The sequence below is a fragment of the Spinacia oleracea genome, chromosome 6, assembly GCF_020520425.1.
Source record: "Spinacia oleracea cultivar Varoflay chromosome 6, BTI_SOV_V1, whole genome shotgun sequence".
Taxonomy (NCBI): Eukaryota; Viridiplantae; Streptophyta; class Magnoliopsida; order Caryophyllales; family Amaranthaceae; genus Spinacia; species Spinacia oleracea.
In genome coordinates, this window is record NC_079492.1 from 5,776,744 (window position 1) to 5,848,114 (window position 71,371).

At 39.0% G+C, this 71,371-nt stretch overlaps 7 protein-coding genes across 11 annotated transcripts; 1 reads left to right on the forward strand and 6 right to left on the reverse strand.

Annotated features, from left to right (window-relative positions):
• Window positions 1–361: 361 nt before the first annotated feature.
• LOC110778039 (mediator of RNA polymerase II transcription subunit 21) lies at window positions 362–4,581 on the reverse strand. 2 transcript variants are annotated; one of them, XM_021982600.2, is made up of 6 exons: window positions 4,432–4,581; window positions 3,448–3,612; window positions 3,010–3,314; window positions 1,746–1,823; window positions 1,614–1,665; window positions 362–710 (listed from the first exon to the last, which is right to left on the reverse strand). In XM_021982600.2, the coding sequence occupies exons 3-6, from the start codon at window positions 3,307–3,309 to the stop codon at window positions 634–636; spliced, it is 507 nt and encodes a 168-aa protein (XP_021838292.1). In that variant the 5' UTR covers window positions 3,310–3,314; window positions 3,448–3,612; window positions 4,432–4,581; the 3' UTR covers window positions 362–633. The 2 variants fall into 2 exon arrangements, with proteins under 2 accessions (XP_021838292.1, XP_056689288.1); XM_056833310.1 differs by lacking the exon at window positions 3,448–3,612 and having other exon boundaries at window positions 4,432–4,512.
• An 8,668-nt stretch (window positions 4,582–13,249) lies between these two features.
• LOC130462886 (uncharacterized) lies at window positions 13,250–15,754 on the reverse strand. Its single transcript, XM_056831857.1, has one exon. It carries the CDS (start codon window positions 15,752–15,754, stop codon window positions 13,250–13,252), a length of 2,505 nt encoding a protein of 834 aa, XP_056687835.1.
• Window positions 15,755–18,187: 2,433 nt separating this feature from the next.
• Window positions 18,188–22,962, reverse strand: LOC130464168 (uncharacterized). Of its 3 annotated transcripts, none has more exons than XM_056833617.1 (3): window positions 22,161–22,962; window positions 20,945–21,376; window positions 18,188–18,624 (listed from the first exon to the last, which is right to left on the reverse strand). In XM_056833617.1, the coding sequence occupies exons 1-2, from the start codon at window positions 22,318–22,320 to the stop codon at window positions 20,949–20,951; spliced, it is 588 nt and encodes a 195-aa protein (XP_056689595.1). In that variant the 5' UTR covers window positions 22,321–22,962; the 3' UTR covers window positions 18,188–18,624; window positions 20,945–20,948. The 3 variants fall into 3 exon arrangements, with proteins under 3 accessions (XP_056689595.1, XP_056689596.1, XP_056689594.1); XM_056833618.1 differs by having other exon boundaries at window positions 20,940–21,376; XM_056833616.1 differs by having other exon boundaries at window positions 18,188–21,376.
• Window positions 18,534–20,006, forward strand: LOC110778033 (uncharacterized). The gene has a single exon (XM_021982593.2). It carries the CDS (start codon window positions 18,534–18,536, stop codon window positions 20,004–20,006), a length of 1,473 nt encoding a protein of 490 aa, XP_021838285.2.
• A 1,659-nt stretch (window positions 22,963–24,621) lies between the features above and the next one.
• Window positions 24,622–29,541, reverse strand: LOC110778040 (uncharacterized). The gene is made up of 2 exons (XM_021982603.2): window positions 29,176–29,541; window positions 24,622–26,125 (listed from the first exon to the last, which is right to left on the reverse strand). The coding sequence occupies exon 2, from the start codon at window positions 26,122–26,124 to the stop codon at window positions 24,919–24,921; it is 1,206 nt and encodes a 401-aa protein (XP_021838295.2). The 5' UTR covers window position 26,125; window positions 29,176–29,541; the 3' UTR covers window positions 24,622–24,918.
• Window positions 29,542–30,518: 977 nt separating this feature from the next.
• On the reverse strand, window positions 30,519–33,337 carry LOC110778034 (MFP1 attachment factor 1). The gene is made up of 2 exons (XM_021982594.2): window positions 32,652–33,337; window positions 30,519–30,802 (listed from the first exon to the last, which is right to left on the reverse strand). The coding sequence occupies exon 1, from the start codon at window positions 33,228–33,230 to the stop codon at window positions 32,682–32,684; it is 549 nt and encodes a 182-aa protein (XP_021838286.2). The 5' UTR covers window positions 33,231–33,337; the 3' UTR covers window positions 30,519–30,802; window positions 32,652–32,681.
• A 13,444-nt stretch (window positions 33,338–46,781) lies between these two features.
• On the reverse strand, window positions 46,782–52,515 carry LOC110778035 (polyadenylate-binding protein RBP45). 2 transcript variants are annotated; one of them, XM_021982596.2, is made up of 7 exons: window positions 52,079–52,515; window positions 50,748–51,210; window positions 48,982–49,037; window positions 48,778–48,908; window positions 48,586–48,682; window positions 48,311–48,490; window positions 46,782–47,110 (listed from the first exon to the last, which is right to left on the reverse strand). In XM_021982596.2, exons 1-7 carry the CDS (start codon window positions 52,403–52,405, stop codon window positions 47,108–47,110), a joined length of 1,257 nt encoding a protein of 418 aa, XP_021838288.1. In that variant the 5' UTR covers window positions 52,406–52,515; the 3' UTR covers window positions 46,782–47,107. The 2 variants fall into 2 exon arrangements, with proteins under 2 accessions (XP_021838288.1, XP_021838287.1); XM_021982595.2 differs by having other exon boundaries at window positions 46,782–47,113.
• Between the last annotated feature and the right edge of the window lie 18,856 nt (window positions 52,516–71,371).

The window sequence follows — 71,371 nt, forward strand, 5'->3', positions numbered from 1 at the left end:
AGTGGAGCGATCTCAAATCCATCAAGCTCACTTACTGATCAAATCAGTAGTGGGGGAAGGATCATCTTACCAAGGTTGGCAATCCATGACCCAACCCGATAATCTGACCTAAAGTTACTGAGAGAAACTCGAACCCGACCTAAATCGAACCCGAATGACCTGAAATCGATCGACCATATTTGACCCATTTATCATATTCTGTAGTAATATTAAGTTTTACAATATTTCTGATATTTTTTACACAACACGAAATCGACCCGAAACCAAACCCGAACCTGACCCATTGACCCGAATTGCCACCCCTTTACGCCTGCCACGCCTGCCATCCTTTGGAGCCTAACATCTTTCAGCAATCAGCATGTAGAAACACTAATCACTATCATCTGAATTGATTTTACCAGTAACTACCATACAAACACATCATTAAGCAGTTTTGTTACCTGACACATTTGAGTTTTCTGAAACCAAACTCCGGTGTGTACTAAATAAAATGTTTTCGCCATACATAGCTCATTCTACAACATTCAACTATCAACTGCGCAATATTTAGGGGCAACCAATTAACTATACAGAGACGAGAGACGTATCCTGCAAAATCTCTTTGTTCGAGCAAAACTCTGAAACAGTAAATCTTCAATATGGTTTCTTCATATTTAAGCAATTATCAGACGCTTGGCTGAACAATTCCTGGACTTGCTTTAATTCTTTATCTGGGAAACAAGAAAGAAGAAAATGAGCAAAAACTGTGTATCATGTACAAAAGTACCATCAGGAATTTCAGAAAACCCCTAACGAAACCAGAGCATCCTTCGATTTTAAGTACTAGTAGTAAGTCCTAATACACTGACAGTTACCTCGGTAATTACTCACGAGATACACTAGTAATTAGTAAATACTATGAATTAACACATATGATACAGTGACACACAAATAAATAAGTCAGCCTCGTGTATCAAGGAGTAAGCAAACTGATCCAAATCCTCATTTGAAAATTTGATGAGAAGGCATATATACAGAATTGCAAATTTTTATGACGCTGCTATACCCTTCCTAGATAGCTTGAAGCGAAGTTTAAATTGTGCTTACAGAGTTACGGTTGTATTAACTGCAACAACAGCTGTGTGAAAATCTAGGGACAGGGTGGTACACATAAAGATGGTCATGGGCCGGGCCAGGATAAGCCCACGTGCAGTGGAACTAAACGAGTCGCGCCCATGCCAAGCCCATTCTGCATCGGGCCTGTCAAGTTCAAAACAGGGCTCGGGTCCATGGGGTGTTGGGCCAGGCCGTCATGCCTAAGCCTAATTTTACTAAAAATTTAGCGTGCCTTGCCGTGCTTTTTCCCAAAAAAAATGTGGCCCACAACTTCGGGCCTCGGGCCGGCCCACAGCCATCTTTAGGTACACTAGAGCATTGTCAAGAATGTCACCTGGTTCAAGTAGGAAACTAAACTACAGAAGATGAAAATCCAATTATCCTTAGGATCAGGGACAAGTACAATTTATGACAGGAGATTTGTTTCACGGAGGCAAAATTTCAAGGAAGGAGTAGACACTAGACAATGCATAAGTTGAAAATTAGTCTGAATAAAAAACTAAAGAGCAAGGAATTACCAGCAGCTTCCAGTTGCTTCTGCAATTCTTGTCCAACAGCATCATTTTCTGCCTGGTAAATACACAAGAAAGACTGCTTTAGCAGGCTCTATATTGCTTGAACATTTCGCAGAAAATCAGCTACTACGATACCTGAAGATCAGCGATTCTTTTCAATTGGGCCTCTTCACCACCCTCGACTAGTGGCAGGGCATTGACCAAGGCATCAAACTGTAAAAGAGCAAGTTAGATAAGAAATGAGTGTTGACACAAGTCAATTGAAAAAGCAGAAGAGAAAATTGTTCTGGCAGAGCAACGGGGTAGTTGATGGGGTTATAAAAATCTCAAATTTACAACTACACGAGAATAAAAAGACAAGTTTTGTCATATCTGCAACTGATCTGAAGAACTAGGAGTCACATGTTCACAACTGTCCCATTTAGTAAAAATCAAGAACTAAAATATACTGAAGTATATACTCTGTGGAAACTCCCATGAGTCCACGGCACATTGCACTTTAACAAATACCCAAGGTAAAGATTGATTGGAAACTCAAAAAGCCATCAAATCTTGAGAAAATGCCCTAAACCTCTATAGAACTATTCAGTAGAAAAGGGGGAATAATTTAGACCTGATTGGAAATCATCATTTTCATCATAAAAGAATCAGGGAACAAGAGGAAACGAAAAGAGGAAGAACTCCACATTGGTATGGCCTGTTTATAGTGGAAACCCGGTGTTCTAAACTTTGTTATTCCTGACTTTTTATACCTATTCAAATTTGGAAGTAATGCTGGTGAAAGTTTCTTCTTTGTAGGGCTGCCTAATTTTGTACTTCATTTGCTCAAAGCTCTAAATGAAAATCACACCCATGACTTCCTCTTTCCACAAACTACAAAGGGTCGCCGTTGAGAGAGATGCCAAGCCGAACAAGACCCGTTAAATAGAATATTTTCTTCACAGTTTAACCTCTACGAAGGCGAATCAAAGCCATATGGTTTTACAAACACAATCACTGATACGATCAGCGTGACATAAAGAGCTTGTTTGCCATATATCTCACTCAAACCATCAAGCCAAGCAGTTGCACTCTACTTCTACCAAGTGAACCATGTCAGCAGAAGTAGCATGATGTAGTGAATTGTATGCCTATTCCCACATCTTTAAGTTGTAATCATCGATAAATCCAAACTTGAATACCATACTCAACAAAAATACATAAACATCAAAATAATGAGCTTAAAATGGGCACAAATCCATTGAATACAGTTCAAATTTCATCAACCAAAAGGCAACATTTCAGGTGAAGACAATCAATTCTAAACTTGCACATACACTTCACTAATAAACAAAGAAAATTTAATTGAGAAATACCCAAAAAAGAGTTGAACAAAAAAACAAAAACCCAGAAAAATTACCTGCTTGGCAGCCTTAACAAGAGCAGCACTAGCTGTTTTGGGTTCATCGGCAAAATTGGCAGTAGCATCCGGCTGCTGCTGCTGCTGCTGCTGCTGTTGACCTTGTTGTGTAGGATTAGGATTCGAATTATTTGAATTGGGGTCAGAATTAGGATTAGGGTTAGGGTTAGAATTAGGAGGTTCAGGGTAATTAGGAGAGAGACGAACAGGAGGAGCATCTCTTTGAAGGGTTCCGAAAGTATTGAATGCAAGTGATGCTACTAAATTAACTTGTTCTTGCAGTTGCGATATTATATCCATTTTTCCTTAATCAATTCAATGGAAATTGAAGAAAATTAGTGAAAAGCTAGTCCAAATTCAGATGAGAAATCAAATTTAATTCGCACAAAATTAACAGGAAAGGAAAATAGGGAAATGTGAGAGATTGAGATTGCTTACTCGAATACTGGGGGATTTTGTCGCAAATTTGAACAATTTCCTTGAATTTGAGAGAAGGAAATCGGAAGGGAAAGCTGAAGAGCTGAGTGAAGAAATGCAGAGCTTTCCAGCAATTTCTTTTGCCAAAATGGTCAACTTCTCTTGAGGATCTTATTTTGACTTGCACTGTGTTAGGATATATTGTACAAACATCATAATCACAAAATAAACTAAGCTAAACCAAATTATCTCGAAAAGACAACAAAAATGTATACAAAGACACAAATTTTGCAGGAATACTTCAACATAATGGAACAAAAGCATAATCAAAAGAGAATCGACCAGAAAATCTGCAGTAAAGATCACCAAACTCATAACACAATCGCGAAATTCGGGTTTAAAACAAGAAAATAATCAATAAACCAATCAACCATCCAAACAATAATCAATTGTATGTATGAGTGAACTATCCCACTGCCATATTTTCAGATAAATTTCGAAAAACCTAACCCTAATTTTGCATCTGAAGTAAATCAAACACTCAATTAAATCAATAACGATAATCCACTGACCACTGCTACGACACCCGTTAGACACTGGATTTTGGTCAAACACTCCCTTAAATCCACTACTACGACACTGGATTTTGGTCAAACACTCACTTAAATCAGAAGAGTTTAACCCTAAAGCGCAGATATATTGTACAAACATCGTAATCACCAAATAAGAAGACACACATTTTGCAGGAATACATCAACATAATGAAACAAAAACATAATCAAACATAACCAGAAGAGAATCCACCAGAAAATCTGAAGTAAAGATCACCAAACTCGTAACACAATCGCGAAATTCGGGTTTAAAACAAGAAAATAATCAATAAACTGTATGCTAAATAAAAATTACAAATTGATCAATCGATTGATGAAATAATAGCTAAAAATCGAAACAAAATGATAAAAAAAACATTCAACAAATTAATCAGAAATGAGAAATGGATCTTACCACTGTGAACTGGGGAAACGACTGAAGAGAGGAAGCTTTGCTGTTAGTTTAGCTTAGATGAATGTAAGGGCCGATAAAATGAAGTCTGGATTGGTGAAGCCGTGAAAGTCTTATTTATAGGGTTCGTTACTTCGTTTGACCCCGATAAATAAAATAATCCGTATAATGTTTGTTTGACCTACCCCACGTAGCCACGTGGAATATAATGGGTTACCCGACTCAATCGGTCCGACCGACATCCGACAAAAATTAATTGGACTTGTTCCGGCAGCGGACTCGGAACAGGAAAAGGATGACTGACTCCCGACTGAGGTTGCTGACTGGATCCTGCACAGTGAAGCCGTTAACTAGCCTCGGGGGTGATCCGAGAATTACCCCTCCGATGCTTAAGTCAGATTATGCTGATAGCTCTGTAATAAATGCTCATAAGAATGATTGGATTGGAATTGCGTACCTTTGGCATTGATGGGGGTCCGTATATATAGACGGGTTATTTGTACGGAGGACCCGGGTTATTACCCGTTGGTTCCGGATCCTCCCTTTCGGCTCTGATAGGCAGATGATGTCAGAGAACTGCCGACTGGGTTTGTAAACCCTGGATGCCGACTGCACCTTTGGTGCTTCTTGTGAGTATGTCTATGTTACAGCTGTTATGGGTTGTCCTACCGGCATACCGGTAGGGCTACCCGTACAACTAGCCCCCTCAGAGTGACTACAGCTGGTTTTTACGGTCTGTAGTTGCTCTGATAAAAAGAAAAAAGCGAAAGCTGGGGTAAGCCCCCTATACAACTAGCCCCCTCGGGGACGATCAACACCCCACGGGTGTGATTGTTCTGTAGATGGTTGTTTTACAGTGCGGTTTTTAGCTCAATACTTGTTCTGATGTCACGACTAGCCCCCATTAGGACAAGGATTGATTGCTTTAAGTGGAAGGTTTTTTGTATGCCGGCTGCCCATGTTTGTGTTTGATTCTCTTGGCTGACTGTTATCCTTGATTTCTTTGAATGACTAGTCCCCTTGAGTTTCTAGGCTGACTAGCCCCCTTGACTTTATTAGGCTGACTAGCCCCCTTGACTTTATTAGGCTGACTAGCCCCCTTGACTTTTTAGGCTGACTAGCCCCCTTGACTGACACGTGGTGACGGTTCATTTTTCTTTATGCGCGTGGCGGGAGATTTTGAAAAGTGTTTTGGACACGTGTCGGCCATCCGGCAAGTGTGGGGAGTTGTGATATTTTCAACCGCCCAGATCTGCTTCTTGTCGTTTCAACTTCCTTTCGTTCTTTTAAATAACCGTTTCTTCTTTTTTTTTTCTTCATTTCTGCTCTTTCTTATTTTCCTTTGCCAATTTTCGCGCTGCCGATTTGCTCTCTTTCTCTCTCTTGTTTTTCCTCTTAATTTTTGTCCGTTTCTTCCTGCCGTACTTTTCCGTTGGGGTTTGGTTGTCTCTCTTGGTAAGTTTTGAACTTAGTCTGGTTTTTTTTAGGTTGTCTGCTGTTTTGTTAAGGTTTGGCTGTCTGATTTTCTCGTGTTGCTCTTTCAGTTGGGTTGTTTGAGGGACTTTGCAGCTGTTTGAGAGTGAATTTCCAGAATTAGGTACGGTTTCTGGTCTTACTTTCTCTTTTTGTCGGGTGTTTATGTTCTTTGCTTGCATGCGTTTTGAGTGGGGGTAGCCAAAACATGACTGGTAGGGTTGGGGTTAGTAACGTGATAGATCTGTCAGACACAAGTAGCGATTCTGGTATAGAACTAAATATGGACGGGAATACGGCCGGTAGTAATGCTAAGAATGCTGGGTGGGGGGTAAAATCGAACACGCCACCTCCTTTTGCGGAGTTTATGGGTGGGAATCCTGTTACCGGCCCTTTTATACCCATGACTGCGGCTCAGTTTACTCGCTCACAACAGCTACATGGCCTGCGGGCACGAATGGAGAGAGAGCTTAGGCCGAATGAGCATAACGTGCCGGCTGGGGAGCCGATATTAGACGTAGATCCGATTTCGGTTAGGTACCATTTGCGGGATTATCGGGAATTTACTCAGCCTGGCGGCTCTGGGCTTGGGGAGTACGGTACTAACATCGGCAATATATATGTTTCTAGGGTCATGCCGTCAGACGCCGAACCGTCTACAAGTAATCGACGGGCCGGGAAGGATCCTGCCGTCCATGATGCGGGTGAGGTTGATGCCGCCGTTAGTGGTGATGTGCCTTCCACCCCTGGCGACTCCATACTGGAGTCTTCCGAGTCTGGGTCTCCCGGGCTAAGGGCGCCGCCCATTGCCGACTCTGATGAAGATGAGGAGGATGCTGCGATTTTGCAGCAAGTGTTTGAAGAAGAGGCCTTGGACGCCGATGTGAATTTCGAAGGTGAGGCTGCCGCGTTCTTGGTTCCGGCCCCTCCCCATAATGATTCTGCTGCCCTCACCACTGAGATAGATAGTGACTTTGTAAAAGAGGCCGTTGCCAACCGGCATTCTGAGGTTGGTGGTCGCTTTTTGGGTTTACCTGAGGGCTACAAGTTGACTGTGCCGAAAGAAGAGCAAACGGTGGCCGACTGTCCCGTAGGTCATGTTGTTGTATACACGAAGATGTTCGACTATGGGTTGCGCTTTCCCTTGCACCCGTTCATTGAGAAGGTTCTGCGGGCCTGGAATGTCGGCCTCGTTCAATTATCGCCCATAGTTATTCGCAATCTGGTTGCGTACACTTGGTTATTTTCATTCAAACAGTGGCCCTTGACCCTCAACCTTTTCAAAAAAACTGCACTGGCTGAAGCGTGATGGGAAAGATACCGGCTGGTGGACGATCTTTACCAAGAGTCAGCGTCACACTGTGAGCCCCCGGCTCTCCAGCTGCAAGGACTGGAAGGACCACTTCTATTTCATGGCTGTTCCCGAAGATTACCCCCTTCGGCGTACATTCTACCAGCCTAAACCTAGGATGGAACAATTTGACCAAGCCGACCTTGGGCCCCGAGAGCAACGTGCGTACGACAGGCTGCTGGTTGACTATGTTGACGTTGGGCTGTCTAAGCCTAAAACCTTGCCGGCTTTTTGGCTTCCTCCTGCCGGTTATATTCTTAGTCCTGCCGCTTTGGGCGCAGTCGGTCTTGCACCTACACATCCCCTTGGTAAATGCAGTTGTTTGCCTGCACTCATTATCTGCTGTATTTGTTTATATTTCTTGGATCTCTGTTGTGTCGTGTTGCGTTTGTTAAAAAAAATTTCTGACTTCCTCGTTCATTTATTTATTTATTTATATTATTTTTCTTAGGGCACCATCTTTTAAACAAGGCTTCACTCGGCCTTGACAAGAATTGGAGGGTTGCTGAACAGTGTCCGGCGGGTCCTGCTGAGAAATATTACACTGTTTCTACTTTCTGCGCGAAAGCTTGTCGTGGTCGGTCAGCCAGCTTTGTGACTCCTTCTGCCGTTGTGGACCGAGGTGTTGTTCCTCGCGTTGTTCGAACAAAGGTTCCGGCAGCTGACCAGGCTACATCCTCAGCCCAAGACGAAATGACTACTGGCAGGTTTGCTTCTCTTCCTACCGGTCGGGGGGGACATGCTACTCGGAAGAGGTCTTCCAGCCAGGCGAAGGCCAGTTCTCCCAAACGGTCAAAAAATGACGCTGCGAAGACAGCGCAGGAGAAGGTGAAAGACGTCTACGCCAGCGTCGAGAAGCCCTTGCAGACATCTGGCGCTGGAAAGAAGATTGCTGAACAACCTGCTCAGTCGGTTGAGATTTTGGATGCTGACCTTTTGTCCAAATTGAACCGGAAGCAGGTGTTGAGCGATTTGATTAGCGATCCGATCCATCCTGTGCCTGTGTCGAGGCATAGCCCTTCCATGAACCGGTCTGCCAGCTCGGCCTCTAAGTATGGGGTTATAGTTCGTTCTGGGGGGTTCATCGAGGACAAAACTGTTGCTATCTCCGGATATTCTTGCCGGTCTAGCCGCTGCTCCCGGTCATGCTGAAGAGCACTGGCAGCCGCAGAATGATGTTCTGAGGGGTGAGTCTATCCTTTTTTACCGTCCTAAAGACGGAGGTACACTGGGCTACCGGTCTCTGCGCCAAGTTGTTACACCCGCCGACGGTACGCCCCAGGAGATTGAGACGCCGGCTGCACAGTTGATGCATGACCTGTACTCGGTATTTTACTTCCCTCTTTGACTTGCTTGTTTTTTATACTTGCTTTTATTTTCGGCTCTGAGCGATTTTACTTTCCTCAGGTGACGCAATCTGCTACCGAGCTTGTGGAGTGCTATCGGAGCTATCAGCGTCGTTTAAAACGATCGCAAGCTGAGAAAGAGAAGCTTCAGACGGACCTTGCTGAATCGGTCAGGACTGAAGGTGACTGCCGGAAGGAGATTGCGAGACTTGAGCTGGATGTTATTGCCGCAGGCAATAGGAAGGCTGAACTAGAGCTTCTTCCAGCCAAGTTGACGGCCGAAGAGCAGAAGACGGCTGAGCTGCAGATCAAGCTGGATGCGGCGCTGCAGGCGGCCCAAGATGCTGAGAAAGCTGCTAAGGATGATCGCAAGGCTGTGGCGCTGAAGGCTGTGCAGAAATTTATGAAGTCTGACTTCTACTGCGAGGAGATGAAGGGGCGCTACAATGGTGGGTGGACTGCAGCTCATCGTTGTGCCGTCAAAGCCTTGACGCTGACTGAGGATGCCTGGGGTAAGGTGGAGGGATCCTATGAAGAGGGTGGCCATATTGATCCGACTGGCATGGAGACCCAGACCTTCCCAGACATCGTCATTCAGAATGCTGACCCTCGCCTTCTGCCCGACAGGGAGATTCCCGAGTCTGCTTACTGGAGTGATGCAGACTACTCAGCTTGACGGTCTTGGCAGTCATCACCAGGCTCTTCCTGTGGTTCTTCCAACAGTTTTTTCCGGCCTCATACTTGTTAATGTCTGTTGGTAGCTTTTGAATATCATTTAGCGGATGTAACTTATAAACAATTTCCTTTTTTGGTACCTTTTAGCTGTTTGTGGCACTTTGTCTTTTGCCGTGTGTTAACTGTTTCAAGAACGTTATTGTCGTCTTGGCTGCGCCGTCTGAGGCGTATGTTTGTGCCTTTTAGCAGCTACTCACTCCGCATTTAGTTATTTTTGGGTGGTGGCTGTCGTCCCTGTATTTGTTTAAAACCTATGTGATGCACTTGATGGATTATCCGTTTGTTTTTATTCAATTTGTCACGTAATGGCGTCGTTTTGCCTTTGATTTTATTATATATTGCATCTTTCCTCTTGTCGACTGGGCCAATGTGTTCAACCCTTGCATATGCTTATGTCGTATTTTGCCTCGTTGCTGACTGAGCCAATGTGCTCACCCTTAGATTTTAATTTTTACCGTATCTTGCATCATTGCTGCCTGAGCCAATGTGCTCAAATTTAGATTTTAACTTTTACCGTATGGTAATCTTTGCTGACTGAGCCAATGTGCTCAACCTTTGATTTCGTTTTGTTGTATCTTGCAACATTGCTGACTGAGCCAATGTGCTCAACCTTTTATGTCGTTTTGTCGTATCTTGCAACATTGCTGACTGAGCCAATGTGCTCAACCTTTTATTTCGTTTTGTCGTATCTTGCAACATTGCTGACTGAGCCAATGTGCTCAACCTTTTATTTCGTTTTGTCGTATCTTGCAACATTGCTGACTGAGCCAATGTGCTCAACCTTTTATTTCGCTTTGTCGTATCTTGCAACATTGCTGACTGAGCCAATGTGCTCAACCTTTTATTTCGTTTTGTCGTATCTTGCAACATTGCTGACTGAGCCAATGTGCTCAACCTTTTATTTCGTTTTGTTTATGCCGTATAGTTTACCTGGAATATAGTTGTAGCTCATATATTAGATTTCAAAATATGGCACTGTCGGCCCTACTACATCATGTTTTCATACAACTTCACACATGGAATTTTCTTAAAGTATCTGCGTTCCATGAGTTCTTCAGCGGTGTTCCATTCATCTCCATTAGTCTGTATGATCCAGCTACCACTTCTTCCCATATCTGGTAGGGCCCTTCCCAATTTGCAGTCAGTTTTCCTTGTTTTTGAGCTTTGCCGGTTGCTGCCGTCCGGCGGAGTACAAGGTCGCCTACCTCCAGCTTCCGATGTTTTACTCGCTTGTTGTAGGCCCTGCTCATTCTGTTTTTGTATGCGGCCGACCTAATTTCCGCCTGCAGTCTGACCTCTGGTAGGAAATCAAGCTAGTGTCTGAGTAAGCTGTCGTTTCCCTGTTCTTCATAATGCTGGATGCGAAAGGTGGGTAGTGCTACTTCAGCCGGTATGACTGCTTCTGATCCGAAACACAGTTTGAAAGGACTCTCTCCTGTTGCTTCTTTAACCGTCGTTCTGTTACCCCATAGAACCTCTGGGACTATGTCTGCCCACTTGCCCTTGAACTCATCCAACTTTTTCTTAAGGGCTACGAGTATTTGTTTGTTTGCAGCCTCGGCTTGTCCGTTGCTCTGCGGGTGGCAGACTGAGGCATATGCGAATTTGATCCGGTAGTCTGTCAAGAATGCTCGTATAGGTTCGCAGTCGAACTGGCATCCGTGGTCGAATACTATTGCTGTCGGTATTCCAAATCTTGTTATGATGTTTTTCCAGATGAACTTCCGTACCTGGTTGGCTGTTATTTTTGCTACCGGCTCGGCCTCAATCCATTTTGTGAAGTAATCGACGGCAACAATCAAGAACTTCCTGCCTCCTGAGGCTGTTGTGAAGGGTCCCACGATATCCATTCCCCACTGGGCGAATGGGATTGGATTCAAAATGGGCATCAAGTCGTTTGCTGGCATACGTATTACTGGGGCAAATAGCTGGCATTTTTCGCATTTCTTGACGTAGCTCTGTGCGTCCTCCAGCATGGTTGGCCAGTAGTAACCTTGTCTTTGGCAGATCAAAGCAAGTGTTTTTCCTCCTACATGGTTTCCGCATATTCCTTCATGCATTTCTTCGATTAACCTTGCGGATTCGTATGCCGTCAAACACCGCAGCAGGGGGAGGCTGAAGGCTCTTTTATAGATTTGCCCCTGATACATCGTACCAGCAGATGTCTTTTTTGATTTTCTTTGCCTCCCTGATATCGGCCGGGAGAACTCCAGTCGTCTTGTACGCCCAGATATCATCGTACCACTCTTTGTTTGCCGTGATGACCATTATTTCCTTTCCTTTTTCCTCCGTACTCCTTCTGTGCATGATTTCTATCATTACTGATCGACTGAGCTCGATTGTTTTCGAACTGGCCAGTTTTGCTAGGCTGTCTGCGGCAGTGTTCAACGCTTTGGGGACCAATTCGATGTCAAAAGCTTCTAATTTCGCTGTCAGCGTCTTCAGTTTTTCTTGATACCGCCGCATTGACGGCTCTTTTGTTTCATACTCTCCCGAAAACTGATTTGCCACCAACTGAGAATCCGTTGTCATTACTATCCTCTTGGCATCTGCCAACAAGCATAGCTGTACCCCTGCAATGGCTGCTTCATATTCTGCTTCGTTGTTCGAAGCTGCGAAAGTGAATCTGATTGCGTATTCGAACTTATCTCCTGTCGGAGAGATCATGACAACGCCGGCTCCCGCTCCCGACTGAGCGGCTGAACCGTCTACTGATACTTTCCAGGATTCTGCTTTGGTTTCCTCTTCTTGATAGGATGCTTCAACTACGAAGTCAGCCAAAGCTTGTGCTTTTATTGCATTGCGCGGGTGAAACTCAAGATCGTACTCCGACAGCTCTATTGCCCATCGCAACAGTCTGCCGGCTGTATCCATTTTTTGCAAAGCCTTCTCTAGTGGAAAGTTCGTCAGAATTTGTATGGTATGTGCGTCAAAATATGGTATGAGCTTTCTGGCGGCTATCAGGACTGCATAGGCCACTTTCTCTATCAGCGAGTATCTTGCTTCTGCCGGATTCAAAATGTGGCTGACAAAGTATATCGGCTGCTGGACTTTGTCTTTTTCACTGATTAGTACGGCAGCAACGGTTTGGGCTGAAGCGGACACATATAATTGTAGCTTGTCGCCCTCTTCCGGCCTGGCTATCGTCGGTAAAGCACGAAGATGTTCTTTTACCTTCTCGAAGGCCCTTTCCTCGGTTTCCCCCCACCGGAATTTTCCGTTCTGCTTAAGAGTGTTAAAAAATGGAATCGACCTGTCGGCTGATTTGCTAACAAATCTTGTCAGAGCCGCCATTCTTCCTGTCAGCCTTTGTACATCTTTGATGCTTTTTGGTTGAGGCAGACTGAGTATCGCTTCTACCTTATCTGGGTTTGCGTCTATGCCTCTCTCGCTGACAAGGAAACCCAAGAATTTCCCCGATTTCACTCCGAACACACATTTCTTGGGGTTTAGTTTCATTTGGTAACGGCGCAGAGTTTCAAACGTTTCCCTGAGGTCATCTAAATGATCGGTCTCCAATTTGCTTTTCACTATGGAGTCGTCGACGTATACTTCAATGTTGCGGCCTTTTTGGTTTGCGAACACTCTGTCGACCAGTTTTTGGTACGTTGCCCCAGCGTTCTTTAACCCAAACGGCATAGCCTTGTAACAGAATACTCCCCCCTCAGTGATGAATGCTGCTTTTTTCCTGTCGGCCTTTGCGAGGCTGACTTGGTGGTACCCGGAGAATGCGTCAAGGAAACTGAGCAGCGCGTGGCCAGATGTGGAGTCGACTAGCCTGTCGATTCTTGGCAGTGGGTAGCAGTCTTTTGGGCATGCTCTATTAAGGTTTGTGAAATCTACGCACATTCTCCACGAGCCGTTTGACTTCTTAACCATTACGACGTTGGCCAACCACTCTGGGTAGTCGCATGGTTCAATAAATCCTGCTGCCAACAACTTTTCTACCTCTTCCTGTATTGCTTGATTTTTTTTCTGTTGAGAAGTTTCTTTTCTTTTGCTTTACCGGCCTGACTGCTCTGTCGACATTCAGTCGGTGCTCGATTACCTCCGAGCTTATACCGGGCATTTCGTCTGCGGAAAATGCGAACACATCCGCATGTTCTCTCAACAGACCGATCATGTTTACCCGCAACTGGGGGTCAATGTCGGTTCCTAATTTTACTGTTCTGCCAGTTTCTCCTTCTACCAGCTCGACTTCTTCTGACCTTCCTCCGGCCTCTACCCTAGGTAGAGAAGTCCCCTTTTCGATGCTTTCGATTGTGGGTGACTCCATTTTCTGCCTTTTCTCCTTCTTGGGCAAAAGAGATGACTCGCCCCCCAATCTTGGGGCTTGACCCTTTGCCGGTCTTTTCGTTGCTGCCTCTCTCGCTATATTCCTGGATGGGGTCAGTCGGCCTGGTGTTTTTAATGCCGTCAAGTAGCATGATCTTGCTGAATCTTGACTGCCTCGGATTCTTTCAGCCTTCTCAAAGTTAGACATGTATATCATAGTTAGATGGTATGTTGATACCACTGCTTGTGCATCGTGGATGAATGGCCGGCCCACTATTACGTTGTATGCAGCAGGCACTTTGATTACTAAGAAGTCTACCATTAGGTCCCTTGCGGCTCTACCTTCTCCAATCTGCACTGGTAGCCTGATGCTACCTTCCGGGAAGACTGTGGCTCCGGAGAATCCTATCACAGGATAGTTGACTCGTGTGAGTTCTGTCTCGTCTATTTTCAGCTGAACGAAGGCTTCCCAAAAGATAATGTTCGCTGAACTCCCTCCATCCACCAATATTCGTTTCACTGGGAAGTTTGCTATTTCGAGGCCCAAAACCAGTGGATCGTCGTGAGGGTATATAATTCCGCGACAGTCGTCTGGGGTGAATGAAATATTTGGCATGACTTGGGTTGCCGACCATTTTATGGTGTTGTGGTAGTTTACCAGGTGGCGGTGTTCGCCCAGACTTCTGCCGGCTCCACTGATTGTTCCTCCATGGCACGGTCCTCCAGATATGACCCATACTGTCGGCCCCTTCTGGCCACTGTTTCTAGCCTCCCCATTCCGACTGGTTTCTGGTGCTTTCTGCTCTATTCGGAGCGGTGTTTGGGTGGATGGTAATCTGTTGTTTGTGTTATTGCTTTGCCAATTGCTATTCTGTTGGTTGTTGTTGTTCTGTCGGGCTTTATATTGTGTCAGATAGCCTCTCCTGATCATATCCTCGATGTTATCCTTCAAATCTCTGCAGTTTTCCGTATAGTGTCCACAGTCATCATGGAATGCGCAGTACTTCGACTGTGGTCGGGGTTTGTCGCTCATTGGTGGAGGCCTCTTCCAGTTTTTGTTCTTGTTGACATTGTAAATTGCGGCTCTTGGGGCGTTCAATGGAGTGTATTCGTGGAATGTGGGGTATATGCTGGTTGATTGTTTCTGGTAATCCCTCCCTCTTGGGTCTTTCCTCTGTTCATCCTTTCTGAACCCCCTGTTCTGATTCTGCTGCGCCGGCTGAACCGGCCTTGGTGCGGCATTTCTGGTCTGTGCCGACTGATAGTGATTTGGGATTGTCATCAGCTCGTCGCTTTTGATGTATTCGTGGGCCTTTATCAGTGCGCTTCCCAAATCGGTGAAGGATTTTCTTCCCAAGTATTTTTTGAACTCGCAGTGGTTCATTCCTCTCATCAGGGCCACCACAGCTATCTCTTGCTGCAAGTTTGGTATGCTGGTGGACTCGTTGTTGAATCTGGTGAGGTAATCTCTTAAGGATTCTCCGCTTCTCTGGGTGACTGCCATCAGCTCTCCCGACGTTTTCTTTCTCTGCTGCCGGCTGATGAACCGTAGCATGAACTCTGTTTCTAACTGTCGGTAATTATATACCGACCCCTTTGGTAGTCCCTTATACCAGCCGGATGCCACTCCCAGCAGCGTTGAGGGAAATATCTTGCACCACATGGCGTCGGAATCTGTATACAACATCATATGTTGCTCAAATGTGTTGCAGTGGACCTCCGGATCTGTGGATCCGTCGTACTTGCAGAGTGGGAACTTCAATTTCTCCATTGGTTCCTCCAGAATGTCCGCGCACAGGGGGGAGTTTGCAGGTTGGATGGTGTAACGGCGCGACGCGTATCTCTGGGGTGCTTCTCTTGTCTCTTCGATGACCATGGGTTCCGGCCGACTGCGCAGAGCAATCGCCTGGTTTGTATTTGGGTGTTGTTCTTGTTGCACTAGGATCTGTTCTCCGAATAGGTTTCTTATCGGCAATCTCTTCCGTTTTTCGCCGACTGGTGTTTCTGCAGTCTGGTGTATGACTGTCCTGGGTACAGGTTCTATGTTTGCCTTTCTTGCTGGCTTCAAGGCCGACAACGCGGCCATCACCGCTCTTGCTGTAGCCAACTGTTCCTCCGAGAACTGACCGGCGAGTTCAGACGGCATTTGCGTATCGTCCTGGGCTGGGCTTTTGGGCTCTCCTTCTGAGTCGTCGTCCTCGACTGAGTATCCCAGAACATGCAAGGGTGTTGCTGCAGTCGTAGTTTTGCTGACGACCGACTGGCTCCCTAGCTGGGGGGTGGGTTGGTCATTGACGGGTGTTATTATTGGTTCTGCCGAGAATAGCGTGGGTTTCAATGGGGTTGTTGTTTTTGTCGTCTGCGTACTCTGTGGGGTTGCTTTCGAGGCCTGCTTTTTGCTTCTCTTATACGAATCTGACTGCGTACTCTCCATTTTCAAGGGTGATGATTATGATTGATTTCTTTTTTCTTTTTTTTTTTTTTTTTTTTTTTGTTTTGCCTGGCTGTGGGTTCTGCTTACAAGTGGGGGTCCCCTCCTTCTAGCGCCAATTGTTCCGGCAGCGGACTCGGAACAGGAAAAGGATGACTGACTCCCGACTGAGGTTGCTGACTGGATCCTGCGCAGTGAAGCCGTTAACTAGTCTCGGGGGTGATCCGAGAATTACCCCTCCGATGCTTAAGTCAGATTATGCTGATAGCTCTGTAATAAATGCTCATAAGAATGATTGGATTGGAATTGCGTACCTTTGGCATTGATGGGGGTCCGTATATATAGACGGGTTATTTGTACGGAGGACCCGGGTTATTACCCGTTGGTTCCGGATCCTCCCTTTCGGCTCTGATAGGCAGATGATGTCAGAGAACTGCCGACTGGGTTTGTAAACCCTGGATGCCGACTGCACCTTTGGTGCTTCTTGTGAGTATGTCTATGTTACAGCTGTTATGGGTTGTCCTACCGGCATACCGGTAGGGCTACCCGTACAGGACTCGAAAATGAAATTTTCACATTTTGTTCATTAACTTCGCCCACACAAATTCTTGTTTACAAGTGGTGTACAATAAATATTGTACATCGGAGTAAAAGTTTACTCAAAATGTTTAAAAGTTACTTTTATAGAGTTAAGCTAATGTTTGGGGACTCACCTTTTGAGTTTTTTTTACCCTTTGGGACCTGCACCTTATTTTTTCACCATTTGGGACCTTAACTTCACTTTCCGGCGAGTTAACTCGCCTTTAACTCACCTTTAACCATAGCATATTTTTTTTTTTAAAAAAAAAGTAATTTAAAGCATATAATTAAAATCTGAAATTTTACCTTGAATTAAAATGTCCATAAAATGACCGTTGTTTTTGTAGGTTTCTGGATATCAACAGGGTAAGTTTTTGAACATCATAAACCTACTTTATAACCTTAAAGACAATAGTTCGGCCAATAAACTTACCCTGTTGATCGATATCCAATGAAACTAGTAAAAGAAGAAAAAAAAGATAAAACCATGAATAAAACTTTAGATACCTCATTAAACAAGAAAAGGTAACTAAAGCTTATCTTAGTTCTGAATCCTCCTAATACAGTTTCGTTTCTTGTTTACTACGGACTACGGAGTATTACATGAATAATAACAAAGACAATCTTAAACAACAAAGGCACATCCAATCTGATTTTTACCAGATTCCAAAAAGAGTAAACAAATCAAATGGCACAACCAAGAATTACAGTAGCACATCCAACATAAACCAAATGGCACAACCAAGCGAGTCCCTCCTTTTAGTTCAGTCATTTTATTTTTTTCACCCATTTGTTGTGACACGTGTAAGGATTTAATTGGCTTCTTGTTTATTGCACCGTAAATGATACGTTGACACGTGTAAAGGACTAATCTTTTAACTATGGGGACTAACCTTTTAACCATGGGGACTAAACTTTCAGAATTATTATTTGATTTTGGCCGGAATATGCTTTACAGGTCCTAAACGGTGGAAAAAAAAGCTTTAGGTCCTTAACGGTGAAAAATCGCAAAGGTGAGACCCCATTCTTTATCTTAACTCTACTTTTATATATGTAAAAGTTATCTACTCCGTATTTTTTAGTGATAAATTTATTCATTTAAATAAAAATTATTTCTTCAAAATCACTGCTAATGTATAAAATTAATCATTTAACCTTTTAAAATCTTTATCTATCAATATTTTTTTAATAATATAAAAGTTACAAAAACTAGGTTAAAGTTATAAAAAACTGCATAAAAGTTATCTTGGTGTACAATAAATTTATTGTACACCTTATACGCGCACTTTTTGCTTCGCCCAAAACATTATCCGATATGTCGTCTGAAAAAAAAAATATACTTCCTCCGTCTTTAATTAGTCGCAACGTTGAGAAATGGCACGGAATTTAATGAGAAAGTTGAGGTGGGGTTTCTTCCCATAATGCCCATGTGATTACTTAAAATAAGAGAGAGAGAGAGAGAGATAATATTTGATTACATTAAAATAAAAGATGTGGACCATTATTTTCTGAAATTTATAAGTGGGGACCATAATCCCATGTGATCACGTGAAAATAAGAGAGAATAAATTTCTGAAATTGTTGGTAAAGTTCCCTCCAAAAGTTCCCTCCAAAATGTTAACAACAACTACAACCCTTTTCTGAATTTCACCAAATTTGGAGGCTGAAAACAGTTCAAATTTCCCTCCAATATTTTAACAGCAAGTACAAAAAAAATTCAACTATAAAAACAAGCAAAAGCCTCATTTTTCAGATAACAGTACACATCTAAAAAACACAATTCTTCAAACCAACACTTAAATGTAATCTTCCACTTGCACACACATCACTTTCGGGCAAAATTCTGGTCACGAGGAAGCACAGCGCAGAACACCAAAAGGCAGGCACGAACCGGCAACAACATCAACAGCAACAAATGGACGATTATTCGGTTGAGGAACTTCTTGAACTTGAGGAACTACTCGAGTTTGATCCGGACATGGAGGTATGGTATTCTGATGATGAATCTGAAAATGATGAAAAGGTAGAAAATTCAGCAGTTTTAAATAATGATAATCAAATACCTATTCGTAACTTAGGGGGTAGAACAACACAATCACGTGAATTAACCGATTTCCAAAGAAAACACATGATTGACAAACTTCTTTTGCTTGCAAATGATGAATTAAAAATACCTCCACGTGCACAAATTGAAATTGCTCTAGAGTTTAATGTTTACAGAACCACTGTTTGGAGGTATTGGTCAAAAGCAAAAATACAAATTAGAAGGGGGGAAACGATAGATGTGAAGGGGCAGAAACCTGGTAAGGTGGGAAGGAAGTGTAAGGATTGGGACTTAGATCGACTACATGCTATACCGGTAGAAAAAAGAACCACAATCAGAAAAATAGCAGATGCACTTGACATTCATCCATCAACAGTTTATAAACTAATTAAATCAGGGAAAATACGAGCATGTAGCAGCAGCCTTAAACCTTCTGTCACACCTACTCACAAGATAGCTAGAATTGCACATGTTTTGAGGCAAATTATTCCTAGAAATGTGAACACACCACCTAAATTTTCAGCAATGTACAATGTAATTCACATTGATGAGAAATGGTTTTACATGAGTCAAAAAAGTCAGAAGTTTTATCTTTTTCCATGGGAAGACGAACCTTATAGAGCATGCCAAAACAAAAACTACATACCAAAGATGATGTTCATGGGTTGCGTAGCCAGACCTATCCTAGGAACAAATGGAGAAATATTGTGGGATGGGAAGATTGGTATGTTTCCTTTCACTTACACTGTCGAAGCACAAAGAAGCTCAAAAAACAGAGACAGGGGCACACCAGAAACAAAGGCGATTGTAAGTATCACTAGGGAGGTTATCAGAGCAAAACTCATTGAAGAAGTGCTGCCAGCAATCATGGCCAAATGGCCTGCTAATGCATGCAAGGAGATATGGATTCAACAAGATAATGCTAAGCCACACATAAGTGTCGATGATGCCGAATTTAGAGCAGCAGCTACTAAAAACGGTTTTAAAATCAGATTAACATGCCAACCAGCACAAAGCCCAGATTTGAATGTGTTAGACTTGGGGTTTTTCAGAGCTATTCAATCACTACAATACAAGGCCTTTCCTAAGGATACAAAGGAACTTTTAAAATCAGTGGAAGATGCTTTTCAAGCTTATGAACCAAGACTCGTGAACTACAATTGGCTACATCTTCAATATTGCATGTTGGAGATACTGAAAGTTGAAGGGTCAAATAAATACAAAAACCCCCATAACAAAAAGCATGCAATGGACAGGTTGGGTATTCTCCCAACTCAAGTGGAGGTTCCAGAAGAGCTGATAGAAGAAAGCAGGAAGATTTTAGCAAGGGGGCCTACCAATTGAAGAAGAAAGAAACTTTTTGGACAAACCCGGAGTGAAGAAGAACAACTTTTTGTGAAGATTCAACGTTTATGCAAAAACATTTTGTGAAGATCAAAGAATATTTGTAATTAATTTGAAGACATTGACATTTTGTGAAGATGTAGAAAACTTTTAGTTTTTGTGATGAAATTAGAGGTAAACCAGTTGGTAAATGAATGTAAATCCAACTACTTTTGTAAAAAACTAGATGGCAAATGAATGGAATGGAGCACCTTATTAGGCATTGCTGATTTCATGTTATTCGTATTTATGATCGACACTTATGTTTAATAACAAAGCTCTCAGGATTCCATCATTGAGCATTACATAATGGATGTGAGCATAACAGAAGTGTTGCCTCACGTAAATTGGGAACACCAATCTAACTCATGTGACGATCACACAATTTAGAAATAGGTGCACCAATTTGGTAGCAAGCACCTTGATCCCTCAAACATCCATTGAATTTTTTAATTTTGTTTCATCATTTAACCTCCTTGTGACTCAGACAACTAACAACAGGCAACTGACAACAGGCAACTGACAACAGGCAACTAACAACAGGCAACTAACAACAGGCAACTAACAACAGGCAACTGACAACAGGCAACTAACAACAGGCAGCAGCAACATCAACCCAACAAGAAACACAACAGGAGGCAACATAATACCCAACCAGCAGGCCAACCAGCAACACCAACCAACAAGAAACAACAACAAACAACACAAGGCAACATAATACCCAACCAGCATCGAACCAACAGGCAACCAAACCAACAACACAACCCAACCAGCATCAACCAAACAGGCAACCCAACCAACAAGAAACAACACAAGGCAACATAATACCCAATAACAATGATTAATTGTAGAGTGGGTTAGAAAGTCTGACTTAGCTGGATTTGAAGCGCTCACAATACCAGATCAAGTAGACCGAGTCTCATCCGAATCATAATTATCCGGTGGAGGTGAAGGTGAGGGGCTATCAAGATTACTCACTCCAAATTTGGGGTTCCTTTCACGTGATCGATCAGCAGACCAGATTATATGATTAGGCATCTCTGGCGCAACTAAATTTTCATCATTCATTAGAGAATCTTGTGGAGGGGAAGTTGGCATTGTACCCTTAAATAAAACGACGGGAGGCGTGCAATAGAAAAACGGAAGCCTCATTGGCCTCATTGGCCAAGCAGGTGATGGTTGTTGTTGGATTGTTGTAGAGGTGGTGGATTTAGGTTCCACCTTCTTTGAAGACCTTAGTCCCTGAGCGGGGTTGTTGTAAGCACGCAACTTCCCTTTCAAATACTTGCAATAGCCGTCTGGATCGATTTCCGGGTCAGGCTGATCTTGACCTGAAAGCCATGAAACATCTTAGACAGTGTTGCATTGCTTGATCATTGTATACTAACAATCATTGTAAAAATAGACAACCTAATATTATTTGTAAATTATATTAATTCCTGAATCTTAAAATCAAGATTTAAAAATATAAACAAAGAAGAGATTGACAAACAGATCAGAATATGAGAAGAAGAGAGAGAATAAATTACCAGATCAACCATTTCAATGACAATAAGAATCAAATAAAGAGCATAATCTACGACATTCAGATCAAAACCCGGTCCTACGTCCAAAATCTGATCCACACCCACTCATAAACCCCAAAAAAAATTAAAATTTGAATGTAAGCAATGCTGGTTAATTATAATTTCTTTTGAACTTGTCCCAGAATTGGCAGAAAATCACAGCACAATTTGATTGATTCTTCGATTAAATTGTCGATCTTGATTAAAATAAATGCAACAAAGAGAGCCAAATAAAAGAGAAGCTATGATTATAAGAGCACTGGTGTTCTAAAATGCAGGAAACAAATGCAAGGGTAACAATCAAGACAGGAGTTATAAAAAATGCAGGAAAGAAATGCAAGGGTACCAATCAAGACAGGAATTATAAAACAAAGTTGCCAGATCAATATGCCCCCCAAAACCCACCTAACAATATTGATATTTTAGAATTAGGTCATCAGGTTTGTTGATGACACAAACCACAAATCTTCGAAACCAATGATCAATATGCCCCCAAAAGTAAAATCAAGGTTAAGAATAGTTAAGAACGTAATTGCATTTTTGCACTCACCTTCATCGTCTGTGTTAGGGATGAACTCGTCAGATTCTTCAGAAGATGATGTAGAATCTGGTTCAGCCTTCCAATTTCTCGATCTCTTGGCCCTTTCTGATCTCCTTACCCACCTACTTAGGATCTTACCCCGACGCGTATTTTCTTCCGATGAAGACATAATCGATCCAAGATCAAGCAAATTATGATTGAAGTCGTGTAAAAGAAAAAACCCAGAAATTTGAAGATCCAAACCCAGAAATTTGAAGATCCAAACCCAAAAATTGTAAGATCATAACCCAGAAACCCAGAAATTTGGAGATAAAAACCCTGAAATTTAAAGATCAAAACCCAGAAATCGATCAAACCCAGAAATTTGAATATCAAAAACCAGAAATTTTAAGATCAAAACCCAGAAACCCTGAAATTTTAAGATAAAAACCGAGAAATTTGTAGATCAAAACCCAGAAATTTGAAGATCAAACCCAGAAATTTGAAGATCAAAACCCAGAAATCGAGTAATTTAAAGATCACGTGTAGATTTTTGAAGTTGAATTTGATTTATTCACCAAAAAAAATTACATGCACAACGAAAATTTGATCGATTGAGAGGAGGAAAAAACTAGGGTTCTTCATCGTGATTTTTGGGGGAGTTGGAGAGAGAGAGAGAGAGATGAGTTGTGACTTGTGAGAGGTTTCTAGAAATGAGAAGGTGGGAGTGTGAGTAAACTCACGTGAAAGGGGGGAATTGAAGGAGCACTTAATTTGTTAGGTGGGTGGGTTAATTAAATGAAAGGATAAGTATTAAATTTAATGATGGAAGTTAGGAGTATTTAGTAAGGGCAGTTTTGGTATTTTGTATGAAAAAGTTTACTAAAAATAGAAACGTTGCAAGTAATAAGAAGCGTCCATATAAGGAAAACGTTGCGACTAATTAAAGACGGAGGAAGTATAAATTATCGGATATATCTAAACCAGTTAGACCCAATCAGTAATCGATCATAGACCGTTTTGACAACCCTTTCACCCACACCAATGGCCCAACCACAACAAAAAAAACTAGATTTTCAACCTCTCTTTATTAGGAATATATACAAACAAAATTATATTTTACTAATTTCACAATCCTTAATTTTAAGTATGAGCTTAGAGAAAGAAATATTTTTTTTCTAAAATTTATGAGTTTAGTGATTAGTAGCAAATGTTTGGATCGGCATACATGATATGGAACGTGCATCTTATACGGTGAGTACTTCTAAATATGCAACGCATATGTCAACATGAATGATGAACACATAGAATGATAGGGTTTTTTTTTGAAGGGTAGAATGATAGGTTTATAGAATGGTTATATATATACTCCAATTCTCCAAATTATAATTTACGACTTTTGGGTGTGATAATTAAAAGAGGGATGTGTATTTATTTGTTTTGTCGTTAAGATTTTGCCTTGGAAATAATGATTACAAACTTTTAGGAAAGACGGCCTGACGGTTTGACTATTTTTATGCACTGGAACTAATTTGTTATGCACTTTAACTAATTAGTTAACCACTGAAATCAATTAGTTAAATATGAAATTCAATTAGTTAAGCAACGAACTCAATTAGTTATGCAACCGAACCAATTAGTTAAGCACTGAACCAATTAGTTAAACAATGAACTGATTAGTTAAGCAATGAGATCAATTTGTTAAGATTTTATGAGTTTTAGTTAATAATAAGTTTGTTCAAAAATAATAACTATTCGACTCATACATTTAACTATTTGTCTTTATAACTTAACTATTTTGTTATTCAATTAGTTATGATTTTATTACTTTAGTTATGTTTTACACTAGTTTAGTTAGTGCCAAAAAAATGGTCTAACCGTTAGACGGTCTTACGCAGAAGTTTTTCAATAATGATTGACAATGATCATGGTAGTAATGATTTTCCTTTAGATTCTAGGTTTGAGTCTCTCGTCTCTGTTAGGATAGATATTGAAGTTTATCATATGACATACTAAGATAAGCTTCAATATTTAGCACATTCTTGTAAAAAAAAACTTGAATTTGATCATGAGCTCGGCGCATAACAGTTCATGTTGGACCAAAATCATAAAAGACTTTGTTGATACTTCTAACAATTGTGTATCAGTTTATGTACCCGTGTTTGACATTTGTAAATGTGCCCGAGTAACACATTAGTATGGCATCCTCGCACCTCGGTTTTATTCACACTACAAAATAATGCAACAAGTTTTTCTTAAAACCAGTCTATTAAAACCATCATTTGCTCAAGTTCTAGTCCAAAACAAGGTGCATTGGTGTCTCAAAGGCATCCAAAAAAGTAGATGTCAACTAACTTAGTTGGCAAAGTCTTTAGAGAATGGTACTACCAGTACCCAAGACCTGGGAGGCTGGGATTAATCGAATTTCGTCTATATCATTTGTCGCCTTGCCTTTCTGGTTATCTATGCACCAAAAAATAAAAATAAAGCATCCAAGAAAGATTAATGCATCAGATATAACAACCATTTACCAAATGACATACTACTAAAATAAACTTCCAAAAAAATTTAACAAAACTAAACCATGAAAACTTCAGTTACTACAAGTTCGCCTGTTGCGACAACAAAAAAATTCAAGAAAAATCTAAAAAAAAATAGGATCATCCCATGCAATACTCAGGATGAAGTCTAAGTCTATGTTGTTTGACATGTGCTAATCTGCAATGACCAAAAAATTGTTAACAAAAAAATTGCAGAGCAATTAAATCCATTTCTTCACCTCACCTAATCATTCTTCTCCCCCTATTTGATCAATTGCCATTGGACTTGCATCACTAGGCGGTTCAGACAATTCATCTTCATCGTCCATGCTAATCTGAAACTCCGAACTCCTACAAATTTCCTGCTCCATGACTGTCTGAACATCTACTGATGATGAGTCTTTTACAGAAAACGCAGCTTCAGGTTGATTAATCGGTGTTTCCTTGTGCGAAACAGTATTATTTTCTGCTTCAGTAGACTTGACAGCATCTTCAAAAGTCACAATTTCCTCCACATTTGAGTGAGTTGAGGTCATTTGATCTGTTTTCTGCAGCTTCATTGGAGGCTCTGACAAGTCTTGCTGCTCCTTATCATCAGACAACTTCTCCGGCTGCTCCTTATCATCAGACAACTTCTCCGGCTGCTCCTTATCGTCAGACAACTTCTCATGCTGCTCCTTATCGTCAGACAATTTCTCGTGCTGCTCCTTATCGTCAGACAACTTCTCTTGCTGCTCCTTATCATCAGACAACTTCTCCTGGTCCTTATCGTCTGATAACTTCTCCTGCTGTTCCTTACAATCCGATAACTTCTCTTGCTCCTTATCATCTGATAACTTCTGTTCCTTATCATCTGACGATCTCTCTTGTTGTTCCTTATGATCTGATAATCTCTGTGACTGTTCTTCCTTATCATCTGATTTCCCTTCTCGGAGTAAATTCTCATCTTCTTTCTGAATGACAGTAGTTTCTGCAGGAAGCTTTCGTTGTTGATTTCCATTGTTTTGAGTCGGAATCAAAGAATCACGACCAGTTTTGACAGGGAATTCTTTCCTCTTATACATCTTAGCATTAGGAGCAATATCATTTTCCGGGGTAACGGGAACAACACAACCTTCTTTAAACACAATGCCTCTTAAACACATGTTACTGTCCCCAACCCTAACAGTTAGGAAATACCCTGCATCAAAGGCATACTCTAGAATTCCTGTAACCACTTGCCCTATCATCTCATCATTGTTGTTGTCATCTTCATCATCATCATCATCAACATCGACATCTTCGATGCTCTCTTTGCCTTTTTTTGATGGAGTGTTTTCTGTGGGTTTGAGTACACCAGATCCCTCCCCTTGTAGGCCGGAAACTGGAGTTCTCTCGTCTTTCCGTGGGCGCCCACGCTTCCTCTTTATTGGTCCCTCTGCTGGTAAAGCTGGTGTATTCATCAACTGACTCATTCTGCAAACACAAATCCTACTTCAGAAACAACATGATTTTAAGTATTTCTAGTTATTTTACAGTTACTTTTTACCGAAAAACCCAGAAAAGTTGATTTTACCTAGAAAACACAATATATCCCCAAAGCAAGTCAAATTCACAAATCCAACTTCAGAAACAACATGATTTTAAGTATTTCTAGTTATTTTACAGTTTCTTTTACCAAAATAACCCAGAAAAGTTGATAAAGTTTTACCTAGAAACACAATATATATCCAAAGTAAGTTAAATCCACAAAATAAAAGAATGGTTAACATTAATATACTCGACTTTGAACTGTTATCGCGATAACCATTTCCTACAATGGTCAGTAACAAAAATTTGCACACAAAAATCCAACTTCAGAAACTACATGATTTAGGTATTTCTAGTGATTTTACAGTTACTTTTACCAACAAACCCAGTAAAGTTGATAAAGTTTTACCTAGAAAACACAATATATACCCAAAGTAAGTTAAATCCACAAAATAAAAGAATGGTTAACATTAATATACTCGACTTTTAACTGTTATCGCGATAACCATTTCCTACAATGGTCAGTAACAAAAATTTGCACACAAAAATCCAACTTCAGAAACTACATGATTTAGGTATTTCTAGTGATTTTACAGTTACTTTTACCAACAAACCCAGTAAAGTTGATAAAGTTTTACCTAGAAAACACAATATATCCCCCAAAGTAAGTAAATCCACAAAATAACAGAAGGGTTAACATTAATATTTACTAGAATTTTAACTGTTATCGCGATAACCATTTCCAACTTCAGAAACAACACGAGTTAAGTATTTCTAGTGATTTTACAGTTTTTTTTACCAAACCCAGAAATGTTGATTAAGTTTGACCTAGAAAACACAATATATCCCCTAAGTAAGTTAAATCAACAAAAAAACAGGATGGTTAACATTAATATTTACTCGACTTTTAACTGTTTTCGCGATAACCATTTCCTATGGTGGTCAGTAACAAAAATTTGTTTCCTGTTCTTGATGAACTGCTGGGTTAGGAGTTACAGATGAATACTTGGAAGTTGGAAGAGTAAAGATATGCTTCAAAAAACAAGTCAGATACTTTGGTATTTGATTTTTCTACTTATCAACCATCTTAAGTATTTCTAATGATTTTACAGTTTCTTTTACCAAACCTAGAAAAGTTGATAAATTTTTACCTAGAAAACACAACATATCCCCAAAGTAAGTTCAATCAACAAAATAACAGAATGTTTAACAAAAATATTTACGCGATAAGCATTTCCTACAGTGGTCAGTAACAAAAAAAAATCTTCCTGTTCTTGATGAATTACTGAGTTAGAAACTACAGATGAATACTTGGAAGAGTAAAGATGTGCTTCAAAAAAACAAGTCAGAAACTTAGGAATATACTTGTGATTAGCCGAATTTTCATGAAGAATCTCTCCATTCTGTCACTTGTAAGTTGTAACTTTCCTTTTTTCCTACGTAATTTGATCAGTTACAGCAAAGAATCATACAAGGAAAGTGATGCACATTGAACCGAAGAGTTCATCACCATCATAATCGCTTCATATAACATAACTACGTTATGCTATTATGCATCACTAACAAACACACACACGCACACGAGAAAGCCAACACAAGAATCCTCATTTTTCTTGTTTCTTTAAAATGAAAAGGGTTTTTTCATAAACTTAGAAACTACTCCCTCCGTCTAGAATTCAGACGTTAAAAGCTGTCACAACAACGACAAAGCCTCAATCCCAAAACCCGTCGTAATTGAGAATACGACATGATTTTACGGTTTTACCCCTATAATAGTTTGAAACAGAACAATTGTGCTATGCACATTCTTAAAAGGATGGCTGAAAATCAATGGGCACACTTTTGCCAACATATTATGCCAGTTGCCCCCACCTGACCATCACATACTCATCAAAGTTTCTTAATTACCGTCCAAATAGAAAACGTAAAGATAATTCGGGAACGGAGGTAGTATTATGCTAACTATTACAAAAGTCCAAAACAAAAAATTCTAACAAATGGAACTTCAGCTGCTGATTAAAAGATGCTTTTACATCTCCAATACAGAGAAAATGCTACTATTAATTAACAAGCTTTATAAATTATAAAGCAATTTAATCAAACCCCAACTTTCAAGAAACCAGTAAGTCACCATAACTAATCGCCAACTTTTGTGTAACACCGTCTTACCGAAAAGACCACTTTGATCGCTTACCTAATTGGTTCCTTTGTTTAACTAATTAGTTTCAGTGCTTAACTAATTAGTTTAGTACTTAACTAATTAATTTCAGTGCCTAACTAATTGATTCCAGTGCTTAAACTAATTGATTTCATTGCTTAACTTATATGATACTAATGTGGTTTTTTGTGTAAAACCGTCTTATACAAAAGTTTGTAATAACTCCTAAAGCCGGCAATCTCTAACACGACACGACGACACAACCTACACCGATTAGAAAATTACTAGTAGGAAGAATTATTATCAGGAAAATATACTATAATAATTAACAAGGTTTATAAATTAATACAAGTATTAGAAAGCATTATAATCAAACCAAACTTTCAAGAAATCAGTAATAGACTAGTAGTCACCCTGCACCAATTTGATAAAATATTCGGTTTAAGCTCCGTTTAACCATAATATCATCAAACTTCAACCTAGTTCTTCCAATAATCCACCCAAAAACATAAAAGTATTAAAAACCCCATCAAAATATTTCACCAATTTCATTGTAAACTCAACAAAATCAACCCTTTAACCCAGAATTTATCCTAGAAATGTGATCATTAATCGTTAAATCATACATTATGTAACAAAAAAAAAAAAAGAATTTAATCATATAAAGTAATCTAAACACAGAGAACATGAAGCGTATGAATCAATTGCGTAATTATCATCATAACAAAGATTAATAAAATAAATAAATAAAAGTGCCTAAGAATCATGATTAAAAATTTAAATTTCACTATAAATATTCAAGAACAAATTATTTCGAAGAGAAACTGAACAAAATTACCTGGAAAAGTTGCCTTCTTTTTTTTCCACTGATTTGCAGTAAATTTTTAGAAAATTACAGTCAAAAAATTAAGAACAGATTGCGTAATGCTGTGACGTTTTTTAATTTTTCCAACAATGATTTTCTCTTTTGTAAAAGGAATTTGATTTTTGTTTGGTAAATGGTGAAATGGGGATATTGAATACGGAGTATTGATTTTATTTTATATTTATAGGTAAATTTATAGAGTTGTTCGTATTAAATTCTCGAACTTAAATGCTTAAGTTTGTAAAATCCCCCAAATGCAATTGTCCTGCCTCACCAAATGGGTTGGGAATAAAACCGGCTAGGGTAATTTGGTGTAACATTCCGATATCGGCCCGAACTTGAAAAAATGGATTGAACTCAAATCGGACATTGTAAAAAAATCACAGTTAAGTACAATTAAGATACATAATTTTTATCCGTCAAAAAAAAAAAAAAAAGATACATAATTTTTAAAGATAGCACGCCTGATTACCTGATATTAAAGGTAAGATCGAATTTTCAAAGAAAAGGGTTATGTTCGAGATAAAGATGATCAAAAGCGTGAGCCGAACATATCTATTTCTTTTTATAGAAAAAACTAAAATTAATTCATTGATAAACAGTATCTTTGTACCATGTCGATTGGAATAAGGTTCATACCCACATATAAGATTTGTCATCATAAGATTTGTCATCATAAGTTAAGTTACTCCGTAAAAACCATAAAAATCATTAATTTGTATGGTAGATTTGTTACCGTAAGTTCATACTCACCCACCCAGTTATGAGAAAAATCAAGATATCCGAATCCGGGGGAAAAAAAATATCAAAACCGAACAACATTTCTAAATCGAAAATGAAGGCGAATCAGAATCGGAACATGTGAGATTTGCACATATATCAATCCAAACTTTATAACTCTCCCTTATTAACTAAACTTCTCATTTCTCATCAAATTCATTATTTGTTCGATTGTATTAATTGTAGCTCTCATGAGCCCGACCCGAAAAATAGTGGATTTTTGTATAAAAAATTTAGACCCGTTTTCAGGCCAACCCGCCTCAATTTTAGTGAGCTAATATTTGTATAGTGGCCCAAACCAACCTTAGCCCGTCCCACCTTTTGATCAGGTCTAGTTAAATGGTAGAAATTAAATGAGCGAGAATTAAGTATGGAGTAATTATCTTAGGATTGCAAACATTAACACTCTCTTACTGCCGTCGGAATCGGAGGTAGAATAGTTTATCGGATTTGGAGTCGGAGGTAGAACTTTAGGAGTCGCATCCACCGATCAAATGTCCGGGCCGTCCAGCGGTTATTCGGGTCAGATAACATGATTATATCATAAGAAAAACTCAAACACAAGTCATATAAATTCCATGTGTTACAACGAATCTCAAGTACCATAACATTTAGCCGTACCAAAAGCGAAGCTACATAATACAAGCAGCTTTGAGCCAAAATAACAAAGTATGAAGTATACTACTACATTCAGCCTTTTTTCTAGGACACAACACCAAAACTAATGATGCAGTCACCTCGGCAAAACTCGGCTTCCATGTGAAACGATGCGGCCCACCTCAGTGCATTCGACATATCCCGGCTTAGCATTGCTGAATCACTGCACAGGAAACAAAACTAAATGAGCTTCTTCTACACTAGGAATTTTAGTGGAAGGACTGAAAAAACTCGAAGTGTTAAAGTCTGAACCAACAGTCTGAAATCAAGTATACAGTTCGCGTGTTACTTTGACTATAGATTTCAGCAACGGAAAAACAAGAATCCAAGGCTATTACATCTTCAATAACAATAGGGATAAGCCTCCAAACTCTACTTAAATGAGCAACGGCATGAATCGCTCAGTTAGGGTCCCTAAAAACATGAATAAATTTAACACAAACAAAAGATTTCCTCATTATCACTATCATTATCACTACCTCCCACTTATCTTTGGCTTGTCGGCAGGCAGCTCGTAGTATTACTCCATTGTGAATTTGTGATCCCTCATTACTAATCCAAGCCCCACTCCATCCTAGCCAAAACTAGCCCCATCCATATTAACCTTGACCGCCTATACACCGTGAGACCAACGAGCCTCACTCCTCCTTCTTGCAGCACCTGCAACCCCTTCTAGTAGCGAATGTTGCAGCAACACGCTAGTCTTTGCCTCTTGGTAGGCTGCAAGCTCCTGCAACAGCCTCACCAGGATGGCGAGGAACCCTATCGTGCATCGTATCATCGTATTAAAGATGAGATTTTTATTTCAAAGCTGTGGAACAAATTCTGTATAAAAGGAGGGTAAAATGCTCTCAAATTGCATGATACTCATTCTCATCACAAGCTCCACACACCTCAAACACAAAGGGGAAATACTCTCAAAACTTCTATGCATACCTTTGCTTGTCGGCAACTCTTTAGCACAAAGTCACCACACTAACATTCAAACCTTTGGTGGCACATTTAAATTCCATACCATCTTCCACACTTTAGACGAGCTAGACAAACTAGGCTCATCTTCTATCGATCCTTTGTAGTAGAAGCTAAGAAAGCGATATCCAGACTTCACCGAATAATGCCCATGTTTAATCTACTGCCACACAAAGATATCACCCCTCATAGGAGAGCAAAGAGGGATATTCAGAATTTCCTCAGGTCTCAAAATGAATGAAATTGGCACGAACCAGGTCCTCTCGCCACATACAGAACTCCTCATAAAATAAATCACTCACCATCTTGCAACTACTACCCTCGTTTAGCCACGGATTACACTAGATACCAACAATTCACAAAATGAATGAAATTAGCACGGATTAGGTCCTCTTCGCCACCTACAGCACTCCTCATCAAATAAACCACTCACCAGCTAGCAACTACTACACTCTTTTAGCCACGAATCACGCCAGATATAAACAATTCACAAAATGAATGAAATTGGCACGGATTAGGTCCTCTCGCCACCTACAGAACTCCTCGACAAATAAATCACTCACCAGTTCGCAACTACTACCCTCTTTTAGCAATTGATCAAGACCAACAGTTCTATCATCACCCACCAATCCACCATGACCACCACCCACTTACTTCCTTTCTCAATCACCCATCTACAACCCCAAATAGGCCAATAGGGTTACAAGTTTCAAATATAGCAATATTCAACAACTTAATTATTTTCAACAATGATGATTCGTAAACATAATTATGTAGCCAAAACACCAGAATTCAGGTAAATTCCCAATTTCATATAAAAATTGCAACATATGGCAGTCATAAAAACATAATTAAAGATCTAGAATACTCCTAACAGAAAAAATGTAGATGATCGGGCATAACATAAACATAAAAAATTAAAAAGGTCATACGAGCAACAGATCTGGGAGTAACTTAATCACCAAATCATAACAATAGATATTAAAAATTGAAACCCTAAAACGAAGATTGATTATCAACGGAAGAAGAAAAAAAATCCTCACTTGCAACGGTTGGACGATCGAATTGAAACCCTAAGACGAAGATTCATCATTAACGGAAGAAGAAACTTCCTCACTTTTAACGGTAACATGATCTGATTCAGGTGCAGCAGAGTCCTCGGATGGAGGAGTTGCAGCCCTAGATTTGACAGCGTCAAGCATCCGCTTGCTAATCTCTTTAGAATAAACCTGAAGAATCTCGATACCTTCATCAATGGAGGAAGCCGGACCAGAAGACGCGTCGGCGGCGGTGGTGGAGGAGGAATCGGCGGCGGCGTTGTAGGCTTCTTCTTCGATGGCTCTAGCGGTGGAAGAAGCTTCGTCGGAAGGCATCGATCCGTAGCGCTTGGAGAGGACGGATGGAGTGGAAAGTGTCTCGATGAGACGGTTGATTACGGCATCTCTGGTTCGCTCAGTTGGAGGCCAAATGCTGAAGGATGAACCAGAAATGTTCATCTTCTCCATCTTTTCGGAAAGATTTTCTGCCGATTGTGGTGCTGGTGGTGGTTGTGGTTGTTCGGTGTCGCGAGTTTGATGCATTTCTCCGGTGACCGGGATTTCGTCTGCTACGGTGTCGGACATTACGGCGGAGGAATGTAGATGAAGGAGACGACGACGTTTGATTTCTTACAGTGTAAGTGATGAAAATAGGAAATGAAAGATTACAAAAGGCGAGTTTTACAAAAGGCGAGTTTTATGGTTTTAAATGTGTTTGAATTTGAAAAAATGGGTTTTTTTATTTTATTTTTATTTTATTTTTGGTGGTTGTTGATAACAATGACAATGTACCATTGTGGGCCTTTTGTAATCGTTTTGGACGGATGATATTACACACCTACTCCGTATTCAATTTTGTAATTAAGGGGTTCTCGTATAAAATACTCCATACTTCGAGTTTAACCAGTTCGATAAGTTTTGTGTTTCGCTATTCGACGTCCGCATATGCTAAAAACACCCGCGGAATCTAATATGAAAGTACGAATTTATCCTTATAAAAATTCTCTTTTCTTCACTTTTCACCTCAAGTTTTCACCTCATGTTTTTACTCTCAAATTTCCGGTATTCCTCAATAACTTTCCGGCAACACTATTTGTCTCTTTTGTCCGATCCAATAAGTTTCAATTAATCTAAGTTTCACCTACTACTATGGAACACACTTTCTATAGACCCGAAGCCTTTTCTATTTTCATCTTTTTCGATGAATTGACATTTGACTGTTTGCCGATGATCTGAGGATTTTTCTATTTTCATCTCTCTCGATGAATTGACATTTTACTCAACTAATCTTAGATGTATTTATCATTAAAGACCATGAAAATAATAATTATACACCTTACTATGAAGTATTAAAAAACTATAGATACACCATGTAGATGGTTGAGTACTTGAGTGTGTAGACGACACTTTAGTTTGGATCTGATTCTTTGTTAACGTGCCACGTTGGATATTATTTGGGTCAAAAGTTAAAATATTGACTCGATATATATTTGACGGTCAATTAAATTTAATTAATTTGGCTAAACAAAATAATATAGCCCATTTAGTTTTTTTTATCATTTATTTTAATGGTTAAAACTCAACAAAACGGGTTAAACTATTATAAATGGGCCCTGACTACCAAGTCCAAACAAAAAGGTCCAGAGAATACCCAAAACCCTAAAAGCTTCCATCATCCTATAAATATGCCTTTTTACCTCGTTTACTGGAGAGGGAGAAACAGACGGCAAAACCAAAAACTCTCAAATCTCTCCCTACCAGTCAAGTCACAACTCTCTCCCTAGAAGAAGAACATCAAGCATTCAAATCGACGCGTCGTTCCATTCTAGAAGATCAACATTGGACGAGAACAAGCCCGGAGGCCCTTATTCAAGAAGATCAAACAAGTTCGTGAGTAACACCAAATCAACATCAAATAATCCTGGTGGAAGAATAACAACTAGCATACAAAACTGACGTGTCATTCTATTTCTACATCAACATTCTTGAATGAGATCAAGCCCAAAGGCCCTCATCCAAGTACAAATTAATCCAGTCCGTGAACCAAATCGAATACAAAGTGGAGATCGAATCAGAGGAACAAATATTAGAGATTGTACCCAGAAACTTCAAAAATCAATAAAAATATATTTTGTTCACATATTTTGATTCTCTTATTTTGCAGACTTTAAAAATATATTTTGTTCACATATTTCGATTCTCTTATTTTGCAGACTTTAGATTTGTGTTTACAGACCCAATCTAAGAAAAATCATTCAATCCAAATCCGGATTAAAAACAACTCGAAATCCGACCAAAAAGCCGAATTCCAAAATGAAGGCAACTCAAATTCGGATCTGTAAACACAAATTTTCGAGTCTGCAAAAATAACATAATCAAAATAATGTGAACAAAATATATTTTATTGATTTTTGATGAATTTGGGTACAATCTCTAATATTTGCTCCTCTGATTTGATCTCCACGTTGAATTTGACTTGGCTCACAAACTGACTTGATTTGATTCTCGGACTAGTTTGATTTGTACTCGAATGAGGGCCTTCGGGCTTGATCTCGTTCAAGAATGTCGATGTAGAATAGAACGGTGTTAGGTTATGATACATATGACATTACATAGATCATGCGGAAACAACCATTAACCCAGGACAACATATTATTTACACATAATCATATAGCATAATTTAGATGCATACTCTTTGTTGCGTGCCCTCCCTAGCTGCGCCCGAACCGAACAAGAACAAGTCTTTAGGACTCCAAGTGTCGTCCCTCCGTAGATAGTCCACAGCACGTCCGGATCCGCCTTAAGATTGACCAACTAGAATCGCCCTTAAGGTACTAGAAAATTTCGGCACTTTATGAGCAAGATGTGTGTTTTAATTTTCTCTCAAAAAACTCACTTTTGAATACTTTGAAACTTGTGTATAAATTATGACCCCTAGGCCTTTATTTATAGAGTTATGGAAAAGGAATCGTAATCCTAGTAGGATACGAATTAATTGAAATTAGAATCCTACATGAATTCTATTTAATTAATTTATCCAATTAGGAATAGAAATTTAATCATACACTGACTCTTGTAGATTTAGGAATCACGCATGAGCACAAACTCACACACACACGGCAGCCTCAAGGGCTGCCCATGCGCGTGCGAGCAGCAGCCCACGCAGCGCGGCCCACGCAACGGTGGCCTTGGCGCGCGCTGGGCCTGCCTTGGCTGGGCTTGTGGCGCGCGCGTGCTTGCTGGGCGATGGCCCGGCTTCGTGCTGGGCCTTCGTCCGGCAGGCCTCGTCCGATGCTAATTCGTACGATACGCTTCCGATTAAATTTCCAGTTCCGGAATTTATTTCCGATACGAACAATATTTAATATTTCCGATTCCGGAATTAATTTCCGTTTCGAACAAATATTTAATATTTCCGTTTCCGAAATTATTTTCCGATTCCGGTAATATTTCCGATTCTGACAATATTTCCGTTTCCGGCAATATTTCCGATTCTGGTAATATTTCCATTTCCAATAATATTTTCCGATACGTACCATGTTTCCGTTTCCGGCAACATCTACGACTTGGATAATATTCATATTTCCGATACGATCCATATTTCCGTTTCCGGCAATATCATCGTTTCCGGAGTATTCATTTCTTGCCTGTGACGATCTTAGCTCCCACTGAAACCAAGATCCGTCGGTTCCGAATATTCATAGATGGAGTATTTAATGCCATTAAATACTTGATCCGTTTACGTACTATTTGTGTGACCCTACGGGTTCAGTCAAGAGTAAGCTGTGGATTAATATCATTAATTCCACTTGAACTGAAGCGGCCTCTAGCTAGGCATTCAGCTCACTTGATCTCACTGAATTATTAACTTGTTAATTAATACTGAACCGCATTTATTAGACTTAACATAGAATGCATACTTGGACCAAGGGCATTATTTCCTTCAGTCTCCCACTTGTCCTTAGGGACAAGTGTGCATTTCCTAATTCCTTTGTCGCTAGATGCTTGCTCTTGAACATAAGGTAAGAGTTGTCATCCTTATTATGTCCAGAGGTGTTCCTCGGTTTCAGAGTTCAACTGATCAAATAAACAGATAATCATAGCCTATGATTCATCCGAGCACGGCCATGCATTTCACAGTTTCTAGCTCTCCGAGTGGCCTTGTACAACTTTTAAGCATCTCATCCCGATTTATGGGAGGACAATCCCAATCTTGCGATCTTGAGATTAGACTTCGTTTGATAGGTGATTACCTGAGCGTTGCCTTTATAGCCTCCTTTTACGGTGCGACGGTTGGTCAACGTCAAAGCAACCAGTTCTCAAACAAGTAATCTCAAATCACTCAGGTATTGAGGATTTAGTGTCTAATAATTTAATGAAATTTACTTATGACAGACTTTCATCTCTTACAGTAAAGTTTCATAGGTCTTGTCCGATACTAGTCTTCCCAAAGTAAGTATCTATGCAAATGATTATGACATTGCCATGTCCACATAGTTCAAGAAACAGAACTACTAGTCATCTTGCATTCTAATCGTCTAACGTTTTCTATGCGTCCAATTTTATAGAAAACTCCGATTAGGGACCATTTTCAACCTTTGACATTCAAGTTCACTTGATAGACATTTCTTAGTCACAGGACTGGTCCTGACAGTCTATCTTGAATATATCGTCAAGTTGAAGGGACTCATCATTTAATAAACCACAAATTAAATGGAAAAATGAATTCCTTTCATTTATTGTGAATGATTAACCAATAATGTTTTACAAAGATTTAAACTCTAAAACTTTAAAACATTAAACAGAGACATCAAAGCCATTCTCCAATATGCTTGATTCCCATAGCTGCAGTGTGCGAGTTGTGCTTCGCTTGCGGCAGAGGTTTAGTTAATGGATCTGATATGTTGTCATCAGTTCCAATTTTGCTTATCTCGACTTCTTTTCTTTCAACGAACTCTCGTAGAAGGTGAAATCTACGAAGTACATGCTTGACTCTCTGGTGGTGTCTAGGCTCTTTTGCCTGTGCAATAGCTCCGTTATTATCACAATACAGGGCTATTGGTCCTTTAATGGAGGGGACTACACCAAGTTCTCCTATGAACTTCCTTAGCCATATAGCTTCCTTTGCTGCTTCATGTGCAGCAATGTACTCCGCTTCAGTTGTAGAATCCGCAATGGTGCTTTGCTTAGCACTTTTCCAGCTTACTGCTCCTCCGTTGAGGCAGAAGACAAACCCAGACTGTGATCTGAAATCATCTTTGTCGGTTTGGAAACTTGCGTCCGTATAGCCTTTAACAATTAATTCATCATCTCCACCATAGACCAGGAAGTCATCTTTGTGCCTTTTCAGGTACTTCAGAATATTCTTGGCAGCAGTCCAATGCGCCTCTCCTGGGTCTGACTGGTATCTGCTCGTAGCACTGAGTGCGTACGCAACATCCGGGCGTGTACATATCATAGCATACATTATTGAACCAATCAATGATGCATATGGAATCCCATTCATTCGTCTACGCTCATCAAGTGTTTTTGGGCACTGAGTCTTGCTTAGAGTCATTCCATGAGACATGGGTAGGTAGCCTCGCTTGGAGTCCGCCATCTTGAACCTATCAAGCACCTTATTGATATAAGTGCTTTGACTAAGTCCAATCATCTTTTTAGATCTATCTCTGTAAATCTTGATGCCCAATATGTACTGTGCTTCTCCTAGATCCTTCATCGAAAAACATTTCCCAAGCCAAATCTTGACAGAGTTCAACATAGGAATGTCATTTCCGATAAGCAATATGTCGTCGACATATAATACTAGGAAAGCAATTTTGCTCCCACTGACCTTCTTGTATACACAAGATTCGTCCGCGTTCTTGATGAAACCAAAGTCACTGACTGCTTCATCAAAACGTATATTCCAGCTCCTGGATGCCTGCTTCAATCCGTAGATTGACTTCTTTAGCTTGCATACCTTTTTAGCATTCTTTGGATCCTCAAAACCTTCAGGCTGTGTCATAAACACAGTTTCTGTTAAAACGCCGTTTAAGAAAGCAGTTTTGACATCCATCTGCCATATTTCGTAATCGTAATATGCAGCGATTGCTAACATTATTCGAATAGACTTTAGCATTGCAACTGGTGAAAAGGTTTCATCGTAATCCACACCGTGGACTTGCCTGTAACCTTTTGCAACCAATCTAGCTTTGAAAACTTCAAGTTTCCCATCCTTGTCCTTTTTCAGTTTGAAAACCCATTTGCTTCCAATGGCTTGGTAGCCATCTGGCAAATCGACCAAATCCCATACTTGGTTTTCAGACATGGAGTCTAATTCAGATTGCATGGCTTCTTGCCACTGCTTGGAGCTAGGGCTCGTCATAGCTTGCTTGTAAGTCGCAGGTTCATCACTTTCAAGTAATAGAACGTCATAGCTCTCGTTCGTCAAAATACCTAAGTACCTTTCCGGTTGAGATCTATATCTTTGCGATCTACGCGGGGTAACATTTCTAGATTGACCATGATTCTCACCAGATTCTTCTAAAGATCTCTGAGTTTCATCCTGAATGTCATCTTGAGCATTCTCTAGAGTTTGTTGTTCGACTCGAATTTCTTCGAGGTCTACTTTTCTCCCACTTGTCATTTTGGAAATGTGATCCTTCTCCAAAAAGACACCATCTCGAGCAACAAACACTTTGTTCTCAGATGTATTGTAGAAGTAATACCCCTTTGTTTCCTTTGGATAGCCCACAAGGATACATTTGTCAGATTTTGGATGAAGTTTGTCTGAAATTAATCGTTTGACGTATACTTCACATCCCCAAATCTTAAGAAAAGACACATTTGGAGGCTTTCCAAACCATAATTCGTATGGAGTCTTTTCGACAGCTTTTGACGGAGCTCTATTTATAGTGAGTGCAGCTGTATTTAGTGCATGTCCCCAAAATTCTAATGGAAGTTCGGCCTGACCCATCATTGACCTGACCATGTCTAGCAAGGTTCTGTTCCTCCGTTTTGACACACCGTTCCATTGTGGTGTTCCAGGAGGAGTCAATTCTGATAGAATTCCACATTCTTTCAGATGGTCATCAAATTCATAGCTCAGATATTCACCGCCTCTATCAGACCGCAGTGCCTTAATCTTCTTGCCTAATTGATTCTCTACTTCACTCTGAAATTCCTTGAATTTGTCAAAGGATTCAGACTTATGCTTCATTAGGTAGACATAACCATACCTACTGAAGTCATCAGTGAAAGTGATAAAGTAGCTGAAACCACCTCTAGCATTTGTACTCATTGGTCCACATACATCTGTATGGATTAAACCCAATAGTTCATTTGCTCTTTCTCCAACTTTAGAGAAAGGTTGCTTTGTCATTTTGCCAAGTAAACATGATTCGCATTTACCATAATCCTCTAAGTCAAATGGTTCTAGAATTCCTTCCCTTTGAAGTCTTTCTAAGCGTTTCAAGTTTATATGGCCTAATCGACAATGCCACAGATAGGTGAGATCTGAATCATCCTTTTTGGCCTTTTTGGTATTTATGTTATATACTTGTTTGTCGTGATCTAATAAATAAAGTCCATTGACTAATCTAGCAGATCCATAAAACATCTCTTTAAAATAAAACGAACAACTATTGTCTTTTATTATAAAGGAAAATCCCTTAGCATCTAAGCAAGAAACTGAAATGATGTTTTTAGTAAGACTTGGAACATGGAAACATTCTTCCAGTTCCAAAACTAGCCCGGAGGGCAACGACAAATAGTAAGTTCCTACGGCTAATGCAGCAATCCGTGCTCCATTTCCCACTCGTAGGTCGACTTCACCCTTGCTTAACTTTCTACTTCTTCTTAGTCCCTGTGGATTGGAACATAAGTGTGAGCCACAACCTGTATCTAATACCCAAGAAGTTGAATTAGCAAGTATACAGTCTATAACGAAAATACCTGAAGATGGAACGACTGTTCCGTTCTTCTGATCTTCCTTTAGCTTCAAGCAATCTCTCTTCCAATGCCCCTTCTTCTTGCAGTAGAAGCATTCGGATTCAGAAGTGGGTTGACTGACCTTCCTCTTTGCAGATTTGGCGCCAGTTTGCTTAGTTGGGCTGGCCTTGTTGCCACCTTTCTTAGCATTCCTCTTCTTTCCAGATTTCTTGAACTTGCCCCCACGCACCATAAGCACATTCTGCTTATCACTTTTGAGCGTCTTTTCAGCGGTCTTCAGCATACCGTGAAGCTCAGTGAGCGTTTTGTCCAGACTATTCATACTGTAGTTCAGTTTGAACTGATCATACCCGCTATGAAGAGAATGGAGGATGGTGTCTATAGCCATTTCCTGAGAAAATTGCTGATCCAGCCGACTCATATTCTCAATGAGTCCAATCATTTTGAGAACATGTGGACTTACGGGCTCGCCTTTCTTAAGCTTGGTCTCAAGAATTTGCCTATGAGTCTCGAATCTTTCGACTCGAGCCAGATCTTGGAACATGTTCTTCAACTCACTGATGATTGTGAAAGCATCTGAGTTGATGAACGTTTTCTGCAGATCCGCACTCATGGTGGCGAGCATTAGACATTTCACATCCTTGTTGGCATCAATCCAACGATTGAGGGCAGCCTGAGTGACCCCGTCGCCAGGAGCTTCGGGCATCGCCTCATCTAGGACATACTCCTTTTCTTCCTGCATAAGAACTATTTGCAAGTTCCTTTGCCAGTCAAGGAAGTTTTTCCCGTTCAACTTCTCCTTTTCGAGAATTGATCGAATGTTGAATGAATTGTTGTTTGCCATATTAAAAACTACAATTGAAAAGAATAAACAAATAAATAACCATTCACAGTTTCTCTTAATAAACTTAAATTCTAGCATACATGCATAATTCAATGTTTATTAAGCATTTTATTCAAGTTATGTGTTCCGGCAGGTGTGAATAAAATGATTCCAAGATCCTAAAATCATTGAAGAACTAAGCACAGTTTGTCGACTTAATCCTAGAACATCTTAGGTAAGCAAAAGCCTTTTGCTAATAGTCTAGAAACTATTCTTGGTTGATAGGTACGTCTAAGAACTTATTAGGTAAACCTATCGAATTTGCCACGACATAAAAGGACTCCTTACTTATATCGTTGAGTTTCACCAAAACTAACATGTACTCACAATTATTTGTGTACCTTGCCCCTATAGGACCAATAAGTAACACCTCGCTGAGCGAAAACTATTACTAGATTGATGTAAAGGATATCCAAGCAAGTGTATATTTTGGCATGGCACCTTTTAACTCAATTTTTAAGTTTGGAACTTAAGGCTCTTACTATGTTGGTTAGATTTTAAGTGAACTAAAATCCTTAATCATGCAACATAATCAAGCTTTTGATCTCATGCATTTTAAGACATATTTAAAGCAATAAATAACTTAAAACATGCATAAGATATTTGTGATCTAGTATGGCCCGACTTCATCTTGAAGCTTTGACTTCAAAGTCCGTCTTGAAAATCTCCGTGGGAGGCACCATTTTCTTCAAATAGGATAAGCTATAACTAATTACAACTATTTGATGGTTCGCAGACCATATTTGAATTGAAAAATAACTTTGGTACTTTAGACCAATTACATTCAAATTAATGGTACGCAGACCATATTTTCTATCCTATTTGGGCCATACTAGTCACTTCATAACCTGCAAAACAGTACATATACAATATATACCATTCACCCATTCATTATCATGAATGGCCCACATAGCTGGTTAGTAAAACACATTATGCATCACGTAAACATTTGCAGCAATTAATCAAGGGCACCAATAATCTACCAATTATTCAGTCCTTATTAATTCTAATCAAGTTGTTTTAACCTTAAGGATTTGTAGACCTAATCAAGAGTTTATGACTAAAAAGCGCTCCCACTTAAACCAATAAATTCATATGCTTTACCAATTTTAAACATAAAAATGTATTTCTAGTCCAACCGGAAACATACAAATTTAATTAAAATTTAAAGCTCATATCAATTTATAATTGAATCCATAAATTTAATTTAATTTCAATCGTATTTAAATTAATTCATGATTTTAATTTTAGTAAAATAATTAGAATAAATAACATTTATTATAATTATAATATTCAAAATTAAAATCCAAGAAAATAATTCAAATTATTAATTTTAAAATTAATTAAAATTACGTGAACTGAAATTTTCAAATTAAACATTCAAAACGATCTAATCGTAACGCAAACACCCTACGCGTTGCACGCCCATGGACCGTACGCACACAGCCATTGCTGGCCATGTGCGCGCAGCCCATGCGCTCGTCGCATATCTGCTGCTTCCCTATCGCAAGCCTCCGCACACATCGTGCTCGCTGCGCGCGCCAGCGCTCATCGCACGCGAGCTATCGCTCGCAGTGCGCGCGCGCGACATCGCTCGCTGGGCGCGCGACATCGCTCGCTGGGCGCGCGACATCGCTCGCTGGGCGCGCGAGCCATCGCTCGCTGGGCGCGCGACATCGCTCGCTGGGCGCGCGACATCGCTCGCTGTGCGCGCGAGCCATCGCTCGCTGGCGCGCGACATCGCTCGCTGGGCGCGCGACATCGCGCGCTGTGCGCGCGAGTGATGCTGGGCGCAGCGCTCGTGGCACGCGAGCTTGCGCTCGCTGCGCGCGAGGCTGCGCGCTCTTGTGCGAGGCAGCGCGCGCTGTGGCGCAGCTCGCTTGCTGCCCACACGCGACTGCCTTGGCTCGCCCTTCGCCCATGCCCATTCGTTCATTGCTCGTGGCACACGACACAAGGCAGGGCTGCTGCCTTGTGCTCGTGCACTACGCCCTTGCTCATTGCATTCGTGCCGCACGGGCGACGAGCTCCCTTGCTCGTCGTCGCATGCCCGCATTATACAACACCCCTTAAGGGTAACACGAAGCGTCCATTGCTTCGTGCGTGCAAGTTATATGAACGAATCGCATAAAAATTTAAAATTTATATTTAAAATTAATGACAAATTAATAAATATTATTAATTTCATAATTTTAGGGCGAAAAATCGAAAATTTATTATCCAATTGATTTCCGATTGTTATGGATTCAAGTCTAGGTCATAAAAATTTAAAATTTATCGTAAATTTACAATTTTTATGGTGGTTTTTAATCATAGGTTTCTAATTAAATTACAATTAATTATGAAAATCAAATTAATTCTAAATTATTCTAATTTTCAACAAATTAATCATAATTACAAATTAGATTGCATAATTAACAAGACTAGGCATTCAAACTTGTTAAACATATGCAGTAGGTCAATCAAAAATTCAAGATTTATCAACAAGAATCGCAAATATTTAATTTAACATCTTAAATTTACGAAATTTTGCATTCGAAAAACTAAAACCTTCGAAAAGTCATAGTTAGGCTTCGAATTTGAGAATTTTGGGTTCGGCAGAAAAACACTATTTTTGTCAAAATTTTAGAATGCCTTTTACATGCGGAATTGACACAAAAATCACTCAATTCGGATGAGTAACGAAGAAACTGCCGAAAAACTGCGTACGTATAATTAAATAAACGCAATTTGCAATTAATTAACAATTACGAAAATTAATCACCCCTTTTAATTCTTGCAAATTTGTAATATTTAACCATGTTCATGCAATTTATATTATGAAAATAATAAGGGGCTCGTGATACCATTGTTAGGTTATGATACATATGACATTACATAGATCATGCGGAAACAACCATTAACCCAGGACAACATATTATTTACACATAATCATATAGCATAATTTAGATGCATACTCTTTGTTGCGTGCCCTCCCTAGCTGCGCCCGAACCGAACAAGAACAAGTCTTTAGGACTCCAAGTGTCGTCCCTCCGTAGATAGTCCACAGCACGTCCGGATCCGCCTTAAGATTGACCAACTAGAATCGCCCTTAAGGTACTAGAAAATTTCGGCACTTTATGAGCAAGATGTGTGTTTTAATTTTCTCTCAAAAAACTCACTTTTGAATACTTTGAAACTTGTGTATAAATTATGACCCCTAGGCCTTTATTTATAGAGTTATGGAAAAGGAATCGTAATCCTAGTAGGATACGAATTAATTGAAATTAGAATCCTACATGAATTCTATTTAATTAATTTATCCAATTAGGAATAGAAATTTAATCATACACTGACTCTTGTAGATTTAGGAATCACGCATGAGCACAAACTCACACACACACGGCAGCCTCAAGGGCTGCCCATGCGCGTGCGAGCAGCAGCCCACGCAGCGCGGCCCACGCAACGGTGGCCTTGGCGCGCGCTGGGCCTGCCTTGGCTGGGCTTGTGGCGCGCGCGTGCTTGCTGGGCGATGGCCCGGCTTCGTGCTGGGCCTTCGTCCGGCAGGCCTCGTCCGATGCTAATTCGTACGATACGCTTCCGATTAAATTTCCAGTTCCGGAATTTATTTCCGATACGAACAATATTTAATATTTCCGATTCCGGAATTAATTTCCGTTTCGAACAAATATTTAATATTTCCGTTTCCGAAATTATTTTCCGATTCCGGTAATATTTCCGATTCTGACAATATTTCCGTTTCCGGCAATATTTCCGATTCTGGTAATATTTCCATTTCCAATAATATTTTCCGATACGTACCATGTTTCCGTTTCCGGCAACATCTACGACTTGGATAATATTCATATTTCCGATACGATCCATATTTCCGTTTCCGGCAATATCATCGTTTCCGGAGTATTCATTTCTTGCCTGTGACGATCTTAGCTCCCACTGAAACCAAGATCCGTCGGTTCCGAATATTCATAGATGGAGTATTTAATGCCATTAAATACTTGATCCGTTTACGTACTATTTGTGTGACCCTACGGGTTCAGTCAAGAGTAAGCTGTGGATTAATATCATTAATTCCACTTGAACTGAAGCGGCCTCTAGCTAGGCATTCAGCTCACTTGATCTCACTGAATTATTAACTTGTTAATTAATACTGAACCGCATTTATTAGACTTAACATAGAATGCATACTTGGACCAAGGGCATTATTTCCTTCAAACGGCACGTCAGTTTTGTATGCTTGTTGTTCTTCTTCCACCGGGATGTTTGATGTCGATTTGGTGTTGCTCACGAACGGGATTGATCTTCTTGAATAAGGGCCTTCGGGCTTGATCTCGTCCAAGGTCGATCTTTTAGAATGGAACGGCACGACTTTTTGAATGCTTGTTGTTCTTCTTCTAGGGAGAGAGAGTTTGATGAGACTTGACTGGCAGGAGAATATGTGAGAGATTTAGGTTTGCCGTCTGTTTCTCCTCCCCTTTCAAATGAAGTAAAGAACCTTATTTATAAGATGGAGAGACTTTTAGGGTTTTGATGTACATTGGGCCTCTTTGTTTGGACTTGGTAGTCATGACCCGTTTGTTGACTACCCGTTTGTAACAGTTTAACCTATTTTGTCCGATTTTAACCAATATAATAATATCGGGGTTTGATTGAAATAACTAAATGGGCAAAATTGATTCATGCACCCAAGTTAATTAATTTTATTGACCGTCAAATAATTATTGAGTCAATACTTTGACTTTTGACCCTAATAAAATCCCACGTGGCACATTCACAAATTTTCCGTGTCTACAGGATCATGTGCAAGATATGCAACATATATCAATCCAAACTTTAAAACTCTTCCTAATTGACTGAACTTCTCAAATTCATTGTTTGTTCGGTTGTGTTTATTGGTAGAATTATCTAAATTCTCATCAAACTTCTCATCCAATAGATCCTTTGTTCGGTCGTGTCAATGGTAGAATTAAACTTGTGTGATTCTATTCTCTTAAGTACTAAAACCGTTTCAAAATGATCTTTATACGCTTAATATTAACATGGTAATTAAGAAACTTTGGTAAGAATGTGATAATGAAGGATAACAACTGGAAAATTAAGTGACCATAAATTCCCCAAGAATATAAGTGGAGCAAATTAACATTAAAACATTGTGAATAGATAAGTTATACTTTGTATTTGACTCCCATAATAAAATATTATGGTAGGCTAAATAAGAATGTAAATATAAATTTTATACCCCCAAAAATAGAATAAAATAAATTCTAAAGAACTTTCTGGAACGGATGTAGTAATTATCAACTCCTGTGTCATAATAATAGATCTAATTTGAAGATAGCATATAACATGATATCATTAAAAACTCACCACCACAAGAACATATAAATTCCATGTTTTTACGGCTTCTCAACAACATAACATATCATAACATTAGCCGTACCAAAAGCAAGCTACATAATACAAGCAGCTTTGACCAAAATCCAAAAAAAGAAAAATAAAAATCGACCAGCATAGTAACAAAGTATACTACATTGATTCAACCGTTTCTACGAGGACAACAACAACCCCAAAAAAGGTCACAGCTTCCAAGTGAAAATGATGCACGGCCACCTCGGCGAGCAATCGACTTATCCCGCTTAGCGCTGCTCAATCACTACTGCACAGGAAACAAAACTAGTGAGCTTTTTTAGACTAGAAACTTCTCGCAAGGTCTTTTTTAGGACCGCAAAACTAAAGCGTGAAGTCCGAAACAACAAATTCAAATACAAAAACAGGCAACTTTGCTTAATATTATAAAATCCTTGAATTTATGTGCAAGTAATTCATCCTAAATATCTAACAAATCTTGACTAGAAAGTTGTCGTGGGATCTTTTTTAGGACCGGAAAACTTAAGTGTGGAGTCTGAAACAACAAATTAAAACCAAAAAAGGAAACAATATTTGAAGCAAATGTAATTTCAAAAAATATAATTCCTGAATTTATGTGCAAGTAGTAATTCATCCTAAATATCTAACAAAACTAAAGAGCTTCTAGACTAGAAAGTTCTAGTGGGATCTTTTTTAGGACCGGAAAACTCAAGTGTGAAGTCTGAAACAACAAATTCAAACCAAAAAAGGAAACAATATTTGGAGCAAATGTAATTTCAAAAAATACAATCCCTGAATATGTGCAAGTAATTCATCCTAAATATCAAACAAACTAACGAGCTTGGGTCTTTTTATGTCTTTTTTTAGGACCGAAAAACTCAAGTGTGAAGTCTGAAACAACAAATTCAAACCCAAAAAGGTAACTTCGCTTAATATTTGAAGCAACTGTAATTTCAAAAAATAAAATATCTGAATTTATGTGCAAGTAATTCATCCTAAATATCTAACAAAACTAATGAGCTTCGTAGAATCTTTTTTAGGACCGAAAAAATCAAGTGTGAAGAAGTCTGAACCAACCAATTCAAACCCAAAAAAAAGGCAAGTTAGCTGAAAACAAGGGATTCCATAACTGCTGCTGGAAAGTTACCAACCTCACCATTCCGAACATACTTAATACTCACCACAATGGCTCGGTCCCTTGTTTGCTCTACGTACCAAATGTGCTTAATTAAGAGATGGGTGAGTGGAAATGAGAAGAGAGTGATCGGCCAAATGTATTTAATGTGGGACTGACCCATGAGAATTTGTAGTAATGGGGCAATCTTTTGGGGACGGATTAAAAATGGCAAATTGGTCAAACAAATAGGGACAGAGGGAGTAATGAAGTAAATATAATTTCAAATAACTAATCTCGATTATGTGCAAGTAATTCATCCCTAAATATCTAACTTGTTTTGTTGAGACTTGTCATGAATTCTTCACTAACCTGTTGCTGTTGCAGGGGCATCTGGGCTTGCTGAGGCATTGCGTACCCACCATAACCCGGGTAACCACCATAGTACATGTTAGGATCTTGAGGGGCAGACACATATCCGTACGAGGCGTCATACCCTTGTTGATATCCATAATAAGCAGGATTACTCCACTGGTTCTGTTCAGGTTGAGACTGCAAACATTCCAACACAAAAGGATTTCAGTCAAAACTCAGACAAAAGACATATTTTGTAGTGCGCAACCAAAAAGAAATAATGAAAACAATACCGGTCTGTTTGAAGGACTACGGCCCCATGAAAGTCTAACACTACGTCCACCAATCTGTGCTCCGTTCAATGCTTTCAATGCCTCCTCAGCGCTACCTCTGCGGATATAGCAAGATAATACATTAACTTTCAAATCAAATGTGCTGACTTGTAAGAATTTACACATACAAACTAATGATTGTATCATTCAAACCTGTTAGTAAATTGAACAAACCCACATTGCTTGCCCATAGGTATTTTTACATGGACCAATTCCCCATAAGGGCTGAATGTTTGTCTCAAATGTTCATCAGAGACATTAGAATCCAAATTGCCAACAAAAATCTGGAAAATAAATTCTCAGTCAAGACATCATCAAATAAAACTTGGATGAAACTCATAAGGAAAATGTACCCACAGTTGTGTTACTTGGATCACTGTCATTCTGAGTTCCCGGAGTATTCGGGTATGAAGCTGCGTTTAAGAAAGAGGACAAGGATAAAGCAACAACGATCTAAAAAACGTATTTCCGACAAACAAAAGAGGAGATAGACTAGAAACTCAATAAGACAAATGTAACTGAAACGTGCTAAATATTCCTGGACTGTGAAGAAGAAAGATAACAAAAATTAACAAGGTTGATGAAACAACCACTAGCTAAACTGGAGATAAACGCAGGCATGAAAATTTAATTTGCAATGTAGTGATATAGAATTTAGATACATTAATACTCCATCACTCTGTTATAGTTTTTTATTTGCAGCATTATCATCAGTAGCTTAGCCTCCATAAATTTGCAACAAACCTCTTTTGGTTAAAAAAACATTCTCTGCTTATATTGGCCCAACCAGCACTACCCACCAACTTTTACTCTTTACAAGCAAGTGTTGCAAATACAGGGGGAAGAGGACGAACAAGTACTATACTTCAAAGTAATCAGTAAAACCAAAGTAAATTCAGTCAGCAACAGGCCAAAAACCATAATAAACAGCTTCACATACTAAACAATATCACATAATCAGACAAATATCTCAAAAGATAGAAACTCATGCAAAATATGCTCTCTCCGAAATTTGATTATTTACTTCATCTGCTCATCAATTAGAACAAACTGAAGGCACAATTATCTAGCTTATATCACAACATATAAGTGAAAAAAGAACAAACGACATGGGATGCCTATCAGTCAAGACATAAAACAAGAAGACCAACATAATTAATTAAATAAAATAGTTAGGAAATTTATCGCCACCACAATCCACATAAGATAAAATTACAGTCTTACTTGGACAACTAATGACCGCAGGTAACTTTGGGGAACCAAACTCCCCAAAAAACCAACAAAATATATACATTGGGAAAATTCTAGAGCACTCAAAGTAATTCCAGTATTGCTTGGTTCTAAATACCTAGTTAAGCACCCCCAGAGGATGATAATAAAGTAAGAACCAATAAAAACTAACAGCTAAACTAGGACACCCTCTCATGTAGATGTTTTTTAAAAGGAAGCAACTGCAGATAAGATAAATCTGACTACGAAAGAAGAAAGAGTACAAGCAAGGTCTTGGCGAATAAGAATATGAAAATGATAAAAGAGGGCAAAGGATCATTAAGAAAAATCTTAAGCGAAAGAAATACGAATAAATGACATCCTGAATCGTAAATGAACTTGAACTGAACTAACAGTTGTATAAAAGGATAAAATATACGAAACTGAATGGAAGAATAACTTGTAGCACTGGAAACTGCGGGAAATGGAAAATTTATGACATTACTGACCTACACAAGGCAACGTACTAAGGGGGTAACCATTTCGGCTGAATTCAGTCCCAGGCCCCTAAACGATAGAGCCTCTTGACGCCCTGCTTTGAGACAATGGGAGTTCTATAAGATTTTCAGTTTACAATTAATTGTTCCCAAATTCTGAAAGGAAAGCACTGGAACTGAATTTCTGCGCATCTTCAAGTGAATGTAGGAGACCCAATAAAAAAAAATTAATGGTAAACCAGCATATAAAGTAATCAATCACCATGCTTCCCAACTAACCAACTTAAGGTTCTGAATAATATACAACAGAAATGAAGATACTTTACAAATTGAAAAAACCAGACAAGTTCATGCACACGACATAATATAACACTGCCATTCAAAGTCGCACTAAACAATCCCACTAGAAACACATACCTGTTCCGCCAACACTTTTCTTGTTTGCAGCAGCTCCAATACGCATTGCACGGCCTGAACACATCATTCCATTCATCTCTGACATGGCACGTACTTGTTCACTTTCATCGCTGAAACGAACAAATCCATAACCCTTAGCTCTACCAGTTTGCCTATCTATCACAACCTTAGCACCTTTAACCGATGGATAGCGAACTCTAAAAGTCTCTTGCAATGTGTAATCAGTAACATCTGCAGCTAAATCTCCAACAAAAATTGTATAATCAGAAGCATCCTCTCCCCTTTTCTCACCAGTTCCATAGAAGGCCCAATTCAGTCTGTAGTTTTGCTCAACATTTGGCATCAAAGTATTATTCAGAGTCTGCAGAATTCTCTCAGCAGCAGCATGAGTAGTAAACTCAAGAAATCCATAACACTCTGACTGCATGGTTTGTTTATTACGAATGATTTTGACATTGGAAAGCTGCAAGGTTAGGAACATTGGTGGTTAAGAGAGTGAACATACATAAGCTTGATAAAAGTTAAGCAGCAAAATGGAAGCAAGCACAAGTAACACATCTCACTAACATATTTCACTTATAGAGTAAATAAAATCAGGGGGAATACATTTACCAATACATCCAATCAAAGAAATATGATTTTAATTTGCCACCCTAAAAAGGTCATTGATTCTAACATCTCTTCCAGACTCAATCAACACCAAAAATTTCAAACATTTCCTAAATTTGAAGAGCTAGGGACTTTAGCTAGATGCAACTTTGAAGAAAAGTCCTGTATAAACTCAATGATTTCAGCACTATTTTCAGGGAAAACCAAGTACATCTAGACCTCTCAAGAGTCTGTCTTACCGGACAATATCCTGCTTTCCACTTTATTTTATTAATAGGAAAAACAGATTACATCTAAACAACCTTTCAAGGCCTCAGTCTTGACTGGATTTACAGGGAAAACCCATTTCAATAACCACACATAAACACCAAAAGAAGCACCTACCGGCCATAAGCCAGGCAAGAAAAGTCAATGCTTTAATCTTAAGACTTCCAGAAACTACAACATAAAAAAACTACATCTCCTATACTTTTCTTCATGATCTTTATCTAAACAATCTTGATTACTTCCATACAAACAGTTAATTAGCATAAGACATAATCCTAAAATATTCCAGTGATAATCATCACATAAATTCTTTTGATAATCACAACATACACAGATCAGATCTTTTGATGACCTCAACCAAAACGAAAACTGATGAACTAAGAACGAAATCGCCAAATCAAATAACTAAATCGACGAAAAGCAACAATTATAAACATGAGATTAGATAGATATACCTCGCCGGTAGGGGCAAAACAATTGCGAATATAATTCTCGTCCATCCAATACTGCAGATCTCCAATCCAAAGCGTACGAACTTCCTCGGCGGTAGCAGGTGCCTGTTGCCCCTGTTGGTGATATTGCTGTTGAGGAGGTTGTGCGGCCTGCTGCTGCTGTTGCTGCTGCTGCGCCAACCAAAGCTGTTGTTGTCGCTGCTGCTCCAGCTGCACCTGCTGCTGATAGTGTTGTTGTTGTTGATAGTGCTGATCGGCGGAAGGTTGCGCCGCCGCCATTGACGGAGCTGGTGGAGCTACCATGCCTTGTTGTTGTCCTGGTTGCATCATTGTCGTTTGACGTTGATGAGGAGAGATAGAAACCCTAGGAGAGAGAAAAAGGGGGGAAGACGCGAAGGAGATGATTAGATGGAGGTGGCGAGGTATGTGAAAAAATGTGAGGTAATAATCACGAGTGCCTATTATTTTATAATGTAGTTATGGGCTTTGTATATGTTAATGGGCTTAAGATTTTGGGCCGTGATGTTTGAAAGGCTGTCCAAGTTTTAAACACTTTAGTAAGTGTGTAAATGAGTCGAGTCGAGTTGAGCCGAGCTGAGCTGAACCGAATAAACCTTGTTCGTGTTCCTTTAATTAAAGCAAACTCGAGTCCGAACCCGCACTTTCAAAAGAGCTCACAAATATGATTAAGATTGGTTCGTTTAAGAGATCATGTGTACGTGAACAGTTCGTAAACCTCTCATTTATTAATCAAGTCGAGTTCATAAACGTGCTTTTTATAAAAGATCTTTGCACTTTCGAGTTTAATTCCGTGGAAAATATAATTTTAACTTAGAAATTTAAATTCGACTTTTTAAAATTTTATTCTATGATTTTTTTTTTGCAGGTTAAAAGTCAAAATAAGATGTTTACCTATAATAAAACAATTAAAAAATTACGTATGATAAATTTGATTATGAACTTGAATAGATGAGTTTGTTCAAGAACTTAAAAGAATGAGTATATATATATGTTATGTGTTCATGTTCAAGCTCGTTTATTAAACGAGTTTTGAAAGTTGTTCAAGCTCGGCTAACTTATTAAATAAAAGAACTCACGGACAAGTTTTTCCCGAGTTCAAGTAGTTTATTGAGATTACCGGCTTAATTAAACCCCTAACCTTTAGGTAACAACTTTTTTTTATGAGTTGGGATGTTTAGTTCATGTGTCTTGCTTGGGCCATATTTTTTGAGGAAAAGTACAATGAGTTGTACGACAAAATATATTAAATTGAATACAATTATTCTCAGTTACGTAAGCACCATATGTGGAATCGGTATGTGTATGGATCACAATTTAAAAGAAATCCATACAATACATCTGGGATTGGCATGGCCCGTGCCTATTCAAGTCCAAGACACGTCGCAAATTTTTGGTTGTACCTATGTATAACCATATTTAGTTGTACCTCCTCGAAAATAATGTCGGTTTGTGTTGTTTAGGATTAACATTAATATACTGATATGAAAATGAACATACACTATTTTGAAAATTAACATTTATTTAGTTACTAGTTGTTGGACCGCGCGCGTTAAGAAATAAAAACAAGTCCGTGAAAAGTTATAAGGACATAAGTAGAAATAGAAAGGCACAAATACGCGAATAAAACAAGATAGTAAAACAAATGTACTAATTAGACAAGTGTTGCATCACGTTGTATGAGTAAGTAGAGCTATGTACTGCTTCACGAGCAATAAATTAAACAGCGCCACCAACAACCAAAACTGAAGCAAAGTTCTTGTGTTTATCCAAATACTAACACTAATTTTAGTAATCGCAATGTCCTAATTTCTGAGAAGCAGTGTTAAACTAAAAGTGACAACAACCCTTTTGATTAGAGCAAACACGTAGAACAGTAACGGGAAAGAAATTGAGGCCCAAAGAAACAACTCTTTTCTTTTTATTAGAGAAAACCCGTAGAAAAGGATGAGAAAGAAATTAAGGCCCAAAGAAGCAAAATGAATCAGAAAAGAAAACATGGAAACGAAAAAAAATGAGGCAAAAAATATTTAAGGGAGGGGGCTAGAACCTAGGTTGTTTGCATTACCATCATATAGCCTCTAAAGGCAAGGTTTGCAAAAATAGAAATAATTGTGAATAGTAGATTTCATGGTCTCGTGACTCAATCACTATTTCTAAGCATAATATTCAAATTGTGAGTATTTTAAATGTTTGAGATTTGAAACTTTATCTACTCATTCTAAGGTGAACGTTTTTCTAGTTATTTGAAAATGTTTATTTATCTACTAATTTAGAAATTAACATTTACTGATTGAGAAATTACTGATCTAGAAATGAACATTTACTGATTTAGAAATGAACATCTACGGATTTAGAAATTAACATCTAAGTTGAACATCTACTGATTTAGAAATGAACATTTAAGAGTACTTCAGAACAAATAAGCATATGATTTACCTCTTCTCTTAGGTTAACAATGATGAAACCATTGTAGAACCTTGGATGTTAATTGAAAATTTTATATCAGTTTCCTAACATAAAATCAGCATTATTTCTAAGTATAAATTTAATTATAAATTACTCTGTATATTATAAAAATATCAATAGTAGTGACAACCTATTCTGCATGCGCCTTTACAATTTGAGCACCAAAGAGTGGCACTCTTAGCATAAAGTCCCACTTGTATTTAGGGATGGCAATGGATAAGATCTAGGTAGAGTCTAGCAATACCTGAACCTTAATTTTTTGACGTATACTCATACCCTATCCTTACCCCGTAGCCCGTAGGGTCTGCAATTAATAAGACCCTTACCTAGACCCTATGAGTCTGGTAGGATATGGGTAGGGTCTAGGGTCTAGATCGGGAATACGATGCCTAATTTTTAGAAAAATTTTATCCATTTTTTTATATATATATATATAATTATACGTAATGCATAGAAAATAATACAAGACTAACAATTAATTTGACAATTTAAAATAAATAAATAGCTAGTCTCCAAAAATCATCCTTGTCTCATGTAACGCCCCGACCTTTAATCCTCATAATTACGCAACAGAATTAACCTAATTTGGTCGGGGGGCGTTACACGACGTAACTCCCTCACGGAAATTACAAGGAGGACAATCAATCCTTTAAGCAATTAAACTCCAAAATTATATAATATATAATAGTCCTTCATAAATCCCAAAATCAGAGTACATACTTATTACAGTCTTTACTTAAACTATTACAAAATTAAAACATTAAAACATTAACTAGGTGGATATTATTATTAAAGTGAAATCCTTGCCACTACTCGTTCCATCGTTCCTAGCAGTACCTAAAACAGAAAACAAAACGGTGAGCCGAAGACTCAGTAACGAACTATTCTAGCAACGTAAATTCATTTCAATTCATTTTATTTAATAACACATGGAGAATAGAATATGTAAAACATTTAATAAAGGTCCTGTTTAATTAATTCATTTTTGGGGTGCACATGCTAGCCGTGACAAGTATGACATGGTGGAACGTCTTCCACGATGGACCATTGTCCATAAAACATGGGGCCTTGGCCCGAGAAAACATGAGAGCCTTGGCTCAATGGGCGGATGCCCCATGGGTACATGCATGACCGAGAATCGTAACCTGTGAACATATACTGCCAAACGGATTAGGTCTTTCACTTTTCTTTATCATGTTTCGTTTAATTTTACATTTTAGCCTTTTTACTTCAGTTGAAGTAACATAAATCCTTTAGATCATAAGATCAAATAATCCATCATTTCTTTCATTGCATCATAAAAATATCATTTCTTTCATGGTTTTTCATAAACATCATATTATGAGAAATCATTCATAAAGGAAAATTTGTAAAAAATAATCCAACCTTTGCCCGTCCTTCTAAAAACAGTACCACATTTGAGTTATTCTTGAATAATCCAAGCTTTTGGATGTATCTTCCCAAAACAGTATTTTTTACCTACGACCTTAGTAGCAGGTCAAAAATTTTCTTAAAAAATTTAGCATGCCACTTGTCGCTCTTTAATTGGTTTATATTGATTTTATATTTTTTAATTATTTTTTTTAAGAAAATATCTCATCTCCTTCCTTCCCCTGCTTCCTCAACATTCACAACCCACAACCCCCCCCCCCCCCTCTCGAAATCCCACCACACCACCACCATATGTCACCTTCCTCCCTCATCCCTTTACCAAAATTTTAATGCCACCTCTCACTCTGATCTCCTCCCCCCACAGTCTCACCGCCACTTTATTAAGTCCTCCCCCACCCTACGCTAATATTCTAACACCATCAACGACAACCTTACCTCCCTCATTTATCTCTTTACCATCACCGAACTGCACCATCTCTCCTCCACCAATGGCAGTTGAAGCTCCCCAGTTCAAATCAACGGTCGGCCTTGCATAACGACCAAATTAAACCTCCCCCTCAACATCGTCGAGAAAGGCTTCTTTATTTACAACCAAAACACAAGGTACCACATCTCTGATGCTCACTTCAACGACCTTTTTTCTCTATCCCTCCACCATATTTCACCGTCAACCATCATAGAGGTGTACCCTGTGTTTTGGTTGTAGACAAAGAAGCCCAATTTAAACCATCCAAATACATATCAAACGCAAATGCCCAATTAAAAAATAGCATAGATGCAAAATTTCAATAGAAACACAACTGAAATCATAAGAAGAAGAAAAAAACCAATTTTAAGTACTCAATTTAATAAGTTGGTATTCAATTCCTGCCAAAAAGCATGGTTGGTGGTGTTGTTTCAAAGGAGGGTGAACGTTTGTGAAGGGGAAAGAGAAAGAGGTGAGATTACAGAGGAGAGTGAGACCGTGGGTGGGCTTCTATGGAGGAGACTAAGTAAGGTGAAGCTTCCATGGAATATGGGAGGAAGCAGCAACCATAAATACGGGAGGAAGAGAAAAAGAAAGTTTTTTTTAAAAAAAATTGAAAATTAAGTCAAAATTAAATACATATCAATAAATTTAGACCAATTAGTTAGTGACACGTGTCACATTCACTTATAAATCCGGTTACCAACCGGTTAAGAACTGTTTTGGGAAGATACACCCCAAAGCTTGGATTATTCCAGAATAACTCAAAGGTGGTACTGTTTTTAGAAGAACGTGCAAAGGTTGGATTATTTTTTACAAATTTTCCTTTCATAAATCATCAAGTCATAAATAATTCAATCAATTCATATTTCATTTCCCGCAATTCATAAAACATATCAAAATATTTAATTCATAAATTCAATCATATCGTCATAATTTCATAAATCACATTTATAAGGGAATTGCGGGTACTAGCAATAGCCGTTACCTCACTTCCACGATTTGGTAAGCTTTTCCTTAGTCCGTTCTTACTGAGCTCCGAGTCCAATTTCTTTCAAAATATTAAATAATTGAATTAGTATCAAAATGATAAATAATTTAACTTAATAATTTCGAAACTTTATAATTAACCAATTTTCTAATAATAATGTTAAAAAATATATAATTTCATAGTTTTAATGAAAATATAATTAAACGCCAATTTTAGTGAAGAATATAATTAATTGAAATTTCAATCGAAATATATATATATTCCTTAATTAATTTACACGAAAATCTTATTTAAATTTTGTCCTTGATAAATCCATTTAGTAACTTATTTTAGTTAAATCGATAATATAATTTACTTACCTGAAAAATAATAAACAAATTATTAGTAAATATTTTAGATAATAAAAATTTAGATTTTTTGGTATTTACTACCTTAAAAATACACTACTTTGCCATTTACTACCTTATGAAATTTTTATTATAAATTACTACCTTAAAGTATAATTTTTTTTTTGCAATCACTACCACTTTACGGTTTTCTCATTTTAAAATTGAGATATCTCATTCGTTTCTTAATCATTTTAAGTGATTCAAAGCCCATTCTTCTCGTTTATGTACGTGTAACGATTCCATAGGGATCTTTCTTTTAACATTTTGTAAAAGGTTAAACATATTAAATATTATCTTTAAAACTTTAAAATATTTATGAATCACCAAACGAATTATTTTAAAATGTCGTTCTCAATTAAATCCTTATAGAAAAAGGAAAATAATGAACTTTGAATCACTTTAAACGGTTAAGAAACGAAAGAAATATCCCAGTTTTAAAATGAGAAAACTGTTAAGTGGTAGTAAATGAAAATAAATTGGAACTTTAAGGTAGTAATTTAAAATAAAAATTTCATAAGGTAGTAAATAAAAAAGTGGTGTATTTTTAAGGTACTAAATACCAAAATTTCCTAAAAATTTATTAAAACATAAGTAAAAATAAAAATTTGAAGTTCAGATTTTGTCTCACCTAAAGCCCAAATAATTTGGAGTTGGGCCAATCCCTTCTTTTGTTTTGGTTTAATTGACCAAACAATTTTTTTTTTTTTAAATAAAAGGGGAATCTGATTTGGGAAGAACAGGGGAGGGGGCACGAAGAGAGGAGAGGAGAAGGAAGAAGGTGGCGGTTGGCTCGGGTTGCTCGGGTGGTCAGGCTTGGTGGGGCGGTGCGAGCAGGCGGAGCGCGGTGGTGTTTAATGGTGGCTGAGGGCGGGGGAGTTGCGAAAAGGGGAAGGGGTGGTGGTGCGAAACAGGGGAAGCAGGGGAGGGGAAGGTGCGGGGGAGAGGGAGGACGACGGGGTGGTTCTGGGCGGTGGTTTGGTGGACGTGGTTGTTGATGGTGGTCGGAGGAGTAGAGTGGTGCTGGTGGTGTGGTGGTGGCGTTGGGCTGGTGGTGCCGCGAAGGAAAGGAGGGGAAGAAAGGCAGGGGAGGGCAGGGGGTTCGTGCGGGTGTGTGTGTGGTGGTGGATGGTGGTCTGGGTGGCTGGGGGCGTTTGCGACTGATAGGTGGTGAAGGTGGGTGACGGTGGACGGTGGTGGTGGTGGCTGCCGGAGGTGGTGGTGGTTCGATTTTAGGAAGAACAAGGAAGAATTGTTTTCAGTTTTGTGGATTGATTTTGGTATAGAAATTCAATTAGAAATTGAATTTGTAATTTGGGTAGGATTCTAGAAGGGGAAGGCCTTGGGCTCAAGGAAATGCATTTGGACAGAATTGAGGGAAGGATGGGAAGAAGCTTCCCATCTTTTGCTTTTTACGTGGAGTGCAATGGAGGAAGGAAGAAGACATTTGGCAATTTGACTCCTTAGGGGCAATTTAGTAATTTCTACTAGTTAGGCAAAAATTCCGAATTCTTATTGCTATTTTAGGAAACTTCTAAAAATAGAAATGTTTAATTAAAACAAGGTCTCGTAAAATATATCGTTATCGAAAGTATATTTTCGTTTATAAATTTATCGTTTAAAATAAATCGTAAAAACAACGAAATTTAATTATTTCTAAGTAATTAAAACGAAATTACGTTAATAAAATATTTTTAATTTTAATAAATCGAGTTTAAAATTTCGGGGTATTACATCTCCCCTTAAATAAATCATAAGATTCACAATTTAATGTGCTAAGCTCACAAGGTACAATATCTCAAGTTTCTAACTACACAACATCGATGTTCGAGGTTTCTATATATGTCTTAGATAGTGGTAGTGTCGAGTTACATTTAGAGGAGTAGAGGTGATTTTGTGAATTGCTTTAGGTTTTTGTTTTTTTTATTATTGTTTTTTTTTCATAATATTTGAGCGGGTTTAATTTAAGGTCTGGGTAGGGTCTTGGTCTTAAGGGTTCAAGCGTACGTAGGGTTTGGGTAAGGTATGGGTTTGATAAAATGAGACTCTTACCATACCCTACCCGATACCACATATATCCATACCCTAACCTTACCCTATAGAGTCTAAATTTTTTAGACCCATACCTTAATTTTAGGGTAAGGTCCAATACGGTCCGGGTAGGGACTAGGGTCCTGGACCCGTTGCTATCCCTACTTGTATGACATATTCTGGATTTTGATCTAGGATAGACATTTTCTAACAAACTCTTACTCCCTCCGTGCCTACAAAATGTATGTTTTATTTAACTATTCATGGTCTCCAAGAAACAACTTAATACGTAAATATCTCAAAGTCTATACGCGTAAAAATCATAGAAAGTTAATATTCTAAAATTATATAATGAAAATGGGTCTACCAATACTCGACATGACTATCTTATTTTTTTAGTTAGTGAGAATTTATGGTCAAACTTTTTAAAGTTTAATAAAAAAAATACAATGGCGCAAAAATTTAGGGAAAAAATGAGTAGTACTAAGTAAAATAAAATTGTTAATTTTTTAAAAAATAACCATGCAAAAGTTGATGTTTCTAGTCATCGAATCCACGACCTCCCATTAAAACTGTATAATTCAAATCACTAGGCTACAAATCAACAAGTGTTTTATTAGTGTATGATTTTATATTTAATGCATTTTAATAACTGTTTCGGTTTTTTTGGAGGGTATTTGTCTACCCTATGTGCAACATGGATACGTGAATGCTGTATTCCTAACATGTAAAAAAATATTAAAAAATCACCCCTATACTGCATCACTCTCAAAAAGTTGACACACTTCCCACTATATATTTTTTTAAAAACACCCAATATCAACCACCACCTAATTAAATAATAAGTCAATTAAATTGCCCTAAACTATATGTCGATCAAAATGGTGTGAGTATTCCGGGACGGATATTAATTTCATGGTCTTTAATGAGAAATACAACTAAGATTAGTTGAGTGAAAGATCAACTTATCGAGAGAGATGAAAATAGAAAAATCCGCAGATTGCCGGTGACAACTAGGAAGTCTATAGACAATGAGTTCCATAGACTTAAGTAAAAATTAGATTAATTGAAACTTATTGGATCATATTAAAAAGGGTTGTTGTTTAACGCCCTATAAATACACAAAAACGCCTTATTTTTTACACGTTTATCCTATTTTACCCTTATTCATTTGCCATACCCTTTTCACATTTTTTTTAATCTTACCTCTCTATATTTTTTTACCATCTTTCTCACCCAACCATGCAAACCACCCACCAGGACACCACCACTTCATCCATAATCATCGGAGCCATCACAGTTCACGGAGGTACCCTTGAAATCCGACGAAATTTTGTGTCTTCGAGCAATGTGTTCGGCCTCCCTCAATTGATGAACTGTTCTTCACTCAGCTACATCCCAATTACAGTGAGTTGTCCCTTTTATTTCTCTCGGGTATGCTTGATTCTTCATAATTTTGGTTTAAATTTCTTCAATCTTGTTCAATTACATACACAATTTTCATTACGTGTAAGAGAAAAACCACAATATCTCGCATGGTTGAAGATGACGGTCGTAGAACAACTACCTTCACGAGGTAATGTCACTGTGTGAAATTTTGTACATTTCCGGAAAAATCATGCAAGACTACATCTAAGTGAGTGTAGCCAATGAGGTAGACTGATTTCGTCTCAGTCTAGTCCATGGGGTAGACTAATTTCGTCTCAGTTTAGCCCACGGGATAGACTTATATCGTCTTAGTGTAGCCCGTGGACTAAATCTGAAATTCAATTGGTGTTTACTAGGGTAAGACTCAGGTTTCTTCAGTCTACCCCATGGATGTCACTCATTTTCTCTTAGTCTTTACCATGGCTCTGGCTGAACTACACCTAGTCTAGCCCTTCCAATATTTGTTTCTTCTTTAAATACGGATGGTACTGTATATTTAATAGTAATTCTAATAAAAATATAAAATTGGTTTATGTTTAAGAGAATTTCTTTGAAGATTATGGTGGAGATGGAATTAAATATAGTTCTTATTTTAGTAAAACTTTTGCTGGAGCGGTGGTCGGCGATAGTGTTCTGTGGTGGTGGGAACGAGCAACAAGTTCAATTGAAATGGTTAGATATTTGAAGAGGGGAGAACGTGAGCAAGTAAGGGAACTTCGAAGGGTAACGTCGATGGAGGACGGTGGATGATAGTGGTGGTGCTTGCAAGAGAACTTCGAAGGGCAGTGATGGTGAGGAGAGAGAATGTTGAGAGAGAAAAAAAACTATAGAGAAGGAGTGAATCAGTAAAAGAGGTAAAGGGAGGTAATTGGGAAAGAGTTTTGTAAAGATATAATGAGAAGTTCATAGTAGATTAGGGCGTTTTTGTTTAATTTTAGGGCGCTTTATAACAATTCACTATTAAAACTTATACAACTAGTTGAGTGACAGGCTAAATCGCACTCCTATCAAAGATAAACCTAACGTTCACCAACTAAAAATATAGCAAGGGAAGCAGGGATCGTATCCACAGGGAAACAAGCGTTCTTTCTACTATTAAATTATTAATCTAGACTACTGGTAACGAGAGTTGGAATGGTTTGTGTATTAAACTAAAACAAGTAATCAAATCGGAAAATAACAATATTAAAGGAATCTAGGGCCGCGGTTCACCATAAATGCAGACCGGGATTGGACAACGAACAATGACAATCAATTAACAATCATAACTAGGAAAACATGCATCTCTCGAATCTTATGAATTCCTTAGGATAGAACAACTAGCGGGCTCTCGCTACGTACTAGAAATAATTCCTATCTAATAGCCACAGACCAAAAACATCAGATTTATACCTCTCGGCGCATAATCTAAGGTTAATCAGACTCAAATCAAAATAGTCCGGCCGAACAGAATTGACGAGCAATAATAATAAGCTATAGAAATTATAATCAATCAATCAATAATCAAGTCCACATATAATCCCAATCATGCATTCATGGATCCCCTAAACCCTAGAAATTAAACTACTCACTCATGATAATAAATAACAACACAATTAACATAATGGAAAACATGATTAAAGCAATGGATTAAATTAGAGCAAGAAATAATACCGAATTAAAGGACAATGGAATAATAAAGCTTGAATCTTTGATTAAAATTAAAACTAAGCGTTGGAACAAATTTGAGAGAATAATAAGCTAATGAAATAAACTAAGGTTCAAAACTAAAATATAAAGGTGTCCTCTAAAAAAAATTAAGGCTTGTTTATATAGTTTACCAAAATAAAGCCTAAAAAACGGAAAGGAAAACTCGCGCATAAGTGCAGGAGGTTGGCGTCGCCCGATCGAGCGTCGCTTCGCCCGATCGGGCGATCCACTCGATAGTCGGCCCGATCGGGCCAAAATCCGCCCGATCGGGCGGATTGTGAACTCTCCACATAGGCTCCAGGATGACCGCCCGATCCGTATCGGGCGAGCTGCGCCCGATCGGGCGCGCGTTGATGAATCCAAATGGCCTAAATTCCGCCCGATGGTTGCATTTCGCCCTCATCTTCCAGGGCGATTTGCAATCTTCAATGTAGCTCGCCCATATTACTGAGTCTAACTCTCGGGGCTCAACCATAAGCATCCAAGGCTCCCGAGAGTCGACGATGGAGGCCCCGAACTTCCTCGGGCTCATATAGTGGCCTAGATCAACATGAAACGAGTCTAAAAAGACCAATTTCTCACAATCAAACCTGAAGCTCAAGGCACACTCAATAACACACATTAGTACTAGAAAAGGCTCCTAAGAGCACGTTTGACACATAAAAGTACTAAGGGACGGGGGTAAAAATACTATATAAAACATGCATATCAAACCTCCCCAAGCTAGATCCTTGCTTGTCCCTAAGCAAGGAAATCATCGATGAACACAAAACCAACTTCACCCCCTATATAATTCAAAATGAAAAACATAATTCGAGGCAAAATCCAACAAGCATGCATCAATGTCAACCAATAAAATCCATTCAATCGCCAATCCACCCTAACAATCGTCACGCAAAGCGAACCACAAGTGTACAATGGAATTCAAGACTAGTGCTCACACACTCGTCACTCATTTATGTGGCGGATAAAAAATGTACCCGTTCGCTCCCCTCCCAACATATATGTGTACAATGCCCTCCCAAACTCACAACACTCGTGTGTCTAGAAAAACATGCACTCAACCTAGTAGTCGACTCGGAATGTGTCATGTCATAACTTGCATTGATAAACAACTACTTTCACATTAATACAACTCTATGCACAAAGGTCGGAAGGTCTTTCAAGCTTGTAATGATAGGCTTAGGTAAGGGTGTGGTAAATTTGGGTAAAATGTGAGCTTAAAGCCCTTGGCTTTGGGGAGCATAAATCCTAAAAACAACCGTGATCAATCAACATAATGACCATAATCTCCCACTCAACACATGAATATAAACAACAAACAACCACACTATACTTTCTTGCCTTGATTTCACAATTGTAACCAATCACTCATGAAGATAAGAAATTGTAATACCGGAGTGACAAAAGCTTGAATTATCTTGAGAATAACGATTTTTTTTCTTTTTTTTTTTCTTGCTCAATCTCATTTTTTTTTTCTTTTGGAACCTTCACACACATTTTTTTTTACGGTTTTTTCATGAAATGCCCCTGAGGTTTACAAAAATGCACCAAATACCCTCGCGTCTTTTGAATCACATAATATACCCCTATTTTTTCGTAGTGTTCATCAAATACACTTGGAGGTAACAGACGTTAGTCCTCCGTTAGCTGTAGTTTACCATTTTACCCTTAATGACATTCTTTCACTTAAATCCCATTAATTTGCAAATTTTCTCTCTCCTCCCACTCAACCCACCTTACCCTCACCACTGAACCTCCGTCTCCTCACCACCACCACTCCTAACCAACACCACTCCTCACCTCCGTCACCACCTTCGCCCCCGCTGCCGTCGTCAACACCCGTCCCAGTGTCGACTTCCTCAACATTTCCTCCATCGACCTTTCTCTAACTCTCCATAAAGGGCTCCCACTTGGCTTCGGTCTCAGATCTTCGGCGGCTTCTATTGTTGTGAACTCCCTCTTTGGCTCCCCTCTATATCCAATCGACCTCATACACGACGAACTTGAGTACGAATCTAAAGTTTCCAGTGTACGATTAGCGAGAATCTAAGCTATTGAAGTGGGAGCGTTGTAATCTAAAGCTATTGAAGGGTGAGCGTTCAGATGTACGATTAGCGGGGCAGGGCCCACGGCGGTGGCAGTGACGGATAGGGAGGAGAAGGGAAGGGAGATTGGAGAATGAATGGTGGAGCGTTTTGGAAGGGAGGGTGCTGCTGTGATTCAACAATTTGATAGAGTGGGTGCTAGAGTTGTTCTTCCACTTTCTCATTCTCTTTTTCTGGTTCATTTGATTTACTCACTTCCCCTTCTTCAATTTCTTTTTTTTTCTACCTGTTGTCCTCCACAATCACATTCTTTGTAAATTTCTTTCCCATCTTCCTCTTTCAATTGTGGTTGTTTGTTTTCTTCTTCTTTCCCATATGAATTATGTTTCTGGTTTTTTTTTTTCCTCAAAGATTTTGTCATTTTTGATCAGTTTTTACAGATTAGTATTGACTATTGAGATAGGTAGGGAAGGAAAGTAAATTGTATTTTTTTTGTAGAAGAATATTTGAAATTTTGAATTAAAACTTAAAACAACAGTGAAAAATCGCATTATGAAAAAAGTTGTAGGTGGTACTGGCCATTGAAGAGAGAAAAACTGCAGGGACTGTTTTGATCGATCAAGTTGTCCAATAGAGTTTTGTTTACCTCCCAAAATAAAACATTGGTACAAACTTCTAAAAAATGGAAGCTCTTTCATGTGTGCGTACCTAGCTTAGATATCAAAGCAACTACTACTCCGTAATATTTTGTTCTACAGTTCACAGTTTCCACCAATGTAGAGCATTTAGTGACATATACAAAAATTGAAGGGGACCAATATATTTAATTGTCTTGGATGGAAAAATAATACGGAGTACAATTATTGTAAAAGACATTAAAAATGTCAGCAACATCAACAACATTCAACACTTAGTTGTGTTCATAACTAATAAACTTGATTCCATTTCTGTAATATAAAAGCCGTTTCGGTATTTGGTGTAACTTAGTTTACAAATAGGTGTATATTGTGCAATAAGTTCATAGATAGGGGCATTCTGTGAATTTTAAACATGACTTAACGGAGGACTAACGGAAGGTCGGCTTAGGGGTATTTGGTGCAAACTTAGGCAAAAATAGGGGTATATTATGTGATTCAAAATACGCGAGGGTATTTGGTGCATTCTTGCAAACCTCAGGGGCATTTCATGAAAAAACCGTTTTTTTTATTCTCCTCATCTCATTCATTTTTCATCTCATTTTTTCAACAACAATCATGATAAGAAGAACTTCCCTTTTCAATACTCAATATGCTCAAAATGTACCACACTACAACTCCCTCACCTCACTACTATTAGCTCCCCCAAGCTAGGCTTGGGACTAGTAACCAATGGGGAATTTACGGGCTTGTAATGTCGTTAGTCACCGAATAAATGGCACAAGCACAACATGGGTAGAAAAAGAGGGAACAAATGTATCTAATTTCATCTGAAGGCTACCTAAATAGAAAAATGCTTTCGTCCTCCACAATGTGCATGTATATGAGTCATAAAACACTACTAATAGTTGCAAACCAATACTCAAAATCAATGACACACCAGGAAGCTATCACACATCCTAACCAAGTCAACTAGTCAAGCACCAAGTCCACAAGTAGTTAGTTGGAGTTGACTCATGTTTAGGCATCAAAGCAATCGAACATCAAATCATGGCTAACACATCTACATTGCCCATCATCAAATACCAAGAATCAAAACAATTTTCAATCAAAGGGGCACAGGGAAGCATGATTTTGCATTCATCGGAACGTATTTTTTGTATTTTTTTTCAAAGCAATAAACTAATCTAGAAAGCATTAAACACACCAAAGAAACACACCAAAATAAAGAAATGCGAAAAGAAAAGAAAAACATACCTACAATGTACAAGTAATGTGAAACCCTCCCCAAACCAAATCAGACAATGTCCTCATTGGCTCAAGGGTATCGAACCAACTCGATCTCATCTCCATCATTGACGGCCATGGCCGCCATCATCATCATCATCACCATCATCTCTGCCACCATGCCCACTAGGACCCGCTCCCCACCCTCCGTACTAGGTAGGTGTGAAGGTGCCCATAGAACCCGGAGCTCCATATCCCTCCGCGGGATAGGTATACCAGGTAGGGTGCTCGTAATCTGGGGCAATATAGCTCTGCCTGGCATACTGATCATAAAATGGGAACATGGTCCTCTGGTGATCAGCTGCGAACTCTCGGAAACCGAGCTCAAGTCTGCTCAACCGCTCATCAATGGACCCCTTCTCCTCCTCTACTACCGGGCCACCCTGGGGCCTCCCCGTGTCTCGACGCCCCCTCCTAAAGTAGGTGCGAGGCTCTGGCTGGTACTGATGGGGCTCTGGCTGTGGGTCAGGCTGAGGCTGGGGGTCAGGCTGAGGCTCTTGCTCAAATCCAACAAATAAGTAATGAGCCTGACCGGGTCTGAAACTAGTGCAGCCCTGAGGGTCAGGCAAGGTGAAAAGCCTGTTTCCCTCGAACATCCAGTACATGGCTCCCGGCCTAAACAACCCATGCTCCCCCTGTAGCCTACGAAGTCCAGCAAAGTAAGCCAAATCAAGCAAGTTGCTACCCAGAACTGGAGTCTGGTTAGCCTCAGTAAAGTTGGCCGTGGCCATGGCTATGTGGGTGATCAACCCACCAATGGTAATTTTGGTAGTATGCGTGGAAGTGGCTATGGAATAAAATTGAGAGGCCATATGGCGTGCAAGGTTCATTTTGTAGCCCTCCTCTCCTTCTGAAACGTAGCCACCTAGGATTTCTAGCTCCGTACTCCTAATATTCTGAAGGAAATAATGCCCTTGGTCCAAGTATGCATTCTATGTTAAGTCTAATAAATGCGGTTCAATATTAATTAACAAGTTAATAATTCAGTGAGATCAAGTGAGCTGAATGCCTAGCTAGAGGCCGCTTCAGTTCAAGTGGAATTAATGATATTAATCCACAGCTTACTCTTGACTGAACCCGTAGGGTCACACAAATAGTACGTAAACGGATCAAGTATTTAATGGCATTAAATACTCTATCTATGGATATTCGGAATCGACGGATCTTGGTTTCAGTGGGAGCTGAGATCGTCACAAGCAAGAAATGAATACTCCGGAAACGATGATATTGCCGGAAACGGAAATATGGATCGTATCGGAAATATAAATATTATCCAAGTCGTAGATGTTGCCGGAAACGGAAACATGGTACGTATCGGAAAATATTATCGGAAATGGAAATATTGCCGGAATCGGAAATATTGCCGGAAACGGAAATATTGTCAGAATCGGAAATATTATCGGAATCGGAAAATAATTCCGGAAACGGAAATATTAAATATTTGTTCGAAACGGAAATTAATTCCGGAATCGGAAATATTAAATATTGTTCGTATCGGAAATGAATTCCGGAATCGGGAATTTAATCGGAAGCGTATCGTACGAATTAGCATCGGACGAGGGCCCGCTAGACGAAGGCCCAGCACGAAGCCAGGCCATCACCCAGCGAGCCGCACGCACCAACGCACGCCTCGACCAGGCCCAGCGCAAGGCTAGGCCCAGCCAAGGGCGCGCGCGCGCAGCACAGCAGCGTGGGCTGTGCGCCTGTCGTGGGCCGCAAGGCTTGCGCGGGTGCACGGCTTGTGCAATGCTTGTGCGGGAAATCCTAATCCTATTAGGATTTGTGCAAAGATTAAAATCCTAATCCTATTAGATTTACTTTGTTACTTAGAGTCCTAATAATGTTCTAACTAGCAAATCCACATCCTAGTAGGATTACAATTCCTTTTCCATACTCCTATAAATAGGTGCCTAGGGTCACAATTTATGGGTACGATTGAAGTATTCAAAGGGTAAGTTTTTGAAATAAAATCATCCATACACTTGCAAACACTAGCCGAAATTCCTAAGCACCTTGAGGGCGATTCTAGTTGGTCTAACTTGAGGCGGATCCGGACGTACTGTGGACTATCTACGGAGGGACGACATTTGGAGTCCTAAAGACTTGTTCTTGTTCGGTTCGGGCGCAGCTAGGGAAGGCACGCTACAACATGTATGCATCTATTCTATGCTAAATGATTATGTGTAAATAATATGCTTTCCTGGCTTTATGGTTTTTCCGCATGATTTATGAATTGTCATATGTATCATAACCTAACAGTGGTATCACGAGCCTCTTATTATTTTCATAATCTAAATTGCATAAACATGGTTAAATATTACAAATTTGCATGAATTAAAAGGGGTGATTAATTTTCGTAATTGTTAATTAATTGCAAATTGCGTTTATTTAATTATACGTACGCAGTTTTTCGGCAGTTTCTTCGTTACTCATCCAAATCGAGTGATTTTTGTGTCAATTCCGCATGTAAAAGGCATTCTAAAATTTTGACAAAAATAGCCTTTTTCGGCCGAACCCAGAATTCTCAAATTCGAAGCCTAACTATGACTTTTCGGAGATTTTAGTTTTTCGAACGCAAAAGTTTGTAAATTTAAGATGTTAAATTAAATATTTGCGATCCTTGTTGATAAATCTTGAATTTTTGATTGACCTACTGTATATGTTTAACAAGTTTGAATGCCTAGCCTTGTTAATTATGCAATCTAATTTGTAATCATGATTAATTTGTTGAAAATTGGAATAATTTAAAATTAATTTGATTTTCATAATTAGTTATAATTTAATTAGATACCTATGATTAAAAACCACCATAAAAATTGTAAATTTATGTTAAATTTTAAATATTTATGACCTAGACTTGAATCCATGTTAATCGGAAATCAATAAATTAACAAATTTTCGATTTTTCGCCCTAAAATTATGAAATTAATATGATTTATTAATTTGTCATTAATTTTGAAAATAAATTTTTAATTTTTATGCGATTCGCTCATATAACTTGCACGCACAAAGCAATGGACGCTACGTGTTACCCTTAAGGGGTGTTGTATAGTGCGGGCATGCGATGACGAGCAAGGGAGCTCGTCGCCCATGCGGTACGAATGCAGCGAGCAAGGGCATGGTGCACGAGCACAAGGCAGCAGCCCTGCCTTGTGTCGTGGGCTGTGTGCGATGGGCGCATGGGCAAGGGCGAGAGCAAGGCACGAGCAGTCGCGTGTGGGCAGCAAGCGAGCTGCGCCACAGCGCGCACTGCCTCGCGCAAGCGTGCGACGAGCGCTGCGCCCAGCGATGGTGAGCAGCGAACGCGTGCGACGAGCGCTGCGCCCAGCGATGGTGAGCAGCGTGCTTGTTGCGACGAGCGCTGGCGCGCGCCTTGCGATGGTGAGCAGCAGCGATGCGGCGCAGCACATGGGCTGCGCGCACATGGCCAGCGATGGCTGTGTGCGTGTGGCCCATGGCTGTGCGTTGCGTGGGGTTGTTGCGTTACGATTAGATCGTTTTAAAATTTTAATTTGAAATTTTCAGTTTTCGTAATTTTAATTAATTTTAAAATTAATAATTTAAATTATTTTCTTGGATTTTAATTTTGAATATTATAATTATAATAAATTTTATTTATTCTAATTATTTTACTAAAATTAAAATCATGAATTAATTTAAATACGACTGAAAAATAAATTAAATAAGCGGATTCAATTATAAATTTATATGAGCTTTAAATTTTAATTAAATTTGTATGTTTCCGGTTAGAGTAGAAATACATTTTTATGTTTAAAATTAGTAAAGCATATGAATTTATTGGTTTAAGTGGGAGTCCTTTTAGTCATAAACTCTTGATTAGGTCTACAAATCCTTAAGGTTAAAACAACTTGATTAGAATTAATAAGGACTGAATAATTGATAGATTATTGGTGCCCTTGATTAATTGTTGCAAATGTTTATGTGATGCATAATATGTTTTACTAACCAGCTATGTGGGCCATTCATGATAATGAATGGGTGAATGGTATATATTGTATATGTACTGTTTTGCAGGTTATGAAGTGACTAGTATGACCCAAATAGGATAGAAAATATGGTCTGCGTACCATTAATTTGAATGTAATTGGTCTAAAGTACCAAAATTGTTTTTCAATTCAAATATGGTCTGCGTAAAATAGTTGTAATTAGTTTTAATTATAGCTTATCCTATTTGAAGAAAATGGTGCCTCCCACGGAGATTTTCAAGACGGACTTTGAATTTGAAGCTTCAAGATGAAGTCGGGCCATACTAGATCACATTTATCTTATGCATGTTTTAAGTTATTTATTGCTTTTAAATATGTCTTAAATATGCATAAGATCAAAGATTGATTATGTTGCATGATTAAGGATTTTAGTTCACTTAAAATCTAACCAACATAGTAAGAGCCTTAAGTTCCAAACTTAAAAATTGAGTTAAAAGGTGCCATGCCAA

Coding starts and splice junctions, on each gene's coding strand:
- LOC110778039 (XM_021982600.2), bottom strand. CDS start 3,309: ATGGATATAATATCGCAACTGCAAGAACAAGTTAATTTAGTAGCATCA. Junction 1,824..3,009: donor TTGTTAAGGCTGCCAAGCAG/GTAATTTTTCTG, acceptor GCTCTTTTACAG/TTTGATGCCTTGGTCAATGC. Junction 1,666..1,745: donor AAAGAATCGCTGATCTTCAG/GTATCGTAGTAG, acceptor TGTATTTACCAG/GCAGAAAATGATGCTGTTGG.
- LOC130462886 (XM_056831857.1), bottom strand. CDS start 15,754: ATGCCGTCTGAACTCGCCGGTCAGTTCTCGGAGGAACAGTTGGCTACA.
- LOC110778033 (XM_021982593.2), top strand. CDS start 18,534: ATGGACGATTATTCGGTTGAGGAACTTCTTGAACTTGAGGAACTACTC.
- LOC130464168 (XM_056833617.1), bottom strand. CDS start 22,320: ATGTCTTCATCGGAAGAAAATACGCGTCGGGGTAAGATCCTAAGTAGG. Junction 21,377..22,160: donor CCCTAACACAGACGATGAAG/GTGAGTGCAAAA, acceptor CATGGCTTTCAG/GTCAAGATCAGCCTGACCCG.
- LOC110778040 (XM_021982603.2), bottom strand. CDS start 26,124: ATGAGTCAGTTGATGAATACACCAGCTTTACCAGCAGAGGGACCAATA.
- LOC110778034 (XM_021982594.2), bottom strand. CDS start 33,230: ATGTCCGACACCGTAGCAGACGAAATCCCGGTCACCGGAGAAATGCAT.
- LOC110778035 (XM_021982596.2), bottom strand. CDS start 52,405: ATGATGCAACCAGGACAACAACAAGGCATGGTAGCTCCACCAGCTCCG. Junction 48,683..48,777: donor TTTGTTCAATTTACTAACAG/GTTTGAATGATA, acceptor CTATATCCGCAG/AGGTAGCGCTGAGGAGGCAT. Junction 48,491..48,585: donor GTAGTCCTTCAAACAGACCG/GTATTGTTTTCA, acceptor GAATGTTTGCAG/TCTCAACCTGAACAGAACCA.